The 72,089-nt window shown below is 34.2% G+C and overlaps 2 protein-coding genes across 3 annotated transcripts; both read right to left on the reverse strand.

Moving 5' to 3' along the window:
- Positions 1–34,003: 34,003 nt before the first annotated feature.
- On the reverse strand, positions 34,004–38,656 carry LOC107854367. Of its 2 annotated transcripts, XM_047413735.1 has the most exons (4): positions 37,686–38,652; positions 37,182–37,596; positions 36,908–37,096; positions 34,004–34,338 (listed from the first exon to the last, which is right to left on the reverse strand). In XM_047413735.1, the coding sequence occupies exons 2-4, from the start codon at positions 37,440–37,442 to the stop codon at positions 34,156–34,158; spliced, it is 633 nt and encodes a 210-aa protein (XP_047269691.1). In that variant the 5' UTR covers positions 37,443–37,596; positions 37,686–38,652; the 3' UTR covers positions 34,004–34,155. The 2 variants fall into 2 exon arrangements, with proteins under 2 accessions (XP_047269691.1, XP_016554861.2); XM_016699375.2 differs by having other exon boundaries at positions 37,182–38,656.
- Positions 38,657–56,471: 17,815 nt separating this feature from the next.
- LOC107854354 (putative FBD-associated F-box protein At5g56820) lies at positions 56,472–59,329 on the reverse strand. Its single transcript, XM_016699362.2, has 3 exons — positions 58,106–59,329; positions 57,829–58,017; positions 56,472–56,762 (listed from the first exon to the last, which is right to left on the reverse strand). The coding sequence occupies exons 1-3, from the start codon at positions 59,279–59,281 to the stop codon at positions 56,472–56,474; spliced, it is 1,656 nt and encodes a 551-aa protein (XP_016554848.2). The 5' UTR covers positions 59,282–59,329.
- Positions 59,330–72,089: the final 12,760 nt, after the last annotated feature.

Genomic DNA, 72,089 nt, shown 5'->3' on the forward strand with positions numbered 1-72,089 from the left:
ACAAAATATAATAACTAGGCCTTCCAGAATAGAGAAGACTCACCAACTGCAACTTCTGACACACACAAGTCTACTGCTGAACGGGACCTCGAGACTGTGCCTCGGATCCTAAAATAGGGTCAATACATATGTAATGATTTATAAAGTAGGAGAGAGCATTTCATGGAAAATATGTCATTCATAAAACATTTGAAATCCATGGGAATAATCAATAGGCTTTTAAAAATATTTTCGTAAATCTCAACTCAACATCTTTGTCTTACTTCTGAGCTAGGTGGTACACTCTACAAGTCTATGACCCCATGGGCTATATGGAGTCCTCCCTTGACTCGGCGTCCAAGCTCTCAACCCAAGTTTTCCACAAGGGTTGGAGTTTCTGATTTTGATACGCCAAAGAGCACTAGGACAGCGTATAATCCCTCTTGAGGACATAATAACCTGTATCGGCAAAACACGATTTTGGGCAATGAGCTATCTGAAATCGTACCTTCTTCGGGTAACCACCTAACATCTCTTAAGACTATTTTTAAACTTTTCTAGACATGCATCTTTCTGAAATCAAATTCTAAAAATCTGACTTATGTTCTATTTTAAGTCCGTTATGGCATTATCTATTTTGGTATAGTCATACCAATACTTGAAAGTCATATCTCTAAGCCATAAAACATCATTTTACAACTTTTTCATTCAAAACAATGTTGAGACCACCAAAATATTCAAACAGTACAAGAAAACTCATATTTTCAAAACATATGTCAAATTATGCAAAAATCCTCTCTTTTCAATATTTCAACAAATGGCGGTCAATTACTTTGTAATAAATCATGAAACTCTTTAAATCATCTCTTTTCATTTATATTAGCAAGAAACACCCTCTCTTCGGTTCATAACAAAAATCAAGTCTTAAACAATAACAACGATATTTGTATCATGTTTCTCAATATGCAATTGAATAATTCATAACATATGAAATCAAGATGCTTCATAACAAGAGAGGGAGTATAAATCTTTACGCTCTCAATTCAACTTTCAAATATCAAATACATACATATAAATACAAGTAACAATCAATTTCAAGGGGAAGACCTCAAGACCAAAACATCATCATCAATAGGATTCACAATGCATAATTGTCTATGTAAATTCAAAACCTTTTTGTAGATACATGATTTCTCCACATTCAAATATTTTTTTAAAAAAATGATTTCACCATATTCATATTATTTAGAAAAATCTCATGTGTCTTAGATTACTTAGTTTGAATAATAGGACTCGAATCTTGACTCGTTTCTTGGAAATCTTGAACTTAAAGATGGATTCTTGATCTTTGGGAGGGGAGTTAGCGTTATTGTTCTTGATGAAATTGAGTAATTATGGGAATATAGTGCCCTAATAATGTTTTAATCAATTGTTTACACAACTTGGGGTTATGAAAAAAGTTCAAACTGCCCCCTCAAAATTTAAAAGTTTAGCAGAATCTCATTTTGGGAACCATCGCATCGCGTCAGGCCCCAACGCGTTAGGCATCGACGCGTCAATATCTCGTTGAGTTGCTATTTTTTAAATCCAAACACGTCCCATCCCTCGTTCGAAAAATCCAAAACTCCCCTGAGACATCCCTTTTTCATCCCCGAATATGAATCAACTAAAAAGTTTAGAACCCATTGAACTTTAGGAGTTCAAAATATGACTAAGTCCTTTTAACACTTAGGAAAATTTCAGGTTGTTAGCTCTTTAAGCATGCTACTAAGCATGGTATTAATTCAAGAATTCTATGGGGTGTTATGTTATCCCCTCTTGGGATCATTCGTCCCTGAATGATGGCTCGAAACATAAACAAGCACTATTTCAAGCACACTAAGGAAAAGATAAAGAGCGTGGTATATGATTTTTACCTTCTATGTCATCATCTACGGTCTCAAAGTGGTTTAGGTATCTAGCTCACATGTCATCATCTGACTCCCAAGTAGCTTCCTCAGCTTTTTTATTCTTACACAAACCTTAACCAAAACTATTTCCTTACTCCTTAGCTTCTGAACTTGGTGGTCCAATATGGCAATGGATTCTTCTTCATATGAAAAGGAGTCTTTCACATTTATCTCTTCTACAGTCAACACAAGAGAGTGATCTCCAATACACTTCTTTAGCATGGACACATGGAATACTTGATGCACGGAAGCCAGACTCGTAGGCAAGTCTAACTCATAGGCAACTCCACTTATCCTTCTCATAATCTGATAAGGTCCTCTATAACGAGGACTAAGCCTTTCTCTCTTCCCGAACTGCATGACTCATTTTATTGGGGAGACCTTTAAGAATACCCAATCATCAACTTTAAATTCTAAATCTTTCATTCTAATATAGGCATAAGACTTCTGACGACTTTGAGTGGTCTTAAGTCGCTCCCTAATGATCTTCACCTTTTCCATCGCCTGATGAATAGAGTCAGGACCAAACAATCGGGTTTCACCCACTTTATACCATTCGATTGGTGACCTAGCTCTCCTCCTATAAAGTGCTTCAAAAGGGTTCATCTGGATATTGGAATGGTAGCTATTATTATAGGAAAATTCTATCAACAACAAATGATCCACCTAACTACCTTTGAAGTCAATCACACAGGCCCTTAACATATCCTTAAGGGTCTGAATGGTACGTTCAGCTTGCCCATCAGTCTGAGGGTGAAAAGCAGCACTAAGGTTTACTTGGGTACCTAAACTCCTCTGAAAAGATCTTTAAGACTATGAGAAAAACTAAGTACTTCAATCAGATATAATGGACACAGGATCCCCATGTAATCGGATATTTCTTGAATATACAACTTAGCATAATCATTCCCTGAATAGCTGGTCCGCATCGGAAGAAAGTGAGTAGACTTGGTCATCCTGTCTACGATCACCCAGATGGAATCATACTGGTTTCAGGACTTTGGAAGTCCCGTAATGAAGTTCATATTTTTCATCTTCCACTTTCACATAGGCAAAGCTATCTCTTGGGAAGTGCCACCTGGTCTCAAATGCTCTACCTTGACTTGTTGATAATTTAAATACTTGGAAACAAAGTTAGCAATATCTCTCTTCACATTAGTCCACCAATAAATAGTTTTAAGGTCATGATATATTTTTGTAGAGCTAGGGTAAACAACATACCTCGAAGTGTAAGCATCATCAAGAACCCTCTCTCGCAATCCATCCACATTCAGCATACATAGTCTACCTTAGTACCTCAAAATCCCATCACCTTCGATTTCAAACGCCATCACCTTCTGTTAACTAACATCCTTCTTAATCTGTGCCAAGATGAGATCCTCAGCCTATTTCTCCTTAACTTCAGCACATAGGGAAGATTTAGCTATCTCATGAACAACCATTCCTCCCTCTTGGGAATCCAGGAGTTGAACTCCCAAATTTGCAAACCGGTGAATATATTTCACCATCTCCCTCTTTCCTTCCTCAACATGAGAAAGACTGCCCATTGACAACATGCTAAGGACATTGGCCACTACATTTTCCTTGCTCAGATGATAATGCAAGCTATAATCCTTTAATAATTCTAACCATCGTCTCTGTCTGAGATTAAGTTCTTTCTGCGAGAAAACATACTGCAAACTTTTGTGATTAGTAAATATATCTACATCCACCCTCATAAAGTTGATGCCACCAAATCTTAAATGCAAACACCACATCTGCTAACTCTAAGTCATGGGTGGGATAATTTTTTTCGTGCACCTTTAACTGTCTAGGTGCATAAGCCACTACTTTACCATGCTGCATAAGTACACACCCAAGTCTTACCCAGGATGCATCACAATACATAACAAAACCCTCTGCACCCTCAGAAAGAGTCAAAACTTACACGGTAGTTAACTTATCTTTCAATTTCTCAAAACTACTTTCACATGAGTCAGACCATAAAAATTTTGCCTTTTCTGAGTCAATTTAGTAAGGGGAGCAACTATGGAGGAAAAACTCTCTACAAACCTTCTATAATACCCTGCCCAACCCAAGAAGCTTCAGATATTGGTTGGAGTCGTGGGTCTGGGCCATTTTCTTACTGCCTCAATCTTTTGGGGGTCAACCTTAATCCCCTCACCAGAAATAATGTGCCCCAGAAAAGCAATAGCACTAACAAAGAATTCACATTTAGAAAACTTTGCATATAATTCGTGATCTTTGAGGGTCTGAAGGATGATTCGAAGGTGTTTGGCATGCTCCTCCTCACTCTTAGAGTAAACCAGAATATTATCGATGAAAACTATCATGAATAGATCTAGAAACTGAAGGAACACCCTATTTATTAAGTCCATAAAAGCTTCGGGGGCATTGGTCAGTACGAATGACATGATTAGGAATTTGTAGCGGTCATATCGGGTTAGGAAAGTTGTTTTGGGAATGTCAGCCTCTCTAACTTTCAACCAATGATACCCCAAATGGAGGTCTATCTTAGAAAAATATTTGGCACCTTGGAGTAGATCAAATAAATAATCGATTCTGGGAAGAGGGTATTTATTCTTGAATGTGACTCTATTTAACTAACGGTAATCTATACACATACGGAGGGATCCATCTTTCTTACGCATGAAAAGTACAGGTGCACCTCAGGGAGAAACACTAGGATGAACGGGGCCTTTATCAAGAAGATCTTTCAGTTGTTCTTTCAACTCTTTCAATTCTGCAGGAGCCATTCTATATGGTGGAATAGAAATAGGTCTGGTATCCGGCAACAAATTAATGCCAAAATCTATTTCCCTATCAGGTGGTATTCCCGGGGAGATCATCGAGAAAAACTTTTGGGAATTCATTAACTACAGGGACAGACTGGAGGGAAGGACTTTCAGTATTGGAATGTTTGTCCTGAATAAGATGATACAAACAACCCTTGGATATAAGTTTACCGGCTCTGAGATAATATATAAATTTTCCCCTAGGTACTAAAGAATACCCTTCCACTTTATCACTGGCTCATTTGGAAAGGAAAAATAACTCTTCGGGTTCTACAGTTTAATGGGGCATAACACAAATAGAGATAATCTATCCCTAAAATAGCATCAAAGTCAACAATATCAAGCTCTACAAGATCTGTCATAATATAACGATGACAGATAGACACAACACAGTTTCTAAACACCCTTCTAGCCACAATAGAGTTATCGATAGGAGTAGAAATAAAGAAAGGTTCTATAATATTTTTAGGCTCAAAGCCAAGGCCAACTCACACATACGGGGTCACATAGGACAAGGTAGACCTGGGATCAAGTAACACATACACATCATGGGATAAAATTTGTAACATACTAGTAACAATGTCTGGCGAACCCTCTGCATCCTACGGTTAGATAAAGTATATAACCGGTTGCGACTACCCTCGGTAGCTAAAATAGTACCCTTTTGTGGTGGTGAAGCTATGGGATTCATCTAAGACCTAGCACTACCAATCTTTCCTCTTACGGATGGACAATTTCTCTGAAAATGGCTTGACTGACCACAAGTATAGCACACCAACCTGCCAAACTAACACTTTCCTGGGTGATCCTTCCCACAATTTCCACAGCGAGGGTGTGACCTAAAAGAATGAGTCACACTCCCCTGAGACTGAGTACCCTGAGCTCTAGGCCTATCTCCTGACTGGAACCGATGCTCACCCAAAGGCCTGGGCGTAGGTGCACTTATTGAAGACTAAGCATTACTTCAAAATTTCTTCTTAGTCCATTTATTACTCCAATTATTGCCACCTTGGTGCTGACTATTATTCTAGTCTGTAGATCTAGCCCTCTTTGGCTGTATGTCTTTCTCTCTGGCCTCTGCCGGCCTTTTCTTCTACTCCTCAACCTATTGCATATGAATGGACAACCTAGAGAAATCCATATCTCTATTCAGCATTGCTCTCTTGCATTCCAGCACCAGATCATCCAAGATACCGAATGCAAACTTCCTCATTTGGGCTTTCATATTACCTGCCAATTCTGGAGTATAAATGGATAGCTGGGTGAACTTCAAGGTATACTCCTTAACACTTATTTTTCCTTCATAAACTTTTCAGCCTTTGACTCCCTCAATTCCTGGGGAAAGAAACGGTCCAAGAAAGCTTCCACAAACTCACCCTACACAGAAGGCTCAGCATTACTACCTTTTGAATCCTCCCATTCATTAAACCACTGATTGCCCACATCCTTTAGTTGATAGGCTGCCAACTCAACCCCTTCAACCTCATTCGCATGCATAACTCTGAAAATTTTCTCCGATTCATCAATGAACCCTTGAGGGTCCTCTTCAACCTTCGTGCTAGTAAACATAGGTGGGTTTAGCCTCATGAATTGACCAACTCATATAACCTTAGATGAACTAGACACTGAACCCTTATCTTCAGAACGACGGGCTTGGAAGGCCACCGGCTGACCTATTATATGAATGAATTGTCGGAACTCAACATTCGAAACTTTCCTTTGAGGAAGCTAGGGATGGTTAACACCGCTCCGTGGATCCCGAGGTGGAATAGTCAGAACTGGAGTAACTCCTAGAGTAGGAACAAACACTGGGGTACGAGCTCTGTTATGGGTCCGCATCCCATGAGTGGGACGAACATCCTCAGCCTGAGCATTTTGTTCATTGGTTCTATGGGGAGGCATGGTAACTTTCTAAAATACACAAAATCATTTATTAGAGGACATTCAGACTCTACAGCATAGACTCATCATGAAAGAAAGAAAGACATTCCTAAATGTCTTATAGCCTTCTGCTTATAAGTGTGGCACATTACACACCCATAAATAGGACTTTACCCAACGCAATTTTGCAGACACCTTGGGACCATGAATTGTGCTTTGATACCAAGTTTTTTCATAACCCGAGCTGATACCCTGGCCATGATGAGCATCCCAAACCATGAAGGCCCGAGCACCCATCACTATCTGGAAATCATGCACAAATTCATATATCGTAGAGGATAATATGGGAATACACATCAATACGGGATCATGGTTAATATTATAATTCAAATAAACAATCTAGAATGGAATCCATAAAACTCTAACAATATCTAACATCAGTCTGCAAAATCTCTAATACATTGAAACCAACATCTTGTCTAGAACTGAGACAAGACCCCCAGTCAGACCATAAACACAAAATGAGATAACAAATTATGATAACTAGGCCTTCAGGAATAGAGAAGGATTACCAACTGTAACATCTAACACACACAAGTCTGTTGTTGAACGAGACCCCAAGACAGTGCCTCAGATCCTGAAATATAGGGGGTCAATACATATGCACTGGTATATAAAGTAGGAGAGAAAATTTCATGAAAAATATGTCATTCATAACATATTTGAAATCCATAGGCATAATCAACAGGTTTTTAAAAATGTTTTCGTAAATCTCAACTCAACATCTTTGTCTTGCTTCTGAGTTAGGTGGTACACCCTACAAGTCTATGACCCCACAGGCTATATGGTGTTCGCCCTTGACTCGGCGGCCAAGCCCCCAACCCAAGTTTGCTGCAAGGGTTGGAGTTTCTGATTCTGATATGCCACAAAGCACTAGGCTATCATATAATTTCTCTTGCGGACATAATAACCCATATCGGCAAAGCACAATTTTGGACAAAGAGTTATCTGAACTCGTGCCTTCTTCGGATAACCACCTAACATCTCTTAAACCCATTTTTAACCTTTTCTAGACATGCATCTTTCTAATCAAATTTTGGAAATCTGAATGAAATCTAACTTATGTTTTGTTATGAATCTCTTATGGCATTATCTGTTTTGGTATCATCATACCAAGACTTGCAAGTCGTATATCTAAGTGATAAAATATCATGCTATAACTCTTTCATTCAAAACAATGTTTAGACCACCAAAACATTCAAACAGTACAAGGGAACTCATATTTCCAAAACATATGTCAAACTATGCAAAAATCCTCTCTTTTCAACATTTCAACAAATGGTGGTCAATTACTTTGTAGTAAATCATGCAACTCTTTAAATTATCTCTTTTCATTTATATTAGCAAAAAACACCCTCTCTTCGGTTCATACCAAAATCAAGTCTTAAACAATAACAAAGACATTTGTATTATGCTTCTCAATATGCGATTGAACAATTCATAACATATGAAATCAAGATGCTTCGTAACAAGAGAGGGAGTATAAATCTTCATGCTCTCAATTCAAATTTCAAAAATCAAATACATACATATATATATACGAGTAACAATCAATTTCAAGGGGAAGGCCTCAAGACCAAAACATCATCATCAATAGGATTCACAATGCATAATGATCTATGTAAATTCAAAACCCTTTTGTAGATACATGATTTCTCCACATTCAAACATTTTTTAAAAAAATTGATTTCACCATATCCATGTTGTTTAGGAAAACCCCAAGTACCTTAGATTATTTAGTTTGAAGAATAGGACTCGAATCTTGACTCGTTTCTTGAAAATCTTGAACTTAAAGATGGATTCTTGATCTTTGGGAGGGGAGTTAGGGTTATTGTTCTTAATGGAATTGAGTAATTATGGGAATATAGTTCCCTAATAATGTTTTATCAATTGTTTATACGACTTGGGATTATGGAAAAAGTCCAAACTGCCCCTTCGAAATTTAAAAGTTCAGCAGAATCTTGTTTTGGGAACCATCGCATCGCGTCGGGCCCCAACGCGTTAGGCATCGACGCATCAATATCGCGTTGAGTTGCTATTTCTAAAATCCAAACACGTCCCATCCCTCGTCCGAAAAATCCAAAACTCCCCTGAGACATCCCTTTTCATCCCCGAATATGAATCAACTCAAAAATCTATATCTTAGGGTCGGAAAGATCGATTTAGAACTCATTAAACTTTAGGAGTTCAAAATATGACTAAGTCCTTTTAACACTTAGGAAAATTTCAGGTTGTTAGCTCTTTAAGCATGCTACTAAGCGCGGTATCATTTTGAGAATGCTACGAGGTGTTACACCTTTCCCCCTTTTTTCTTCCTTCAACCCACACATACACTCATTAGTCCATTAAAGCTAGTGTAAAATTCAAACATGGGACGAAAAGGTTCCCTATTCCCGTATTGCCGACTCTTCAGGTTATGCCTCCAGGATTACTCTGTGTGTTTTGCGTAGTTTGCAGCAGTTTTCAGTATGCCAGGTGAATTTGATGCGTGATTGCGTGCTTTTAGTATTTTGTTAAACACTAGTTGAAGGAATGAAGTGTGACATTCATTCAACGTTGAAATATGTGACCATCTTATCTCAAAAAGCTTAGACAGTTAGTGAGAGTGCAATTTTATTTACTTAATTGTATTCTCAATATGGATGGCAGCACGTCAAGATTAGTGTTTAGTAATCAAACTTTCTTTCTGCTAGGTTAAATTTTGATTTTGAAGAGTGACGTGCAGTTGTATTTACTGCTATAATTATCTAGATCGTTCAAGCTCCAAAGAAAAATACTTGTTTTCTCTTCACACGAAGTATGCCTTACTAATGAATGGTTAAATCCACGCCTCACAATAATTTTTCATTGTTCTAGTCCTTAAAACAACTGAGAAACGTAAATCTGTTGGCACAAAGCTATAATTGTTAGGTTCCTCTAAAGAAATGTGTTGTCTTGGTTCTGGTTTTGGAGAAAAGAGTCGAAAAAAGAAATCCAAAAGACTGGTTTACTTAGCAAGACCAGATTACCGTTATCACCACAGAATGAGAATTATTCCCTAAGGTGAGTAATCTCATTATGTACAAATTTCTGAGTAATGATCCATTTCTATTTGGGCCGCATAATTGTTGTCGCAAACATAGTTAGAATATACAAGAGTTGATCCTCACTTCTGTGGAAACTTTGCAACTAGAAGTGGATGTGTCAAAAATATCCAGTGACCTATTGGTCTCATCCAGGCTAACTTTATCGTGCTCCAAGACTCCCTTCTACCAAAAGCATCATATTCCACTAAAAGCTTATGTAATTTAGCAGATAGGTCTCTCCAGATACAAGGATATTTATTACAAAATTATTTCGAACTCAATAGACAAACAAGTTTCTTTTGCAAAAGCTCTTTTAATTTTCCTATTTGAATTGCGTTGTCTTGAAAACTGCAATTTTAGTTCAACTGGGGTAGATTTTAAATGTTTCAGCAATGCAGTCAGTTAGCAATTTACTAGTCAAAGGTCCATGTAATGACCCTTACCGTCATTTCTCTTTATTTTCATATAATTTTATTACTATTTAAATGTATCATGAATTATTTAATTTAATTTGGTATTTGGTAGAAATATAAATTAGTACCTTTCTAGAATATTTTCGATATTGATAAAATTCTTTAAGTGATGATATATTTATATTATTTTATAATAGATTTTTTTTGTGATTTATTAATATTTTATGCGGAAATAGTAAATTTAAAATATTAAAACATTATTATTATATAATATAGGTTTTGTTAGAAATAATTTTTTATTAAATATGGTATATTCAAAATATTATAATTACTTTACCACGAATTTAGATAATACCCAAATATATATACACAGTGTAAAAAATTATCACTTGTGATTTTTGACCCCCACACATGGAAATTGATATGTGGATAGCAACATTTACTTGGTGACAGCCATACATGTGTCACTTGATTAAGTCCTATCTTTTTTCTTATACATCTATATATATACATACTTGGTAGTGTCTTTCCATAAAGAGAGAAAATCTTTTTTTTAAACAAAAAGGCAAATCTAGTACTAGTATTCTTATATTTTCGGTAGTATCAGTTTATGGGCTAAAATAATTTGGCATCATTTGAGCATCAAGTTAAAGATTAATTATCCGAATCAATTATTTCAAGCTCGGGTTCTACTAGTATTATTCGGAGGCTTCGCAGACAAATATTCTAGCTTTGGCGTCCAAGTAGGCTAGGTTTACCTACTTTTAGATTGAGCTTATATACCGAAATTGTGAACTATTATGCTAGCTTTGAATAAATATTTGTAGATGTATATTATTTGATTTATATAAACTGTCTTATTTATTCGGATTAGGGCCCCATTCTAGTAAATATTGAAAAATTATCTTTTAGCATAATATAGCATCTATTACTTTAGAACGTGAAGCTAAAATGCAAAACCTTGAATTTATCCCTTTTTAATTAAGATTAATGAATGATTATTTAGACATTTATATTGTTATGATATGGATTTTAATATTATCGGTGGGTTATGGTTACTATGAGTTCCCATTCGAGTCCAGCAATTGATTATTATAATTATATGAGTTTCGGTTCGAGTCCGGCAATTGATTACTATGATACTATGAGCTCCGGTTTGAGTCCGGCATTTGATTATAGTTGGGGTTACTCTGAGTTCCGGTTTGAGTCCGGCATCTGATTATTTATGTTTACTTTCATCACTTGTGTGTCCCACCGGCTTACGGGGATACGGTTGGGTTAATTGTCTTCTTCAGTGTGCCTAGTGGGCTTATGGGGGCTCAATTAGGTTATGCTTGATTTATTTGTTATTACTGCATCATTATTTTTTTCTGTATTGCATAAGTTTATTCCTTTACAGCCGTTGCATAGCTTGGTAGTTGTTTACCTTTCCATCCCTATTTACTAATAACTCAGATTATGTCCTTGCATTGTAGTTACACCTTTTCTGTATTAAGCTCAGTCGGCCGATGATGCCTACTGAGTACCTGTTGTTTTTGGCACTCATACTACACTTCTGCATCTTTTTTCCTGATGCAGATCCAGGTACTAGCAGTCGGCGTTGACGTGGTTCTTACCTTTCAGTGCTGGTTTAGTATTAGAGGGGGGTGAGCTTATTGTCGTTCGAGGCTGATCCTACTCTATCTACTCTAGTTAGTCTTTTTCACTCGAGACTACTTGTGTACATTTTAGATTTTTATCTAGTACTCTGGGTACCTGTTAGAAGTGGCTCTAGTACTGACCTTATCAGGTCTTGGGAGGGATTCATTTTTATAGCTGGTCCTTTTTCCTCCTCTCGTTTTGATATAATACATATGTTTTCTTCTTAGTTTTCACTTATTATTAAGGTTGTTATTATCATACGCGATCTTTTATTTTGTCTCTGCCTAATAGCCCATTACTTATCATTCCGGGCTATGGTTTGGCTTGCCTACTTGTGGGATAAGGTAGGCGCCATCACAATTTGAGAAATCGGGTTGTGACAGTCCAACAGTAATGATACTCATGCTAAGAAATACAATTTACCATATTAAATCGGCAAAAGCGATTTATCAGGACTAATCCCAACCATCTCCAAGATGAATGCATTAGTGCAAAAGTAGTTTCTCAACTTCCATAGTTCCATACATGTAAAGTTATGCAAATTGACTTTCACCTTATGCCTCCAACATTTCCCAGATAAAGATGCACAACAAGGCTTATCAACTTCACCTGATGCATCTGCATATATATACTGTCAAACAGAGGAAAATCATTCAGTATGGACTATATAAACAACAGGAACAAAGGTAAAATGTTGACGTTATAAAGAATCATGAATGCAGTATTAGAAAGGTTTAGAACTCTATTGGTGTTAGCTTATTGCCGCTCGAAGTCAAAACATTATCTGAACGGAGGAATCATCTAAGCCAGTACAATAAACGGGTGCTTCCTAATGGCCAAAGAATAAAATGCACAATACTAAAGGAAGCAGTAGCACCAGATGAACCTAAGGCTCCCAACACGCGGGAATACCAGCGGAAGACTACCAATAGCTAGCAATGTTAGTAGGAAAGTTCTTTTTTACTCAAAACTATATGCAAGTCGCCCTGTCAAATAGTGAAACACCCCGCAGACCTAGACAGCAAAGGAGGAAACAGTCATGCTTCATCCAATCAGGATAGATCAAAAGAATGTTCACTTAGAGCAAGTAAGAGGAGCAAATGTCAAGTATAAAGAATCTTTGAATCTTGAATTCCTTGGTGTTACACTATTCTTGTTGAAGTTGATCGACTCCATATATCTTCTGGTTTATTCAATAAATAGCAATAACTTGTCTAATAATCAACGATAAACAAAAATCATTTACCAGTCAATAAACAACATTTCCAAATATTTTGGGGCAACAATATATATATGAACAACCTTTAATGGGCTAACACCAATATTGAACGGCGCATGCAAGGGAACTTTGTTTATTAACATAAGTTCGTACTTTTTGCCTTTTTTCCCTTCTTTCAACCCAAGCATACTTTAAATTTCTCATTAAAGCAATGGAACTTTATTAAATTAGGAGTGTCCAATTCCGCAGCAATCAAATACTCTCAGTTGTTTGAGCCCTTTACTGGTGATCTTCATAGTCTTCAAGGTCTTGCAACAAATTAAATCAAACTTTTCAAGATTTTGTAGGCTGTAAAATAGTTCCTCTAACCAATTGTCCGTGATGTCCACACAATTGAGGCACAAACTCTTGAGGGCTTTGCAATCAGTTACTCTAACAGCATTTATATTCCCATGGGAGTGGTTGTTGATGCTAAGGTCTTCGACATTAATTGCCGCAATATCAATCAATTGGAGTACAGAATGGTCATATCCCAGGTTTTCCTGGTTTGCCAGGTTTACCAAGTTAACCTTTTCCAGTTTAGGTAAAGTTTCACCAACATAAAAGCTGTAGTATACATAACCAGGCCTTTCTCTTAGATTCACCTCTTTGATATTACAAGCTACGAGTATCTTAATCCAGTTTTCAATAAAACAAAGACGAGGATGATAATAACCTAACCACAAAGAGAAGTTTTGCATGGAAATATTGCTCTTTTTCCTATTTGCTAGAATTTGATCTATAACATCATGCATATGTTGTGACCCATAGTGAATATAACCAAAATTTAAGCAGTGGAGCGAATTCCAGGATGTGAAAGACAGGACGTGATGCAAAATTGTCTCTGGCAATTTGGAAATTCGATGATGTAATAACCCATAGCATTCTCGAATCTATGTCGCGCTTAGTAGCATGCTTAAAGAGCTAACAACCTGAAATTATCCTAAGTGTTAAAAGGACACAGTCAAATTTTGACCTCCTAAAGTTCAGTGAGTTCTAAATCAATCTTTCCGACCCCGAGACATAGATTTTTGAGTTGATTCATATTCGGGGATGAAAAAAGGATGTCTCAGGATAGTTTTGAATTTTTCGGATGAGGGATGGGACGTGTTTGAATTTCAAAAATAGCAACTCAACGCGATATTGATGTGTCGCGATGCCTAACATGTTGGGGCCCGATGTGACACGATGGTTCCCAAAAATGGGATTCTGCTGAACTTTTAAATTTCGAAGGGGCAGTTTGGACTTTTCTCATAATCCCAAGTCTTGTAAACAATTGATTAAAACGTTATTAGGGCACTATATTCCCATAATTACTCAATTCCATCAAAAACAATAACCCTAACTTCCCTCTCAAAGATAAAAAAATCCATATTTAAGTTCAAGATTTCCAAGAAACGAGTCAAGATTCGAGTCCTATTCTTCAAACTAAGTAATCTAAGGTATGTGGAATTTTCCTAGACTACATGGCCATGGTGAAATCGTTCTAAAAATATTTGAATGTTGAGAAATCATGTATTTACAAAAAGGATTTTGAATTTACATAGACAATTATGCATTTTTGAACCCTATTGATGATAATGTTTTAGTCTTGAGGCTTTCCCTATAAATTTGATTTTTTTATCATTTATATATATATATATGTATATATATATATATATGTGTGTGTGTGTGTGTGTATGTATATATATGCATGTATGTGTGTATATATATATGCATGTATATATATGTATGTATATATGTATGTATATATATATGTATGTATATATATATGTATGTATATATATATATGTATGTATATATATGTATGTATATATGTATGTATATATATATGTATGTATATATATATATGTATGTATATATATATATGTATGTATATATATGTATGTATATATATATATACGTATATATATATATATGTATGTATGTATGTATATATATGTATGTATGTATGTATATATATGTATGCATGTATATATATGCATGCATATATATATATATGTATATATGTATGTATATATGTATGTATGTATGTATATATATATATCTATGTATGTACGTATGCGTTCGAAGTTTAAAAGGTGAATTGAGAACATGAATATTTGTATTCCCTCTCTAGTTATAACCCTTTTGATTTTCACATGTTACGAATTGATAATTTTTACCTTTTGAAGAATGATATAAATGTTTCTTGGCTATTGCTAAATGATTTGAGATTGATTGTAAGCTGAAAAAACGGTGTTCTACTTGTTGATAAATGATGAAGACGTCTATTGAAAGAATTGCATGATTTACTACAACGTAAGTGACCACCACATGTTTAAGAATTGAAAAGAGAGAATCTTTGCATGGTTTCACATATATTTTAAAATATGAATCCTCTTGTACCGTTTGAATGTTTTGGTGGTCTAAACATTGTTTTGAAAGAAAGAATTGTACATGATATTTTATGACTTAGAAGATATGACTTGCAGGTTTTGGTATGACGATACCAAACAGATAATCTTTGCATGGTTACCCGAAGAAGGCACGAGTTCAAATAACTCATTTTCTAAAATCGTATTTTGTCGATACAGGTTATTATGTCCCCAATAGGGATTATACGCTGGCCTAGTACTCTGTGGCATATCAGAATCAGAAACTCCAACCCTTGCGGCAAACTTGGGTTGGAGGCTTAGCTGCTGAGTCAAGAGAGGACTACATATATCCCGTGGGGTCCTAGACTTGTAGGGTGTAGCACCTAGATCAGAAGTAAGACAAAGATGTTGAGTTGAGATTTACAGAAATATTTACAAAAAAGCATATTGATTATGCCCATGGATTTTCAAATGTGTTATGAATGACATATTTTTCATGAAATACTCTCTCCTACTTTATATACCAGTATTTTATTTTGGAATACTCTGTGTACCAGTACATATGCATTGACCCCCTATATTTCAGAATCTGAGGTATAGTCCTGAGGTCCCATTCAGCAGTAGACTTGTATGTGTCAGAAGTTGCAGTTGGTGAGCCTTCTCTATTCCAAAAGGCCTAGTTATTACACTAAGTTATGTCATTTTGTGTTTATGGTCTGACTGAGGGTCTTGTCCCAATTCTAGACAAGATATTGGTTTTAATGTATTAGAGATTTTGTAGACTAATATTAGATGTTGTTAGAGGTTTATGGATTCCATTCTAGATTGTTCATTTGAATTATAATATTGACCGTATTGATGTGTATTTCTGCATTATCCTTTGTAGTATATGAATGTGTGCATGATTTTCAGATACAGATGGGCGCCCGAGCCTCCATGGTTTGAGATACTCGTCGCAGATAGATCATGACAAACTTAGTATCAGAGCACGGTTCATGGTCCCAGGGTGTCTGCGAAATTACGTCGGGTAGATTATATGAGTACGATCACGTAGATGGACTTATGAGGGTGTATGTTGGACCTGAGGCTTGGTGTGTGCAAAGGGGCACCTAAATGGACACCAAAATAGTCCACTACATACACTAAAAGGGCCAAAATAGTCCACTATATACACTAAAGGGGAGCCCGAACACTAAGGGTCCTTTTGGTCATTTTACCTATTATTTGTAAAACACTATAAATAGAATAATGTAGGGTTTTATTAGTTAGATTTTGATGAATATTGAAAGTTGTAACATTAAAACACCCTCTCTTGAGAGAATGGCCTCTTGGCCGAAACATAGTAACTAGGAAAATCAACTTGAGTGTGGAATCACTCGTGTTGGATTCAAGCTTGGAAATATTGGATTCTTGGGAGATCGAGGCCACTTTTGTGCCAACGTAGGAGTTAGTTATTTGTTGTGTGTATTGTTGAAATCTGTCCTTTTTTTTGTTCTTGGCCAAAAGTTGTTGTTCTTGTGAAGTTGTCTTGGCCGAGATTTGTAGAAGATCTAGTAGATAATGATACGAGTACGATCACGTAGATGGACTTATGAGGGCGTATGTTGGACCCGAGGCTTGGTGTGTGCAAATGAAATGCAACGGAGCACCCAAATGGACACCAAAATAGTCCACTACATACACTAAAAGGGCTAAAACAGTCACTACATACACTAGAGGGGAGACAGTCCGACACTCGGGCGAAGAGTTAGAGCCTTTTTAGTGAGACAGTGTATCACCTGAGCCATCAGCGCAACGCGGAGCCAGCTTAAATGGAAATTGTCAATTTCCAGTATTGTTTCGCGATAGTGGCTCGTCGCGCCAAACTTCTAGTTCACAAACAAAGTGGCAACGCGATAGCTCCGCATCGCGCCACCATGAAGATTCTCAATTTTCCAGTTCCAGTGACTTGGCACGATAGTGGCGCGTCGCGCCAAGGATGAAAATTGGGAAATTTTCACAAGAATTAAAATACGCGTCCAAGGGTTAAAAGGGTCAATTTCTCACCCCTATATAAACCCAACAACACGTGATTCATCCATACTTCACCCAAAATATAGTGTTTCTCTCAAGAACAAGCTAGGGTTTTCAATTGGAGATTCAAATTCAAGAGTCTCTTCGTCAATCTTTGCTAAATCATGAACTAAGGTATGCATAGTGTTCATTCATGGATTTCTTTCGTCCATGAAGTCCAAGAATCAAGCTTTAAACTTTGAATTATGATATTCATGCTATGTGTTGATTATGCTCATTTGGTTGTTGTTGTTGTCTTATGATTCCCAAGTTGGAATCTTAATGTGTTTTTATGAAATTACGTCAGTCTATGAGTTTAAATCCATAAATTGACTGGCTCATGAGGCGTTAATTGATGATTATACCTATGCCCTAAGTGGTGTATGTAAGGTGTTTGATAAAATGCCTAGAAGACTAGAAATCATGTAATATAGTTCAATTGTGACTTAAGTGATGGATTCATGTTTTACCCTTATGTTCAAAGAACTCCCATGCTATAAATGTGCCTTGTAAATGTTTGTTGGATTGCTCATGAATTAGCCTTATGAAATTATGCCATGTTTATATGTAATCCTATTCATGTACAAGCTTATGATAACCATGTACTTCATGAAATCCCCATCTTATTGTATTATGAATTGTTGATATTGATCATTATTCAAGAAGTGTCATGTCCTGTCAGTTTCATGCTATCGAGTCCTGGGCGTACTTGTAACCGATAATCTAGCTGTGTGCCTAGATCCAATGTCATGTTTTCATAATATCCTCAGTCAATCCATGTTCAGTAGAACTCAGTTAGTCATATAACTCAGGAAAACTCATTGAATTCAATATAAGTCTAGTAATCTCAAAAATTCCATTAAAACTCAGTAATCCCGGTAATCTCAGGAAACTCAGTAGTATTCCATCAGTTAACGGAACTCTATGAATTTAGTGTAGTCTAGTTCAATTAATCATGTTCAGTGTCTATTCAGATGGGTGTAGGAATTAGCACCGAGTGATCGCAAGGATAGGAACACACACTGTCAGATGAGGGTGTCATTCTTAGAAGCAATCCTTGCATTCTAGAACTATGTAACCAGCATAGGTTGAGACATCGACACTGTCAGATGAGGGTTGATGAGGTAGATAAGAACTGTTAGATGAAGGCCCCACCGTTCTCTTTTGGGGATACTATTAGATAAGGGTTACCCAAGCTTGTCCTTACCATTGGCGTGGTATTGACACCCTTCTAATTGGGGTCACAGATTAGACCCCAACACAGCCATAATAGCTTATTAGGGGCATATCGATTAGATGATTACTTCCCACAGTTTTATTTACAGAATTAGGACTGTCAAGTACAGTCATTCAGTCTCAGTAATAGAACTCAAATAGTTCTACAGAATTTAGGATTGTCAGCTACAGTCAACTCAAAATAGTACAAAACCCAACTAGTTTCATCAGAACCTAAACTGTCAGATACAATCGCTCGGTATCAGTTATTTTAGTTATACCATTATTAGTAACTCATGTTATCAGTACTCACACTTAGTAATCATGTTATCACAAACTCAGTTAATAGTATATTAATTATACAAAACCCATGTTATCAGTATTTAGTTTCAGGATGTCAAATACAGTCAATCAGACCAGTTCTTCATAATTAGAACTGTCAAAAATAGTCATTCCTTATCAATAATATAACAACAGTTCCTTAGTACTCTATAGACTTAGTTATTTAGTATCCCAGTATAAGCACTCAGATATCAGTAAATCTATGTTATCAGAATTCACGAGTCAATGTTATCACGAATTCAGTTACAGTCTCTTATTCAGACATGTATTCTCACGTTCATATTATTCAGTCGGTTAGTATTGTTCATGCATATGAACCATTGCATTTAGCCTACATCACTTATATACTGGTATATTCAACGTACTGATGCATTTGTGCTATGGTATTTTATACTATAGGTTTAGAAAGACGAGCTCCCGAGCATCCTTAGTAGATTAGACATTCAATAGCCGAAACAGCAGTGAATCCTCATCATTCGACGATAGCATGATTATTTTATTACTATTATTATTTCAGTAGTTCGGAGTTGGTTGGGGACATGTCCATCAACTCCACAGTTTTCAGAAAGTTTAGAGGCTTTCAGACTACAGCATATTTCAGATAGTTTATTTCAGTTTTGGGTATTGTTATACCCCATTACAGACAATGTTTTATATTCAGTATTAGTTTAGTTTTGAACCTTATGGCCTTATAGCTTATATTCTGCATATTTACAGTATATTATTCAGTGCTCAGTTACAGATATCTGTCATGGGTTAACTTGTGGTCCCTCGAGGTCATGAGCATCGTGTAGCTTTTCGGGTACTAGATTCGGGGCATTATAATCACTAAGGGTCTTTTGGTCATTTTATCTATTATTTGTAATACACTATAAATAGAATAATGTAGGGTTTTATTAGTTAGATTTTGATGAATATTGAAAGTTGTAACATTGAAGCACCCTCTCTTGAGAGAATGGCCTCTTGGCCGAAACATAGTAACTAGGAAAATCAACTTGAGTGTTAAATCACTCATGTTGGATTCATGCTTGGAAACGTTGGATACTTGGGAGATTGAGGTCACTTTTGTGCCAACGTAGGATTTAGGTATTCGTTGTGTGTATTGTTAAAGGTCCAAGAGTGGAATAGGCTCTTGGATTTTTAAAATTACACCTTCATTTTGTCTAACTATCTATCCTCTTATTTGTTGTAATCGTTGTTTTTTATTTTTGTAAATGTAACATGTGAGGTGTTGTTATTGTTACCACTTTGTTGTTGTTCATCTTGTCTTCATCTTATTGTTGTTGCAGCTGTTTTGGTGTGATAAACACCTTCTTCATTTCATTATTGTCGTTGTCATTATCAAATCCGAGTGAGGTCTCTAATCGATCCAAGAATCCTTTTAATTAGTGGATTGTTTGGGGTGTGTTTAATGTTCCTTTGATTTTTATTGTATTATTTGGTATCATATCATGGATTGATCTTGTTCCCACAAGATCAATCTTGGGCTTGTTAGTTGAAAAATAAAAAAAAAATATTGAAAAATTGGAAATTCCAGAAAAAGTGTGATCTGTCTGTATTGTGTTCTTGGCCGAGAATTGCATTCTTGTTGTGTCTTGGCCATGATTTTTATTTGTCTTGAGTGTTTATAGTGTTAGCTTTGTTCTTCACTAACACTTGAGTCCATATCTAAGTTTGAGCTTTGTTGTTGTTGTAGTGAACAAGACCGTGTGGTAGACATTATTGTTGAGAAACTTAACTTGGCCGTGTGTGTGGTTGTTGTTGTTAAAAGGAGTGTTGTTGTTTTAGTTCTTGGTTAATTTTGTTGTTGTTCTTGAAGTTTTTCACAACCTTCATCTCTTGTTAAAACCGAAGACACAATAGTAAAAAGACTTGGCCGTTTGTTGTTGTGGATTGGAGTTGGCCATTGGAATTGTTGTTGTTCTTAAAGATTGTTGTTATTGTTCTTGGCGTGGTGGTTGTTTTTCTTGAATTTCTTCACCTTCATTCAATAAAAAGTGAATCCTAGATCCTAAAAGGTGAAGGAAAAGGTGTATGTACTTGTTAGTCTTGAAAGACTCCCAACCACCAAAAGACTTTACATCACTTTCCAACAACTTTTTCATGATTTAAGGATTCTTGTTTTGAGGAAAAGTGCAAGTCAAGTCAAGAATTTTTGTGTTTGAATTTCAAAAAATGGCTCCAAGACTTGTATTTCCCTCCATTAACAAAATTCCACAATTCCAAAGTTGTAAATTGACCAGGACTTGAAATTGGACAAAAAAAAATTGTTAGAAACCGCAACCAATTACGTGCTGCCACATCATTATTGGTACTGTTCATGCAATAATTTTGGCTCAAATTTTTGATTTCTTAGTTTCCTTTTGTTGTTCCTTAGTTTCACTTTCGTTGGTTCCAATACTAATTGCAAGCTTGTACTCATCTACTAGATTGTTAGTTAGTCTTTGTGTTCGTTCATTCATGTTAAGCGTTTGTTGTGTGCTTTTCTCTTTTGTGAATTCATTGTATCTTGTTGGTTCAAGTCCGTAAACAAATTTTCTTTGTGTCAACTCAAATGAAAATCTATTCCGAGCAAGAGTAGACTCGACCCTCAATCACTCATGAAGTACAAGCCGTCTTTCAACATTTGTGAAACTAAGAGGTAAAAATTGAGAGTGAGAGTGTGGTGATGCATTTTTGAGCTAACAAGTTTATTTGTTTTGTTGTTCGTTGTTGTCTTTTATTTAAGGTACCATGGTTGCCACCAATATTGATGCCACATTTGATCGCATCACCAATAATATTGAAGACATAAAATGACACATTGAAAGGCTACGCCAATTGGTATCCACACTTATCCCAAAAAATCCAAAACCTAATATCCAAACACCTTGCGGAGAGAGCTTTCCGAAGGAAGTTGCTGCCCAAACTTGTGAAGGACTTTTACATCAAGGTAAAAATGAACATACTCATTAACGTTAAGGAAAAATAGCTAATTCTTACACTTTGGTACATATGAATGATGAACGTGTGACTAATAAGCCGTTGAGTGTGAGTAGTAGCTTACCTATATATGAGTATATTGATTCCTTACCACTTATGGATGATGTGCACGTTGTGCGAGTGGATACACTAGTTTATCCTATAGATGACTGAATCGACTCTTCTAGTAAGATCGATTTGTGTTCACCTAGTGTTGAAGCTATTGTGTTGAATGAAAGTATATCGTCGTGTGAAAATTGTGTTGACCAAATTGTATGTAAAACTTTCCCACCACTTAAGAATATGTGTGATGTGATTAATGAATCTTAAGTGAGTGAAGAATTTGAAGATGTTGGTCAAGGACAAAGGAGTGAACCTGTGAGCCTATGTTGCTGTAAAGATTCTAGTGTTTGCTTGGCTCATAGGGTTAATCATGTGCTTGACATATCTTTGAATGATTTTGCTTGTACTCCTTTGCATGACACCTCACCCGTGCTTGACAAATATGGTGACTTGAATTATGATCTCTTTAGGGTTAATGGTGGTTTGTGTCTACTCGAGGACCCTAGGGCAAATGTGTCATTGTCTCTTTTAGGTTTTGCTCATATTCGTGCATCCATGTTTGACATACTTGTACTTAAGTTATATGAACCACAACTTTTGGATGCCAAGTTGTATTCTTGTTTGTGGAAGGGTCCAAGGATGTTAAAGACCGTTTGTCACCTTCATGGGGTTGGACAAGTTGACGTATCTTGTGGGACTCTTGAAAGCATGCTTTACATTATTTGTAGAGGGAAGTCGAGTTCTTGGGCAAACTACTTTCCTTGGATTGGATTGTTTTATGGTAGTTTCCCTATTCTCGTTATTGGTATGACTCTCTTGATGGAATGCCTTCCCTTGGGAAATGGTTGGAAGGAGAGAGGTCCTACGTGCTTGCAATGTCCCTTTCTCTCGTTGTGTATTCCTACTTGTGAATACATCTTAGATGAGAATTATGCCTTTGGTGCCTTTCTTCACTACCTATATGCTTATAATTATATTTATGAGTTTGATGGATATACATCATATGAGAAGCGTAGTCTCAATTTTTGTCCCTTAATTATTGATGTTCATCCGAGCCATTTCCTTTGTGATGCTGTACAAAAGCTTTTCATAATTAAGACAAAGGATCCTTGGTTGGACCTCAAGTGCGTACCACCATGGAATGATAATACTAATTATTTATTTTTCTAACCCTAACCCTCATGCCATAAGGATGTATACTTGTTTGTTTTCTCTTTGATTTTGCAAGGTACAGATTCGAGGTCGAATCTTTTTCAAGAAAGGGAGGATGATACATGTACAATCACGTAGATGGACTTATGAGGGCATATGTTAGACCCAAGGCTTGGTATGTGAAAATTAAGTGCAAAGGAGCACCTAAATGGACACCAAAATAGTCCACTACATACACTAAAAGGGCCAAAACAGTCTACTACATACACTAGAGGGGAGCCCCATCACTAAGGGTCCTTTTGGTCATTTTACCTATTATTTGTAATACACTGTAAATAGAATAATGTAGGGTTTCATTAGTTAGATTTTGATGAATATTGAAAGTTGTAACATTGAAACACCCTCTCTTGAGAGAATGGCCTCTTGGCCGAAACATAGTAACTAGGAAAATCATCTTGAGTGTGGAATCACTCGTATTGGATTCAAGCTTGGAAATGTTGGATGCTTGGGAGATCGAGGTCACTTTTGTGCAAACGTAGGAGTTAGGTATTTGTTGTGTGTATTTTTAAACATCCAAGAGTGGAATAGGCTCTTGGGTTTTTAAGATTACACCTTCATTTTATCTAACTATCTATCCTCTTATTTGTTGTAATCGTTGTTTCTTATTTTTGTTAATGTAACCCGTGAGGTGTTGTTATTGTTATCACTTTGTTGTTGTTCGTCTTTTCTTCATATTATTGTTGTTTTTGCTATTTTGGTGTGATAAACACCTTTTCTATTTTGTTATTATCGTTGTCATTGTCGAATTCGAGTGATATCTCCAATCGGTCCAAGAATCATTTTGATTAGTAGACTGTTTGGGGTGTGTTTAATGTTCCTGTGGTTTTTCTAGTATCAATAGAGTGCTATTTATGGGTGTGTAGAGCGCCACACTTATAAGCAGAAGTCTACAAGGCATTTAGAAATGTCTCTTTTTCTTTAATGATGAGTTCGTGCTGTAGAGTCTGAATGACTCTAATCAATGATTTTGTGTATTTTAGAAAATGAATATAATCAATGATTTTGTGTATTTTAGAAAGTTATCATGCCTCCCCATAGAAATAATGAACAAAATGCTCAGGCTGAGAATGTCCGTCCCACTCATGGGATGCAGACCCATAACAGAGCTCGTACCCCAGAGTTTGTTCTTACTCCAAGAGTTCCTCCAGTTCCGAATAGTCCACCTTGAAATCCACGGAGAGGTGTTAAGCGTCCTCAGCCTCCTTAAAAGGAAGTTTCGAATACTGAGTTCCGACAGTCCATTTATATAATAGCTCAGTTGGTGGCCTCCCAGGCCTGTCGGCTGAAGATGGGGGTTTAATGTATGGTTTATCTAAGGTTACACGAGTTGATCAATTCATAAGGCAGAACCCACCTATGTTTACTGGCATGAAGGTTGAATAGGACCCTCAAGGGTTCATTGATGAACCGAAGAAATTTTTTAGAGTTATGCATGCAATGAAGTTGAAGGGGTAGAATTGAAAGTCTATTAGCTAAAGGATATGGAAAATCAGTGGTATAATGAATGGGAGAATTCGAATGGTAGTGATGTTGAGCCTTTTGTGTGAGAGTGAATTTGTGGAAGCTTTTCTGAACTGTTTCTTTCCCCATGAATTGAGGGAGTCAAAGGCTGAAGAATTTATGAATTTAAGAAAGGAAAAATGAGTATTAAGGAGTATACCTTGAAGTTCACCCAACTGTCCAGGTATGCTCCCGAATTGGCGGATAACATGAGAGCCCGAATAAGAAAGTTTGCATCTGGTCTCTCGGATAATCTGGTGCTGGATTATAAGGGAGTGATGCTGAGAAGAAGAAAAGAATAACAGAGGCCAGAGAGAAAGATAGGCAAGAAAAGAGGGCCAGATTATAGACTAGAATAACAGTCAGCACCAAGGTGGCAATAATTGGGGTAATAAGTGGACTAAGAAGAAATTATGGATCAATGCTCAGTCTTCGGCAAGTGCACCTGCGCCCAGTCCATTGGGTGAGCAGTGATTCCAGTCAGGAGATAGGCTTAGAGCTCAGGATACTCAGTCCCAGAGGAGTGTGACTCAGCCTTTTAGGTCACACCCTTGTTATGGAAATTATAGGAAGAATCACCCAGGAAAGTGTCAATTTGGTAGTTTGGTGTGCTATACTTGTGGTCTGTCAGGCCATTTTCAGAGAAATTGTCCATCCGTAAGAGGAAACCTTGGTGGTTCTAGGTCTCAGATGAATCCTACAGCTCTGCCTCCACCAAAGGGTACTACTTCAGCTACCGGGGGTGATCGTAATTGGTTATATACTTTATCTAACCGCTAGGATACACAGACTTTGCCAGACATTGTTACTGGTACGTTACAAATTTTCTCTTGTGATGTGTATGTGTTACTTGATCCCGGGTCTACCTTGTCCTATGTGACCCCGTATATGGCAGTTAGTTTTGTCTTTGAGCCTGAAAATATTGTGGAACCTTTCTCTATTTCCATTATTTTCGGTGACTCCATTGTGGCTAGGAGGGTGTATAGAAACTGTGTTATGACTGTCGGTCATCGTGATATTGTGGAAGATCATGTAAAGCTTGATATGGTTAACTTTGATGTTATTTTAGGGATGGATTGGCTCCATTCGTGTTATGCCATGTTAGACTGTAGAACCTAAAGAGTCACTATTTTCTTTCCAAATAAGCCAGTAATAGAGTGAGAAGGGTATTCTTTAGCACCTAGGGGGAATTTATATCTTATCTCAGAGCCCATAAACTTATATCCAAGGGTTATTTATATCATCTTATTTGGGTCAAACATTCTAATACTAAAAGTCCTTCCCTCCAGCCTGTCCCTGTAGTTAATCAATTCCTAAAAGCTTTTCCTGATGACCTCCTTAGAATACCACCTAATAGAGAAATAGATTTTGGCATTGATCTGTTGCCGGATAGCCGGCCTATTTCTATTTTGCCATACAGACTGGCTCCTGCAGAATTGAAAGAGTTGAAAGAACTTCTTGATAAGAGCTTCATTCGTCCTAGTGTTTCTCCCTGGGGTGCTCCCATACTTTTTATATGTAAGAAAGACGGCTCCTTCCATATGTGTATAGATTACCATCAGTTAAATAAGGTCACAGTCAAGAATAAATACCCTCTTCCTAGAATCGATGATTTATTTGATCAACTCCAAGGTGTCAAATATTTTTCTAAGATAGTCCTCCATTTGGGGTATCATCAGTTGAAATTAGAGAGGCTGGCATTCCCAAAACAGCTTTCTGAACTCGATATGGCCCCTACGAATTTCTAGTCATGTCCTTCGGACTGACCAATGCCCCCACAAATTTTATAGACTTAATGAATAGGGTGTTCCGTCAGTTTTCAAATCTATTCATGATAGTTTTCATCGATGATATTCTAGTTTACTCTAAGAGTGAGGAGAAGCATGCCAAACACCTCTGAATCATCCTTCAGACCTTCAAAGATAACGAATTATATGCAAAGTTTTCCAAATGTGAATTCTGTCTTAGTGCTATTGCTTTCCTGAGGCACATTATTTCTAGTAGGGGGATTAAAGTTGACATCCAAAAGATTAAGGCAGTAAAAAAATAGCCCAAACCTATGACTCCAACCGATATTTGGAGCTTTTTGGGATTGGCAGGGTATTACAGAAGGTTTGTAGAAAGATTTTCCTCCATAGTTGCCCCCCTTACCAAATTGACTCAGAAAAAGGTAAAATTCTGATGGTCTGACTTATATGAAAGTAGTTTTGAGAAACTGAAAGATAAGTTGACTACTACGCCAGTTTTAACTCGTCCTGGGGGTACAGAGGGTTTTGTTGTGTAATGTGATGCGTCCCGGGTAGGACTTGGGCGTGTACTTATGTAGCATGGTGAAGTGGTAGCTTATGCATCTAGACAGTTAAAGGTGCACGAAAGGAATTATCCTACCCATGACTTAGAGTTAGCGGATGTGGTGTTTGCACTTAAGATCTGGTGGCATTATTTTTATGGGATGCATGTAGATATATTTACTGATCACAAAAGTTTGCAGTATGTTTTCTCACAAAAAAATTTAAACTCAGATAGAGACGGTGGTTAGAATTATTGAAGGATTATGATGTGAGCTTGCATTATCATCTGGGTAAGGTAAATATGGTAACCGACGCCCTTAGCAGGTTAACAATGGGCAGCTTTTCTCATGTTGAGGAAGAAAAGAGAGAGATAGTGAAAGATATTCACTAGCTTACAAATTTGGGAGTTCGACTCCTGGATTTCGAAGACGGAGGAGTGGTTGTTCATGAGATAGCTAAATCTTCCCTATGTACTGAAGTTAAGGAGAAACAAGATGAGGGTCCCATCTTGGTGCAGATTAAGAAGGATGTTAGTCAACAGAAGGTAATGGTGTTTGAAATCGGAGGTGATGGGATTTTGATATACCAAGGTAAATTATGTGTGCCGAATGTGAATGGATTGTGAGAGAGGATTCTTGAAGAAGTTCACATTTCGAGATATGTTATTCACCCCAACTCCACAAAAATGCATCATGACCTTAAGACTATTTATTAGTGGAATATATGAAGAGAGATATTGCTAAATTTTTTTCCAAGTGTTTGAACTGTCAACAACTCAAGATAGAGTATTTGAGACCAGGTAGCACTTCCCAAGAGATAACCTTGCCTATGTAAAAGTGGGAGATGATCAATATGGACTTCATTACGGGACTTCTGAAGTCTCGAAACCAATATAATTCCATCTAAGTGATCATAGACAGAATGACCAAGTCTGCTCACTTTTTTCCAGTGCGGACCAGCTATTCAAGGGATGATTATGTTAAGCTGTATATTTAAGAAATAGTTCGGTTACATGAGGATCCTGTGTCCATTATATCCGATCGAGGTACTCAGTTTTCCTCACAGTTTTGGAGATCTTTTCAAAGGGGTTTATGTACCCAAGTAAACCTTAGTACTGCTTTTCACCCTCAGACTGATTGGTAAGCTGAATGCACCATTCAGACCCTTAAGGATATGTTAAGGGCCTGTGTGAATGACTTCAAAGGTAGTTAGGTGGATCATTTGCCATTGATAGAATTCGCCTATACCAATAGCTATCATTCCAGTATCCAGATGGCCCCTTTTGAAGTACTTTATGGGAATAGATGTAGGTCACCAATTGGATGGTATAAAGTGGGTAAAACCCGATTGTTTGGGCCTGACCTTATTTATCAGGCGATAGAGAAGGAGAAGATCATTAGGGAGCAACTTAAGATAGCTTAAAGTCATCAGAAATCTTATGCCGATGTTAGAATGAAATATTTAGAATTCAAAGTTCATGATTGGGTATTCCTAAAGGTCTCCCCTATGAAGGGAGTCATGCGGTTCGGGAAGAAAGGGAAGCTTAGTCCTTGTTAAATAGGACCTTATTAGATTATGAAAAGGATAGTTGGGGTTGCCTATAAGTTAGACTTGCCTGTGAGTCTGGCTTTCGTGCATCCAGTATCCCATGTGTCCATGTTAAGGAAGTGTATTAGAGATCACTCTCTTGTGTTTCCGATAGAAGATATTAATGTGAAAGACTCCTTGTCATGTGAAAAAGAACCCATTGTCATTTTGGACCGCCAAGTTCGGAAGCTAAGGATTAAGGAAATAGTTTTAGTTAAGGTGTTGTGGAAGAATCAAAAAGCTAAGAAAGCTACTTGGAAGCCAGAAGATGACATGTGAACTAGATACTCAAACCTCTTTGAGACTGTGGATGACGACATAGAAGGTATAAATCATATACCTCGCTCTTTATCTTTTCCTTAGTGTGTTTGAAATCGTGCTTGTCTGTGTTTCAAGCCATCATTCGGGGATGAATGATCCCAAGGGGGAATAATGTACTACCACATAGCATTCTCGAATTGATACCGCGCTTAGTAGCATGTTTAAAGAGCTAAAAACCTAAAATTTTTCTAAGTATTAAAAGGACTTAGTTATATTTTAAACTCCTAAAGTTCAATGAGTTCTAAATTGATCTTTCCGATCCCGAGACATTGATTTTTTAGTTGATTCATATCCAGGGATGAAAAAGTAATGTCTCAGGGGAGTTTCAAATTTTTTTGGATGAGATATGGGATGTGTTTGAATTTCTGAAACAGCAAATCAATGGATATTAATGAGTAGCATTGCCTAACGCGTTGGGGCCCGACGCGATGGTTCCCAAAAATGGGATTTTGCTGAACTTTTAAATTTTGAAGGAGCAGTTTGGACTTTTTTCATAATCCCAAGTCGTGTAAAAAATTGATTAAAACGTTATTAGGGCACTATATGCCTATAATTACTCAATTCTATCAAGAACAATAACCCTAACTCCCCCCCCCCCCCCCCCCCCCCCAAAGATCAAGAATCCATCTTTAAGTTCAAGATTTTCAAGAAACGAGTCAAGATTCGAGTCCTATTCTTCAAACTAAGTAATCTAAGGTACGTGGGGTTTTCCTAAATTACATGGGCATGGTGAAATCGTTTTAAAAATATTGAATGTTGAGAAATCATGTATTTACAAAAAGAGTTTTGAATTTACATAGACAATTATGCATTTGTGAACCCTATTAATGATCATGTTTTAGTCTTGAGATTTTACCCATAAAGTTGATTTTTTCATTTATATATATATATACATATATATATATATGTGTGTGTGTGTGTGTGTGTGTATGTATGTATGTATTTATGTATGTATGTATGTGTGCGCTCGAAGTTTGAAAGGTGAATTGAGATCATGAATATTTGTACTCCCTCTCTACCCTTTTGATTTTCACATGTTACGAATTGATAAATTTTACCTTTTAAAGCATGATATAAGTGTTTCTTAGCTATTGCTAAATGATTTAAGATTGATTGTGAGTTGAACAAACGGTGTTTTACTTGTTGATAAATGATGAAGATGTCTATTAAAAGAATTGTATGATTTACTACAAAGTAAGTGACCACAATATGTTTAAGAATTGAAAAGAGAGAATTTTTGCATGGTTTCACAAATGTTTTGAAATATGAATCCTCTTGTACCATTTGAATGTTTTGGTAGTCTGAATATTGTTTTGAATGAAAGAATTGTACATGATATTTTATGACTTAGAATATATGACTTGCAAGTCTTGGTATGACGATACCAAACAGATAATGTCATAACAGACTCATAACAAAACATAAGTCAGATTTCATTCAGATTTTTAGGATTTTATTTCAGAAAGATGCATGTTCAGAAAAGGTTAATAATGGGCTTAAGAGATGTTAGGTGGTTACCCGAAGAAGGAACGAGTTCAGATAACTCATTGCTCAAAATCGTGTTTTACCGATACAGGTTATTATGTCCCCAAGAGGGATTATAAGTTGGCCTAGTGCACTGTGGCGTATCAAAATCAGAAACATCAACCCTTGCGGCAAACTTGGGTTGGGGGCTTGGCCGCCGAGTCAAGAGCGGACTCCATATAGCCCGTGGGGTCGCAGACTTGTAGGGTGTACCACCTAACTCAGAGGTAAGACAAAGATGTTGAGTTGAAATTTACAGAAACGTTTTTTAAAAAAAAAAAAAAGCCTATTGATTATGCCCATGGACTTTTAAATGTGTTATGAATGACATCTTTTTCATGAAATTCTCTCTCCTACTTTATATACTAGTATTTTATTTTGGAATATTCTGCATACCAGTATATATGTATTGACCCTCTATATTTCAGGATCTGAGGCACAGTCCCGGGGTCCCGTTCAGCAGTAGACTTGTATGTGTCAGAAGTTGCAGTTGGTGAGCCTTCTCTATTCTGGAAGGCCTAGTTATTATACTTTGTTATCTCATTTTGTATTTATGGTCTGACTAAGGGTCTTGTCCCAGTTCTAGACAAGATGTTGGTTTTAATGTATTAGAGATTTCACAGACTGATGTTAGATATTGTTGGAGGTTTATGGATTTCATTTCAGATTGTTCATTTGAATTATAATATTGACCATGATCCTGTATTGATGTGTATTTCCGTATTATCTTTTATAGTATATGAATATGTGTATGATTTCCAGATAGAGATGGGCGACCGGGCCTCCATAGTTCGGGATGCTCATCACGGACTGGGCCTCAACTCGGGTCGTGAGAGATGATCACCTGTTACATCTGCACTATCATTGTTCCCTTCCATTGCCTCGGCCGCCAAATTTATTCAAAACCCGTACTATAAGCCTATGAAAGTATTTATTAGCGCCTCTCTCATTCTCTTCCTATAAACCAAACCTACTTACGAAAGGAGTCCACACAAAAATTGGTATATATTTCTTTTGTTTCATTTTGCAATTTATTTATAGTTGATTTCCCAAGTAAAAAGGGAAAAGACCTAAACATAGATGACATACCAACTCTTTTTAGTAGCTTGTGGTCTTCAACTGAGGAGAAAATTTACATTCAAATGTAGGAATTCTAAATATCAATAAAAATTTATTTATATTAAAACATAAGGAAAGATATATAAGGGGAGGAGGAGTTCGAGTTAAATTCTGCTATTCTCTATCACAGTTATATAATGGGTCTACAATTCTCAATAGACATAATTTCTGAATTTCCGGAGCCAATTTTGCAGCACACAATGTCTTTCCTTGTTGTTAAAGATGTTGGTACGAATGAGTACATTGTCTAATTCCAAGATTTGGAAAAATGCATGGAACTCTCTCTTGTTTCGGATATACAATCTGTATGTTTTTAATATAAACTTCCACCTAAGTTCAGGAACAAGCAAGAATAACAATGAAGTTCAACACCTTAAACACAAGTTCAAATGAATAATCAAAATGAGCTATCGAATGAAGTATGTTTATTAATTTTTAAAGAAATAAAGATGAAGCAGAATTTAGAACCAAGTCCACCGACTTCACGGTGTGGCCTTAAGGAATTTATTCCCCTCAAGTATCCGAGGTTATGAAATCTTTCCTCCCAAGATAAAATGGTTCACTTTTTGAAAGTACAAAATCTTCGAACACACTCAACGGTTATTGATCGCAATAAAATTTTTGGGAAGAAGAAGAATGTTTTCAGCTCTTAAAATTGTACCTTTAATTGAGGAGAAGTTCAGGTATTTATAGACATTAAGTGTTCCTTCGGAAAGGAAGCAATCATTTATGGAAAGGCATCATTTCTAAATAATCACGTAACTTGCACCATGTCTGCACTGGAGCTGCGCCTGACCTGCGCGCGCTGGTCACCCTTTTTACGAAACAGTGTGTGTCATTCCTCGAAGGGTCGCTTGCATGGCGTCCCAAACACGTCCGTACATGGAGAGGATTTTTGGATTAAATATTTCACTTGTTTTTCAAATTAAACTTTGTCTAGCTAAGCAGCAACAACAACAACACAAGACATCACTTTGTTCTTACCACACTATTCATGTGAAAGTATATTTCTTAACAAAAAAAAACAAGAAAATTGCTTTCTCCCACCAATATGGAAGTGAATGCTCACTTTCCCTTCAAATTATTCCCTCCATTTTACATTCACATATTCAACTTGAGCCCAACACTCTTTGAAGAGACATGTCACAAGTTCAAACACTATCAGGACAAAAAATATGCATATTTAAGTGGAGAATGCTAGAAATGCGAGCTCATCATTCGCCTCAAACAGTTTGATAGTCAGAAACTCCTCAGATGCGAAAAGAAGTATCTCTAAAAATTAATCGTTTGCCTTATTTCAAATCTACTTTGACAAATTGTTGAAAAGATGTAGATAAACATTAACATGTGCTAGTTATCAAACGATTAGCTTAGTGGAAGAAAAAGAACATTAGACCAATTTGTTTTACCTTTAAGGATACAAGACAACTTCATCTACATAACGGAAGACGGCAAATGCACGCTTGTTGGCAGATTTTTTAAAGAACAAATCAACTAGAAAGAGTTTCATATGTCAATGCCCACTGTTGGAAGCATTCAAAATTGCATGTTTAATTTTGATTCCAAACATGTATACTTGGATTTCACCACTCTCAATACAATCTACTTCAAAAGATTTTGCAATAGCGAGATGGCAATCTGATGAAGCTCCTTCCATGGTTGCCGGACTCAATTTGTCCAAGAAGTTGAAACCCTGTTAGCTCCAGTGTGGATCCTCCTACATCAACTGCCACAGAGTTTATTTTTGTTGGGACATTCTCTCAAAGGTAGTCAGCTCGGTGGGTCAAGCCTTATCTCTGATCAAGCAACTGTCTCCAAATACAACAACATACCCCGTGAAATCCCATAAGTGAGATCTTGGGAGGCTAGTGTATCTACAGGACTTACCACTACCTTGTGGAGCTAGAGAGGTTGTTTCCGAAAGACCCTCGTCTCAAGTGCAGCAAGCAAATTTCTCCAAATCAGAATTAAAAATTGAAATTGATATCTCTAAACCAGGGGAAGATGGAATTTGGATGGCAGACGATAATTTTTGGCTGAAAGTAGAATATGAACAAGTTCTGAAATACAGTCACTATTGTTGCCTACAAGGTCATTCTGAAAGTGCTTGTTATTTAGAAAAGATTGTTACAGAATTAAAGCTAGGATGGATAAGTCTAAGACAAAGGAGAAGGAGACAGTAATTGAAAATCAAAAGATCATTGGAACATAAAGGAGATCCATGTGGTAAGCAATATGGATTTGCCTTGCAAAATGTTCTGCTCTCATATCAGATAAAATCATACTGGTACTATTTTAGTTTGCATTTTTAACGACTGATCGGATTAAATTGCTAGAACCTGATAGGGCAACGATGTTTTGGAGATACCATTAAAGTTAGTCATTCACTAGTCAAAGGTGCAACAACAATGAATGTACTCCAAGATACTTATGCTAGCAAATGTACAATTTACTATATTAAACCTGTAAATTGTATGGTTTGTGTACATTCTACCCTCCCCAGACCCCACTATGTGGGAATACACGTATGTTGTTGTTGTAAACCTGTAAAAGTGATTTACTAGTACTAGTCAAAGGCTGATCTCAACCATCTTCAAGTTATCTGCATTGGCGAAAAAGTAGTTTCTTAACTTCTCTTCTTCCATACATGAAAAGTTATGCAATTCGACTTTCTTTAACGTATGCCTCCAACATTCCCATGGTAGAGATGCACAACACTTCTTGTCTTCATCTGATGCATCTTCATATATGAACTGTCAAACGAGGAAAATCAGTTAGATTAGAATATGAAGCATGAACAACAAGAACAAAGGTAAAAAAAAATTAACGTCATAAAGAATCAATTGTGAAAGCAGTATTAGATAGATTTGAAAATCTATTAGTATTAGCTTATGTGCTGCTCGAAATCAGTGTTAATCATTATCTGAATGAAGGAATCATCTCAACGAGTACTACAACAAATGGGTGCTTTCTGATGGTCAAAGAATAAAATGCACAATACTAAAGGAAGCGGCAGCACCAAGTGAAGCTAAGGCTCACAAAAACTGGGAATAGCCCGCAGAAGACTAGAAATAGATAGCCATATTTTTTTCTTTTTTGGGATAAACGTGGTGTCCAAGTCAACTTTTTCACACCTCGACTAATTCCATGAGATACTTGTCACCTCCTACCAGCAATAGGTTCCAGGTAACTCTGTCCACCAAGGCTAATAGATAGCCATGTTAGTAAGGAAGTTCTTTTTACTCATAACTATAAGCAAGTCGGCCAGTCAAGTATATAGAATCTTTAAGTCCTGAAGAATTCCTTTGTTTTATCAGTTAATTCATTAATTTGGCCATAGTTCCCAAATATGTTTGGCAAAATGGATTTGGGTGATGTGTTTGGTCATAGTTTTTGGGAAACATATTTAACTCTTTTTTAAAAAAAAAAATGAAACATGATTTATTCACATAAGTTATAAAAACTATTAAAAATATAAGTAATAAGAATGGTAGTAACTAACTATTCTAAGTACAAACAATCAATATATATATATAAAGGAGAATCAAGACCATGCTGATGTGGCATGCCTTAGAGGGCAGCATTTGTATTTATCTTTTTTCTCCTTTTTTTTTTTTTTTAAGCATTTTTCTTCATTTCTCAAAATAATAATAGAATTAACAAAAAATCTCATGAATTAAGTAGGAATCCTTCATTCAAGACACCCACGTACAACTTTGTAATAAAGCCCACTTAGGTAACTGTTTTATCCAGCCCACGTTGAAATAATAATGGGAAAATTATTGACACATTAAATTCTATTTGCAATAAAACCTAGCTAAAGCTAGCCTTTTCTTCCCAAATCAGCTTCACATTTCATGGTTCATCGTCAATTATTGAAAGAAGAAATATCACACTACCCTCTGCCAGAAGTTAATTAGAAGCTACTATAAATTTTTGAGGTGGTAAATTCTTTTTGTTACTTTTAGTTCTCAAAACACTCTGTTATGTGAAATTAGGGATTGGCAATATTGACAAGAATGTTTTGTTTTTTCCATTTCTAAATTGTTGCTTATATGTGCCCATTCTTCTCTCAAGTTTTAATTGTGAGGTTTGAAAATTCCTTTTGTTTGAAAATATGTGAATGGAGTTCGGAAAGGAATTAAAGAATGGATTGAGCAGCTTCACTCTTTGAATATACTTTTTATCTTTTAATTCCCTTTCCTTTCTTCAAACAAATGAAATAATAACAATATCCATGGCAAATTTTTATCTGAATTTGACAAATTGAAAAAAAATAAGGGAAGATTGAGTGTGTAAGATACTCCCATCTTCTATAAATTTTGAAGTAAATTCAGATATAATTGTTTTATCTATTCTATACTAATCAATTTTATTTTGTCATATAAGTCGATCAATTTAATGAATTTCAGTATCCTAGCAGGCTACCATATTATGTTAGAATGATTTTATTTGAGCACACATAAAAACATGAAAGTGAAGGTGGGTGATTAAATTTGCACTTTATTTGTTCCTCAAATTTGTAAGTTCTTATTTTTTGTGATTAATTGTGCACTTTATTTGTTCCTCGACTTTGTAAGTTCTTATTTTTTTGCATTTAAAATAATTTGAAAGGTGGCATATTTATTTCTTCATCATTAATACCATTGCTATATATGTACCTTTTCATCGTTTTTTTTTCTTTTTGACATCCCCTAAACCTTATCATTATATGTTGTTTGTTTCTAATTTTTAAATCGCTCGAGGTTATTACTGTATACTAAAGTAAGTTGTTGCAAAGAATTTTATAAAGGTTATTTTTTGTTAACTTGAAATAGCGTGTTGATATAAGTGCATGTTACTTATCAGTGTATTATATTGATGATTCTGAAGATATTATATTTGATCATTTTAAACAAAGATTACTATTTATATTTTATATTTTTAGAAATAACTATACTTTATCAAAATTTTAATAGAACGGTATAAGAAAATTCAAATACGATAACATAGAAGTACGATAATTTATTATTGACTGCGCGAAGCGCGGATATGTTTACTAGTCTATTTAATAAGAATGTGTTTAATGAGAGGTTTTTTCTTTTTATAAAATATAATGAGGGCTTGGGAAATCATTATTGATGCAAAAAGATCTTGGTTTCTTGGCCAAAATAAACTTTGATAAAAAATTTTCTAAAAACTACTTGCAACATCTATGGCAAATAGACACCAAACAAAGATTCAAAATTCAAAAAACATGTAAAGATGACAAAAAAAAAACTGCAGAAACCTCAATATAACTACTTTCAATCTTTTATTAACTGAGAAAGGATAAACTATTACCTTCAGGGTCTTTAAACCTGGAGCTTGGGTAAAAGATAGAGTGTGCAGGTGAGGAGAAATCCAAAGCATACTATCAACAATATCGACAACTGAATAACTGAATTGACGACGAAAGTTCACTTGCAAAATATTAGTACCATAAAGGGGCGGAAGGATGTTTTCTCTCAGGTCTTTTGGTATAATTATGTCCTACAGGAAAAAGAAACAATATATGAGAAACACAGAACAAACTGCTTCTTTAAGCAGATGTAGCTAGAGAATTTGCGGGACGTACCTCGTCACAGCAGCACGATAATTCAATAGTCTGGGAATGATTGAAGTTCCCAAGAAATTTCATGAGCTTAGAGTGCCAACCACATATTGGATACAACTGGAAAATGGCTTCCAGCAAAACTGAAGCTTTCAATTTGAATGTTGGCAATGGATGACAACTGTATTGGAACTTCAATAAATTAGGTTTGTCGAAGTCAGCAGCAATCAGATTATCACAATCTGAGGTTATCAGCCATTTGAGCCTGCCACTTGCGTTCTTCATAGTTTTCAATGTATCGCAGCGAGATAACTCAAACTTTTCAACATTTTGTAGGCTGTAAAATAGTTCCTCTAACCAATTGTCAGTGACATCCACAGCACCGAGGTACAAACTCTTGAGGTCTTTGCAAGCAGTTATTCTAACAACCTTTATGCTCCTGTTAAGGCTGTTGATCCTAAGCTCTTCGACATTAAATGCTGCAATATCAACCAATTGGAGTACAGAACAGGGAAGTTGTAAGTTTACCTTTTTCAGTTTAGGTAAAGTCTCACAAACTTGAAAGCTGGTGAGTCCGTCGAAATACCGAAAAGACAGATGCTCTAAATTGCAGCAGCTTGTGCACAGAGACTCAATAAATTTCTCATCCAAAAACACATAAGAGAGGTGCAATTCCTGCAAAGATGATAACTTTATCATACCATCATCAGCGGGCAATTCAATCTTAAATCCATACAAACTCAGCACATTTAGCGATCTGGCAGCAAAGATTTTCTCAGGCAACCTGTCGTATCCGATGTTGCCTCGATAATCAGGTCTGACTACTCTTAGATCCAACTCTTTGATATTATAATCTATGAGTATCTTAATCCATCTGTCGACATAAGAAAGAGGAGAAAAATAGCCTAACCATAGAGAACTTTTGAATGGAAATCCTGTGCTTTTTCCTATTTGCTAGAGTTTGACGTATAACAACATGCATACAATTTGACCACCAGTCGGAAATATAACCAAAATTTAAGTAGGAGAGTGAATTCGAAGCAGTAGCCAAAGCCTTGGACGATGTACTCATTTGCGCGACATGTTTAGCATAAAGGAAAGACATGATGTGATGCAAAATTGGCTCTGGCAATTTGGAAATTCGATCATCACATGTTGCATCTCCATCACAATTCACTTCCATTGCCTCGGCCACCAATTTTATTCAAAACCCTAACTCTAAGCCTATGTAAATATTTATCACACAAAATAGTTGCTCATTTAAAAAAAAAAAAAAAAAAAAAAAAGAGAGAGAGAGGGAGAGAAACCTAAGCATATTTGATTACCAATTGGGAATCTTATTGGCAACAAGAATTTTCTATCTTATTAGTGACTGTTCGTTACCACTTAATAATCTCCTCGCTGGTTTTCTCTTCCCCTATCCCGAATTATTTAAATAAAAACAACTTTTCTTGTGGTCCCCACTGAAAAATCTATGAATACCCTTAAAAAAAAAAATTGCTCTTTATTAAAAATCTTTGTCATAAATAAAATTATCTTTTCATTATATTTATACTATTTTAAAAAAGTCCTAAAATATACAATATAAAAAGTATAAATAACATAAATACCAACCCTTTTGAAAGTAATTACATTTTCTTCCATTTTTTTAATTACTTTACTCTCTTTCCCTGTTAATATACATAACATAGCCGACATATACACAACATTCTGTGTATATGTTGGAATTTTTTGTAATATTGAAAACATAAGTTGTGTATTTATGTAATTTTAGATATAAAAATGATCAAACTCATCGACAACCCCCTCAACTTGGCATCATCTTTCACTTTGACACCTCAGATGGACGTTGTTCACTTTTGGCAACTCAAAGAAAGAAAAATGTGTCACTTTGGCACCTTTTGCTGATTCAGCAAAGAGAGTATATCACACTCGCTTTTGAGAGCGTGACAGAGGTATTTTCGTATTTTTTAATTTTCTTCTCTTTCTTCTTCACTCTTTCAACCCGTTAATTTTCCATCTTTTTTTCCTTTTCTTAACACATCCATATGGTCATGTTTAGCTAATCTCATCAAAAAAATCAGCTAAAAAAAACAAAAAAAAATATAATTTTTCCTTCTGACTCGACCCATTTACCCATTTTCAGCTATGTTTAGCTATCTTCCTCAAAAACCCAACTGAAAAGAACTAAAAAGAACCATTTTTTATGAAATTGAAATTGTTGGTATGGTGGAGTAGGTGAGATTATATATGGAAAAAGGCCTAAAATGCCCTTCAACTATATAAAATGATGTAAAAATATCCTTCGTCTATCTATTGGGCCTAAAATACCCTTTTCGTCTACCTATTGGACCTAAAATGCCCTTCTCACCTATCTATTGGGCCAAAATGCCCTTTTCATCTACTTATTGAGTCTATTTTGCTCTTTTATTTAGGCAAATTATATGAAAAGGTCATCTATAAAACTTAATTACATAAATAATAGTACTTTTTCGATATTACAAAAATAATATTTTTTTTTTATATATAGCCATTTTAAAAAATCAAAAAAAGATAATTATAATTTTTAATTTAATGCAATAACTAATTATGAATTCACCTTAATTTAAAAGATATATTTTCAATCTTCAAATTAAAAGTGAAAAAGATAATCCCTACTTTCAAAGATTTTTCTCTCTTATATTTAAAATTTAAATATTTTTAAATAAACTAAGTATTCCATTATTTGCTCGTGTATGTTTTATTTTATCTTCATGTATGTTAATCGTCTAGTATTATTTCATTATTGTGTATTTTAAATTCTACTGTAATGGGTTAACTATAATTTTTTATGAATAAATATTATGGAATAAAAATCATTATGTTGGAAGTACAGATATATCATATATTTTTTGGATAATACCCACGAAAATACCTGAAGTTTAACCAAATTTCCAGTGGAGCATATTGAACTTTGCGGGGGTCCTATTACCCCCCCTATACTTTTTCAATTGGAATTAATTCCCCCCTCCCCCAAACTTTTTTAAAGTGGAATTAATCCCCCACCCTCAAAACGTATACCCAATTTTTTCCGTGGAAAGTGCAGTACACGCATCGTTTCTTCTCCATTTTATCACTTTTCAATATTTTTTCACAATTACAATCATATTAAATATTCCAAATGACTCCATTGAATTTATGAAGAAAGTTTTTCCAAATAATTGAATGGAATCTTCCATTAATTTTCCATTGAAACTCGTTCAATTAGCGAGTTCCATTAATGGAAGATTCAATGAAACTCGCCAATTGAAAACTCAATGAAAGATTCAATTTCCATTAATGGAACTCGGAAGATTCGAACAATTCATTAATGAAACTCGAAAGATTCAGAAAATTTAATTTCATGATTCAATTTCCATTACTGGAACTCGGAAGATTCGAAAAATTCATTAATGAAACTCGGAAGATTCGAAAAATTTAATTTCATGTATGAAGCTATTCAATCTTCCGTTAATGGAACTCGGAAGATTCAATTTCCATGAAGCTATTCAATCTTCCGTTAATGGAACTCGGATGATTCAATTTTCATTAATGAAACTCAGAATTAAATTAGCGAGTTTTCGAGTTTGAATCTTCCGAACCATTCATTGAGTTTCAATTAGCGAGTTTCATTAAATTATAACCATTAAGGAATTTTTCAAGTTCCATGCATGAAATTTAATTTGGAATCTTTCCATTAATTATAACCATTAATCTTTTCAAATTATAATTCCGAGTTCGAATCCATTTATAATTCCGAGTTCAAATTATAAATGGAACTTGAAAGATTCGGAAAAATCTTTTCATTAATTGTAACCATTAATCTTTCCATTAATTCGGAAAGATTCTGAGCTTCATACATGAAATTTTTTTCATGATTTTTCGAGCTCCGTTAAGAAGAAAAAAGAATGAAAAAACAAATAAAAATATAAAACTTTAAATAATTATAAAATTAAGGGGTTGTTTGCCAAAAAAAAAAGAGTTTTAAAACATTTTTAACACGGTTCACGCGCTCAATGCGCGTGAATCACATGCAGTGTGCCAAGTGGCAGATATATGCCATTAAAATACACAAAAAAAAAGTCTGGGGGGTAATAGGAGCCCCGCAAAGTTCAGTATGCTCAACCGGTAATCCGGTCATATTTCAGGTATTTTCGTGGGTATTATCCCTATATTTTTGTTGTATAAATATAATTAATATCAAATTCAGATTATTATTATATTTTATATATAATTTTTGCACCATTTGATATATCAAATGTGTTTGATATTATATCAAATGGTGCAAAAATTATATAAAAATTATCATGAATATTTATCTCATAAATTATATAAAAAATATAATAATAATCTAACTTTTACATTAATTATATTTATAAAACAAAAATATATGATATATCTGCACTTCAAACAAAATGAATTTTATTCCATAAATAGTTATCCATAAAAAATTATGTTTACCCCATTACATTAGAATTAAAAATACACAATAATGAAATAATACTAGATGATTAACATACATGAAAATAAAACAAAACATACACGAGCAAATAATGGAATACTTAGTTTATTTAAAAATATATGGATATTGAATATAAGAGAGAAAAATATTTGAAAGCAAGGATTATCTTTTCTACTTTTAATTTGAAGATTGAAAATATATCTCTTAAATTAAAGTGAATTGATAATTAGTTATTGCATTAAATTAAGAATTATAATTATCTTTTTTGATTTCTTAAAATGGTTATATATGAAAAAAAATATTTTTTAATATCGAAAAAGTACTATTATTTATGTAATTAAGTTTTATGAATGGTCTTTTCATATAATTTGCCTAGGTAAAAGGATAAAATAGGCTCAATAGGTAGATGGAAAGGGCATTTTAGACCTAATAGATAGGTGAAAAGGGCATTTTAGGTCTAATAGGTTGATGGAAAGGGTATTTTAGGCCCAATAGGTAGACGAAGGACATTTTTGCACCATTTTACATAGTTGAAAGGCATTTTAGGCCCTTTTTCGGATTATATATAATGTCATTATAGTGACGAATTTGGAAACTTTTTATCTGATATATTCTTTGAAACTCTTGTTTTTTAATTTTGTATCCTTTGAAACTCTGCTTGTCAATTCAGTGAGAACGGGCACAAATATGCAAAATTGACTACTTAAAGAAGGTTAATTGTACAACAATTGTTGATGAAATTGAGTAGACAAAATCAAATTGAAGTTTTTGAAAAAGATTCAAGTGATTTGGCCGGTTATAAAACTATTGGAGTGGTGCGACATTCTGGTGAGTCCATTCAACAATATCGATCAACTTTTGAGCAAATGCGTATTGAACAAAATTGGAGAAAATGATTTAGTAGGTAGGTGGGTTGAGGGTATTTGGAGAAGAAGATGAGTATTTGGAGAAGAAGATGATTTTATAATTTATGTAGACAAATAATTTTGTCCCTTCGAAAGATTATTTTTCACATTATTACCTTATCCTATCGTGTACCCTCAACCATGTAATTATCCCTCCATAAAATGACAAAAATAACAACCCTTAACAATTTTTACTTTGTTTTAATCCTATCCTAGCAATCTCTCCAATTAAAAGAGGACCCTCACCACCCCATACCCCTATCCTTACCTACCCTACCCCCACGTGACCCCCTCTCCTTATATTCCTTTTTGGGTTCTTACGCTTTCTTGCAATTGAAGGATAGAGAAAAAGATCCCTAAGTAAAAGGGGCCTACAGAACATAGAGGAGGGGATGGATTTTCTTTTTCCTCTTGACAGTTAACATAATAGGGGGGAACGAACATAGACCTGGACACGAAAAAAACAATCGAAAGCCACCCAGCCACCGAAATTTGCATAGACCCAAGGAAAAAGAAACTGAACACGCACTCACCGGAGTTGCGCGTACACATACACACGCAGATGGAGAGGAATGAATAGAGAAAGAGAGATAGAAGGAGAAAACCAAATCTGGGCTCGGATTACTGTTCTGGCATCATAGTCGTCGGATTTCGACTGGTTCCACCAGTTTTGCCCTTTCCAGCTCACCGGAGCTCAGTTTCAATTGGTTTTCAGCTCATCATTTGATCAATTCCGTCTTAAATCTCCAAATCTCATCGTCTCCTTTAATTTCCAGGCAGGTTTGACCGAAAAACTTGAACTGTTGATAGATTATCATTGTTTTGATTTTTATCTCAAAATTGAATACTTGAGAATTAGGGTAGTTATGAGATTGATAATAAATAAGGGAGGAATTAAGAAATTGATAAAAGTGGATTGTAGATTAATTTTGGTTCGTTGTCGATTCGTTTTATTTGGAATAAACGTGAAAATTATTGGAACGTGATAGAATGGTAAATGCGTTAAAATGGATAGGCAAATCTTAGGTTTGGGTAGGCAAATTTAGAAATAGTGAATTGTGGAATGTTTGGAATATGTGTTGAATGGTTTTGTTTATCGCATTTGGATTTAATTGTATCAATTGGCCCGAGAATACCTCGAAGTACTTGTATTATTTTATCCGAAAAATGCCCCAAAGTATTTTGTACTCGAAGGACGTCCGTGATGAAGGCCTGAGGCGTCGGGTAGCATGGGAGAGTAGTTAAGACTAGTGTAGGTTAGATAAAATTTATTTTTGCATTTTTCTATTTTGGGCTGTATAAATTGGACTGGATACTATATTTTTTATTTGTTCTGTTTTGTTTGTTTGTTTGATTGTTACGTGTTTTGTGTGGTTTGTACATTCGTAGTGTCAAATTAGCTGATATGCTCCACCAAGCGACCGTGGTCGAACCATGGGATCGAGGGGTGCCTAACACCTTTCCCTCGGTCAACAGAATTCCTTAACCGAAATCTCTGTTCGCAGATCAGTTTAAAAGAGTCGAAAACAGTTTTGAAAAAGGATTATCAAAAGTGACTTGGCACACCCAATTATGTCAAGTGGCGACTCTGAGTTTAAAAGTAAATAATCCTTTTCGAAACAAATTCTCATCTTTTGTCACTAAATAATAAAACCCTTTCGACCTTTAAAATGAATCTTTTTGGTTGTAAAAAAAAAGGGGTGTGACAGCTCTGGCGACTCTGCTGGGGATTTTTCAGAATTTAAGCTTATTTTGGAGTTGTATCGGCTTAGTTTGGCACTATAGGTGTATAGATATTTTGTTTGTGTTGTTTTGTGTTATTGTTTATCATTGTTGAGTGTTTGTGTGATCTTTGTGTACAGTTTTTATCTTATGTGTTACCGCTTTATATCTGGCATCATGTGCATAACCCGAGTCATTCTTTCTGCAATAAGTCCATAGTACATGTGTGTACACGACCTCTAGTTGAGTCATCCTTATTTTAGGAGGGGGGAGCCGTTGGGTTGTATGGAGTAGGTGGAAAGCTGTTGCATTCACTATCGACTATACACTCCCCCGAACAGCCTTGTTAGTGAACCCCAACATAGGTCAGCCTTTAGGTCATGCTTATGCGCATCATATTGAGACCTAGCGGGGACCACTTGGTTCTTTATAGGAGACTCACCTCTAAAGCATCCATACGTGCTAAATGTTGCATCTTTGAGGGCAACGTGGTTATTTGATGGACTGATTTGGGGAAACCATGTGTTAGAAGTAAGGTGTGCAAGCAAGGAAAAAATCAAAAAAAAAAAAGGAAAGGTGAATCGGAAAAAAAAAGTTTCATAGTTTTTTAGAGTTTTTAATGGCTTTTGTTCTTCACAATCTAATAATTCAAAAAAGATTTTTACCTTTTGCACTCATTTCTCAAAAACAAAAACATCAAAAAGATTTTTCCTTTGTCTCGTTTAGTATGCATTCACAATTCGAAAACTTCAAAAAGATTTTTTCATTCATAGGAGTTTTTATAAAAGAAAATTACAAAAAAAAAAATTGTAGGAGTTTTGTACATTTCATGAAAATATCGAAAAGATTTTTTTTTTCATAGTTGTTGGTGTCATTTTTATGTGAAGTGTCAAATTGAAAACTCAAAAATATTTTATTGACGTTTTGCATCTTATGATTGTGCTCGTGTCTCTCAAGTCTGGGTGTTGGTTATTTAATCCTAAATTGTTCAATCTGGGCGAACTACGCACCCCTGATTCTCCTCTCTCGGGAGTGAGATAGTAGACAGCCTATTATAGGTTCGGGGATCTTATTTAAAAAATCCAAAAAGATTTTCTTCACTCTTCATCTGGAGTAGGTGTCATATACATCTTTAAAAGCTACAAAAAGATTTTCCTTTAATAATTTCAAGTTTCTTTGTCGTATGATATTAAAAATCAAAAACCCAAAAAGATTTTTCTTTGGTAATCATAGGTTTCATTTTATATAGGGATTTCCAAAGATGAAAAACTCAAAAAGATTTTCGTCTATTCTTTTGAAAATTTATCATTTTTCTTTTTTTCTTAAAATATCAAGAAAAAAAAAAAGAAAAGAGTTTATTTGGCCATTTTGGCAAGACTTCACGAACTACGCACACCTGATTCTCTTCTCTCGGGAGTGAGATACATAGGCGCCCTTCTTGGGTTCGGTGATTTTTTTTTTTAAAAAAAAAAAGAGGTTTTGAAAAATGTTGAACTCTAACATATTTGTTGCCTTTTGTTCAATTAGTTTAAGGTGGTTGGTTTGTGGCTTCCTAGCTGGTCCTCCATATCACACCAAATCCAAGGAAGGTTTAGTTGTGTCCAACATGGATATAGAGAGTGGCACCATGGATGAAATAAAGAGTCAGGAAATTGAGAGTTTAAAGAAAGAGAATTTGAGACTGAGACAACAAATGATTTAAATTTACTGACCTTGGGCCAGTGGGCTGCCTCCACCTCTGTTCCCCACTTTTGACCCTAAAAATACCTTGAGTCTTCCACCAAAATCGGAAAGTCAGTTTTCTACTGTTGTTGATGCACCACAGCATGCCTCAGAATCCATTCCATGTCAAATGCACCTCAATATATCCACCACTCTTTCTTTAGCTCCTCAGTATAAGTCTACCATATTCACAGCACTACATACTGTCTGTGCTTTAGTTGCTCAACCTTCTACTAATACTTCCACTTTGGCTACTATCAATCCAACGATTGTGCTTTCCCAGTCCACTAGTGAATTCACGTTCAATACTCTTGATGATTATTGTTATACTCTTGAGCCTACCGTTAAATTAAGTGGACCGCCAAAATTTCTTACTAAGAAGCCTAGAATGCTAGAAGAGCTAGAGAAAATGGTTGGGAAATTTAAGAGTGTAGAAAATGATATGAAAAATTCCCCTGGACTTATGGGCTATGAAGATGTTTCATATAAAAACTGGGGCATGTCTTCAAGTGTTAACCTTCCTCCCAGCTTTAAGACATCAAAATTTAGGGAGCCTAATGGACAGGATTCTATGAAACATTCGGGACGACATTACAATCAACCAAGGGAAATTGAAGAAAAGAAGAAGGAAAATGCACCTATTGTTATGCCAGGGCCAAAGCAGAGTTTGAGAGTTCCAACCTACCAATACTGTCAGCCTCAATCCTGATCTTACTTATTAGATCCACATAACCACTTCCAATAAGGTTTCTTTCCCCAAAATCCAAGAAATCCTATTCCACTTCCTCAATATCCTTTGAACAATGCACAATTGTATGCTCATCCATCTTCTTACCCACAATGGCATGCACTTGTCCCTCAACATCGTCCTCAACCCCCACAAATTTACTAAGAAACCTCTAAATCCAAGTTTCATCCAAGTCCAGAGCTCGCAAAGAAGAGGAAGGAAAAAGATAATTTCACTCCTATTGGGGAATCCTATGCCAGTTTATTCTAGAGATTAGTACAGCGGGGCATGATCACTCCTCTCCTTGGGTATACTCCTAACCCACATTCAAGAAGTTTTGATCCTAATGTACGATGTGCATATCATTCTGATGTTCAGGGTCACAATATTGAAGATTATCGTGCTTTGAAAAGAGAAATTGAAAAGATGATTCAAGATAAATCAATTATGGTGCAGAATATTGACAGTGAGGAAAGCTCTAGTCATACTGATATGCAAACCAGTGGTTAAGATGTCAGGCTGAGCAATTGAGAAGTCACTTCTCCCTACTAGGAAGAGGTCTGGTAGTTTGTTTTCTTTTATTTTTTGTTATCAGAATTATTTCAGGATTGTAGTTCGGGATCTATCTTATTTTGTCCCTTTATCATTATGTTCAAACCCTTTTATCTTTCATTTTTATTAAATAAAGTGTCCTATTTTTCTTTGTGTTTTAAATATGTGTTGTTTCTTTGTTTTTTTTACATAGTACATTTTATGTTGACTCTAGAGACATAACATGCTAATGAAATTTACAGCCAGATCTTAAAATTCAATTTAAGCATGAACATTGAATCAGAGGATTAAAGTTAGAAAAATAGAGCATCTAATAAAATAGATAGAGTGTTGGGGCATTTAGTGGTCAAGTTGAAGCCTTCTTTAAAAATTAAGGCTATTATTTTGAGAATCGTGAGAATAACTTGGTCATCAATTGAAAGACATATATCAATTAGGTCAAGTAGTGAATGTGTGATCCTATGTCAAAAGGAACAGAAAGAAAATTAGCTCCACGAAGTCATGAGTCCTTCAGCATGAGGAATGTACAACAAAGTGGAGTTGTATGCTGGGAAAGTGTAGAAAAAGAGGTGGCACACATGCTCGGGCAAGTTAGAGTTGTAAAATATTTCATAAGTGATCTTGATCATGCACTTTTGCATTGGATGCTATGTACTAGCATTTTCAAGAATTGATATGACGAAGGCATTTCATTCTGCTATCCAAACATTGTGTCATCCTTTGTTTACCCCATTTGGGCCTTAGTGTTATTTTCTTTCATACCCCTATTTTGGAATCAAGATAGAGTCAACAAAATTCAAAAAAAAATGTGTCGAAAAAGAAAGAAAAGATGAGTGTCAAGAAAAATAAAGTCAGAAAAGTTCCAAAGAGAAAAAGAGTCAACAAAAGGAAAAAAAAATAGAATCAAGTGAAAGAACAAGCTGCCAGAACTACGTATGACCTGATTCTCCTCTCTTGAGGGTGAGATACGTAGGCTGCCTTACTAAGGGCACGGTCCAACCAAATAAACAATTTAGAATTGCCAGTCAAAAGAAACTGGGGCATGAGTTAATCATCATTGTTTGAGTCGATTCCAAAAGTTGTAAGTCGTATCCCACTTCAAGTGTCGTTTGAGCCTCATGCTATCCGCTCTTTATAATCATATCCAAAAGCCAAGTTACAACCAAAGAAAGACCTTCAGATCAATCTTTGAGAATGTTAAGGCTAAGCATGCAATGGATATGATAATGCATTTTGGGAACTACTTGTCTTCCTCAGCTTAAGGAATCAGGAGATAAATAAAAATGAGAGAGTCTTATTGGTGAAAACCCTCACGGGCACCATAAAGAGATGGTAAGTTGAGAGAAATAAAAATGAGAGATTCTTATTGGTGAAATCCCTCACGGGCACCATAAAGCAATAGTGAGCTAGAAAAATGAGAGAGGCTTGTTGGCAAAAATCCTTCAAGGTGTCACTAGACGAATGGGGTCTTAAATGCAATTGACATAAGAAAATAACTCAGTTTCAAGGTCATTAACTCAACAACAATTGATAGAAAGTTTGGATGGAAAGATCAGGCAGCCTGATCCAAAATGCATGGCATAATCATTAGTGTTAACTGTCATTTTTAGATGAATTTATCGTTTCTTTGTTTCAAAAGGGGATATTCATTGTCTTTTCTTTCTTCTTTTTATTTTTATTTTATCTTTCTTGAGTCAGTTATCCAAACAAAGATTGTCTTTCTATTTTTTATTTCTTGTCTTTGAGTCAAGTCCATGTCAAAACAAAAGAGAAAAGATTTCAAAACTAGCTACCAACTTTATTAATTGCACAGAGCAAGAAAAAAGCTAGCATGAAAGAAACATGATTCTGAGCCAAAAAGGGTATATAGAAAGTTTTGCCAACAGAGAAGTCGGGGAACTCATGGAAATACCAAGGTTCAAAGGGTTTATCTGAGGAGCATGGCAAAGCAAAGATACTGTGTTTGTTTCAGAGTCACTCTTAATCATCTGAGTTTGAGTCAATGAAGCAGCAAGTCAATGATATATGTAATGGTTGGAAGCAAGATTAATGTGATGAGGGCAAGGGTGATCTCCGTGAAAGATAAAGCCACAAATCAGCCACCATGTTTCAATCTCACAAGTTTTCTTTGATGAAACAGGAAACATATTACGTTCAAATCAAGGATTTCAAAGCCTAAACATCAAGGCCCGTAATTTATTTCTTTTACAAATGCAGGAAGCGATGTTGCTGCATAGGCTTGGTAATCCAGTCATGGTAAAATTCATCGGCCTATATCCCTCGGAGACACACTTTCTTGTCCAGGGATTTCAGTCTTCATCTGTCAGGTAGTACACTTCTTAAATTGAGCCTTGACTCTTAGAAGACGTACCTTCTGGTCGAGTCATTCCCTGAGCCCTAGAAGACGTACCTTTTAGTCGAGTCATCTCCCTTGATTCCTATAAGACGTACTTTTTTAGTCAAGTCATTCCCCTTGACCCCTAGAAGATGTACCTTTTAGTTGAGTCATTCCCTTTGATTTCTATAAGACGTACCTTTTAGTCGAGTCATTCCCCTTAACCCCTAAAAGACGTACCTTTTAGTCGAGTCATCCCTTTCAATTCCTAGAAGACGTACCTTTTAGTCGAGTTAGCTCCCTTGATTCCTATAAGATGTACCTTTTAGTTGAGTCATCTCCCTTGATTCCTATAAGACGTACCTTTTAGTCGAGTAATTCCCCTTGACCCCTAGAAGACGTACCTCTTATTAGATTTATTCCCCTTGACCCCTAGAAGACGTACCTTTTAGTCGAGTCATCCCCTTCGACCCCTAGAAGACGTACCTTTTAGTCGAGTCATTCCCTTTGATTTCTATAAGACATACCTTTTAGTTGAGTCATTCCCTTCGATTCCTAGAAGACGTACCTTTTAGTCGAGTCATTCCCTTTGATTCCTATAAAATGTACCTTTTAGTCGAGTCATTCCCCTTGACCCCTAGAAGACGTACCTTTTAGTCAAGTCATCCCCTTTGATTCCTAGAAGACGTACCTTTTAGTCGAGTCATTCCCTTTGATTCCTATAAGACGTACCTTTTAGTCGAGTCATTCTCTTTGATTTCTATAATAATGTGACTTTCACAAAAGTCCTTTGATGATAAACTGGGGCAAAATTTAATTCTTGTGTTTGGAACTTCACTTTTATGGCAAAGGAAATCTCTTTATAATAATCTTTTTTTGGGATAATTTTCTTTTTAGTTTTGATATGATTTCAGGAGCCCGCCTGAAGAACAGGGAGAATAAATGAAATGTTAGGCAACATGGTAAAGAAGTTGAAATTCAAGCAACAAGGTGAAAAAGTTGAAAACAAAGCAACAAGGAGAAAAGTTGAAAGTTAACAGATTGAAAAATAGCAAGTCAGGATCCCGCTTGAAGAACAGGGTGAAGAAATTGAAAGATAAACAACAAGATGAAGCAATTGAAAGTCAAACAATAAGTTGAAGAAATTTCTATTCAGGAGCCCGCCTGAAGAATAGGGTGATGAAATAGCAAGTCAAGAGTCAAAGAAGCTGTATAGATAGGATTTTTGTAATTTTCATTTATGTTTAACTTGTAATTTTCATTTTTGATGTAATGACAGAGCCGCGGATCGGAACCTCGATGGAACCTCACTCGACTCTCCAGCTTAGTACATTCCACTTCTCTTCCAACCCTTTGAGAAACATGTGACTTGATTTCCTCACAACTTGGGTAGGTAGGATGTCCTAAGTCAAGACCCGGTTGCCTTCTTCCTTCTGTTTCTTCCTTTGAATAATGGTCGGGAGAAAATTCTGTCTCGTTGACTACTTCTTTGTCTAAAAAAACTACGTGTTTTCATTCAGAGGGGGCATGATGTATACACGTAATTTTGTCCCTCCGAAAGATTATTTTTCACATTATTACCCTATCCTATCATGTACCCTCAATCATGCAATTATCCCTCCATAAAATGACAAAAATAACAACCCTTAACAATATTTACCTTGTTTTAATCCTATCCTAACAACCTCTCCAATTAAAAGCGGACACCTCACCACCCCATACCCCTACCCTTACCTACCTTACCCCTCACGTGACCCCCTTTCCCTACATTCCTTTTATGGTTTTTACGTTTTCTTGCAATTGACGGATAGAGAAAAAGATTCCAAGCAAAAGGGGCCCACAGAACATAGAGGAGGGGATGGTTTTCCTTTATCCTCTTGACAGTCAACATAATAGGGGGGGAATGAACACAGACCTGGACACGAAAAAAATAACCGAAACCCACCCAGCCATCGAAATTTGCACAGACCCACCGGAGAAGAAACAGAACACGCACTCACCGGAGTTGCGCACACATATACACATGCAGATGGAGAGGAACGAATAGAGAGAGAGAAATATAGAAGGAGAAAACTGAATCTGGGCTCGGATTACTGTTCCGGCATCAGTCGCCTGATTTTGATTGGTTCTGCCAGTTTTGCCCTTTGCAGCTAACCAAAGCTCAGTTTTGATTGGTTTTCATCTCATCATTCGATCGATTCCGTCTTAAATCTCTAAATCTCGTCGTCTCCTTTGATTTCGAGGCAGGTTTGACCAAAAAATATGAACTGTTGATAGATTTTTTTCGTTGAAATCACCCCTATTTCGAATCAATCTTAAGATTAGTTCGCATACGGGACTGGTTGGTATCGTTGCAATTTTTCGTCTCGGGTCCTTCAGTATTCGTTATTGGTTTGGGGATTTAGGTTTCGGGTCCTCTTGACTTGTTCATTGAGTTCAGTTTTGGGTTTCAATTTCTCAATACCGAGATGGATAAATTCGTCGTTGAGGCTTAAGTCGAAGTTATCGGAGGCGGGTTTTCTTTATTTCGTCGAATAACATTCATCAAAAGTGGTATTAAGGTTCATCCCTCAACTCTACAATTCTTATTATTATCTCGAATGTGTTTAAATGTTGTGATTGTGTGGTGTGTTTGTGAGTTTGTTTGAGCCATGTTGATTATCATTGTCTTGATTTTTATCTCGAAATTGAATACTTGAGAATTGTGGTAGTTGTGAGATTGATAATAAATAAGGGAGGAATTAAGAAATTGATAAAAGTGGATTGTAGATTAATTTTGATTCGTTGTCGATTCGCTTTATTTGGAATAAACATAAATATTATTGGAACGTGATAGAATGGTGATGCGTTGAAATGGATAGGCAAATCTTAGGTTTGGGTAGGAAAATTTAGAAATGGTGAATTGTGGAATGTTTGGAATATATGTTAAATGGCTTTGTTTATCGCATTTGGATTTAATTGTATCATTTGGCCGGGGAATACCTCGAAGTACTTGTATTATTTTATCCGGGAAAGGCCCCAAAGTATTTTGTACTCGAAGAACGTCCGTGATGAAGTCCCGAGGCATCGGATAGCATGGGAGCGTAGTTAGGATTAGTGTAGGTTAGATAAAATTTATTTTCGCATTTTTCTATTTTGGGCTGTATAAATTGGACTGGACACTATATTTTTTATTCGTTCTGTTTTGTTTGTTTGTTTGATTATTACGTGTTTTGTGTGGCTTATACATTTGTAGTGTCAAAATTAGCCGATATGCTCCACCAAGCGACCGCGGTCGAACCACGGGATCGAGGGGTGCCTAACACCTTCCCCTCGGTCAACAGAATTTCTTAACCGGAATCTCTGTTCGCGGATCAGTTTAAAAGAGTTAAAAACAGTTCTGAAAAAGGATTCTCAAAGGTGACTTGGCACACCCAATTATGTCAAGTGGCGACTCTGAGTTTAAAAGTAAATAATTCTTTTCGAAACAAATTCTCATCTTTTGTCACTTAATAATAAAACCCTTTCGACCCTTAAAATGAATCTTTTTGGTTGTAAAAAAGGGGTGTGACAATTTAAATTAATTATTTAAAATTGAAAAAAGACTCAAATATGTCATCGAACTTTGAGAAAAGGCTCATCTATGCCATCCGTTTAATGTTTGGCTCACTCATGCCATTGCTGTTACAAAAAAGGCTCATTCATGCCATTTTCGTAACAGACTGGTTTGCTGATTTTTTGCAAAACTATTTTGTACATGTAGTTAACAATGATTCGTCCACGTCATAAATTATATCACCCAAAGAAAAAATCTTAAAAATTGAACTTTCTTCTAAAAGGTGAAAGTGAAATTTTGTTTTCTACACTCACAATTTTTTCATATGTCTAACTCTTTAAGTTCTGATTTTAATTTGATTTTGCTGAAATATTCTTCGTTTCTTCTCTTTAATTTCACCGATTATAAAATTCTTCTAATTTTTTCTTTAAGTACAAATTGAAATTGTTTCAAGTACACGTTATGAAAAATTATGTTTCGGTAACTAATTGATTCATTGTTTGAAATAGTTGATGTCTGTTTGTTTGAATTGGTCTTCATATCTGCAGAATTATGTTCGGCGATTCCGAAGAAATTGAAAACCGATGAACTCTTCACAGTGCCTATAAAAGAGTTAGAAGCTTACACAAACTTTGATTTAATACTCAGGAGAATTCTATAATCGGTAAAATTAAAGAGAAGAAACGAAGTATATTTCACCAAAATCAAATTAAAATCAGAACTTGAAGATTTTAATGACTTGAATAATCAAATATATCAAAGTTTTTTTAGTGTAGAAAACAAAATTTCAATTTCACCTTTTAGAAGAAAGTTCACTTTTTAAGAATTTTTCTAGTGCTGATTTAATTGATGATGTGGACGAATTATTGTTGGCCACATGTGCAAAATGATTTCGTAAAAAAACACCAAACCAAACTGTTACGAAAAATGGCATGAATGAGCCTTTTTTGTAATGACAATGGCATGATGAGTCAAACTTTAAACGGATGACATAAATGAGTTTTTTCTCAAAGTTTGATGTCATATTTGAGCATTTTCCCTTTAAAATTTATTTTGGAGAAAAATGACAAGTGTCAACATAATATTTGTCACTTTACATGTCAGTAGCGCGTGTAATATACACACAATATATATTTTTGCTGATTCAGCAAAAAGTACCAAAGTGACACATTTTTCTTTCTTTGAGGTGCCAAAAGTGAACAACGTCCACTTGAGGTATCAAAGTAAAAGATGGTGCCAAGTTGAGGGAGCTGTCGATAGATTTTGCCTATAAAAATATATGGAAAATTAATTTTGATAGATTTTTTTCTATACTTACAAAAAAGTTCTAAAATAAGAGGGAAAAAAGTCATAATAAAACACGTGGCACTTTGTTTTGTCATCTCGTACTCTCAATAATACTTAAGAAATCAAAAGCAAAAATTAATATTCTTGAAAAAAAAAAAAAAAGAGACCTGAATCCAATAAAAACTAGAAAGTGGGGGAAAAAGAAAAAAGAAAAATCTTAAACATGCGTGAAAAAATTCCGAATTATTAAACCTTAGCCTATTCATTTTTAAGCAAATTTTATTTTGCTTTATTAATCACACTTTAAAATTAGAATTCTTTTAATTAATTAATTAATTAATTAATGATAGTTATTTCTCTTTATTTAGATTTAAATTATTTCTCCAAAACTAGTGCATGTAGGGAAAAAGGTTTAGGTATAAAATTTTCTTACCAATATATATAAATTTTCTTGTCATTTGAGGTAAGTTTTTTATATTTTAGTATGTTTTTTAAGTTTATAATAAATAAATTATCATGTATTAAACAATTGCTAATTGAAAGTTTTTTTGTGTGTGAAATCTTGATATATCTTAAGATCGAAGGGATATAAATTAGTTTGTGATTTGAGTTAACTTTTCTAAAATTTTAGTATGTTCTTGATGTTTACAATCTTGACAGTACATGTGATTAAAGAAATAACTTTGTTCGTGATTTGGACTAAGTTTTCTAAAATATTAGTTTGTTATTGAAATTTATAATAAATAAATTATCATGTATTTTTAAGAAATAATCATTAATTGAAAAGGTTTTTGTGTGTGTGTGTGTGAAATTTTGATGTATTCTATGATATGATTGAAGGTGCAAAAGAAAAAGTGGGAGGGAGTAATAAAAATAGAACAGGGAATGAATGCATTCACAACTTGTTTAGCCACCTGCAGAGTGATAAATCTAACAGAGAACAACTTCAGCCCAGTATACAAAAGAAACAATCTGCTAGTTCAAATACTAACCTCAATCCTAACGTTGTTATAAACCACGAGAGAATGCACATCACATACCAATTATCATAATGAAATTCACATCAGAGATCAACTACCTTAGTTCCTGAATCACCATAAAATGTCTATCGTTAGGATAATTTAATTCAAACTCAGTGAACTCCCTCAACCTCTAACGTGATCTTTACAAGCTTTGTGGGGTGATAAGATTGCTGCAAACATAAAGTGTTTTTTGAAAATTCGGGACAATTTTAGTAGTGTCTTATGCGTTTTCTCTATTTAAAAAAGAAAAAGACATACCAACTCTTTTAGTAGTTTGTGGTCTCCAACTTAGGGAAAGAAAAAATGCGGAGGTAGGAAATCGAACACTCACCAACAAGAGCTATTGTAAGATTCCCTTGTGGTCACCAGCTGAGCATATAGTTAAAAGAGTCAAAAAGAGTAGCCTATGCATACTCCTCTCTCCGTCCTATATTAGTTGTCTCAATTCGTTAATTTACAAAATCAAGTCAGGATTAGTTACATTTTTCTCATTTTATCTTTACAATTAGTTCGTTTTGAAAGTATAAAACCGTTTCAAAATTAGCTCCAAAAATATTTTCAAAGGTAAATTAGTAAAATTCCTTTGTTATTTACTATGATTTCTTAAAAAGCATACAAAAACAAAGTAGATAACTTCCTCTATATTAGGGAATCAACTTCCTCTGTTCTTGAACCGTAAAATGTCTATCAAAAGCATAACTTTATTCAGTCAGTAAATTCCTTCAACCTCTAACAAAAATTTAAGGATCACAAATCACACCATGCTCCAATCAAAATTAACTTCCCTATAGTTGAAGATAAACCACCATATCATAAAGATGAAAAGACAATGATCCAGTTCTTATTTTGTAAACACATATATCCATCAGGATATTGAGATGCATACTTGTCGATGTTTTTCTAACATGTTTCGGCAAATGCAATAAGAGTTCGCCAATCATTGATCAAAGGTGCAGCAACAGTGAAAGTACTTCAAGATACTTGTGCTAGCAAATTTACAATCATCTGTATAGTTAATTTATTAGGACTAGTCAAGGCTGATCTCAATCATCTCCGAAAGGTCTGCATTTGCTACAAAGTAGTTTCTCATCTTCTCTTGCTCCATAAGTGTAAAGTTTTGCAGTTCGACTTTCTTCAACGTATGCCTCCAACATTTCCATGGTAGAGATGCACAACAAGGCTTCTCATCTTCATCCAAGATGTATGCATTTGTTAAAGAGTAGTTTCTCAACTTTTCTTTCTCCATACATGTAAAGTTATGCAATTTGACTTTCTTTAACTTATTCCTCCAACAAGACTTGTCATCTTCATAGATAAACTGTCAAATGAGGACAAATCAGAAATAATTGATTAAGAACAAAAGGAAAAAAGCTGAAGAAACTAGCGTCATAAAGAGATGGTTACTCAACTTAGGTTAGTTCACCTAGGAAGTCACTCAAATTATTTTATAACTCAAATCACTCGATTTTGTCTTATAAATAAAGTCACTCAGTTATTAGTATTTCACCTAGAAAGTCGCTGGGCTAATTTAGATGATTTTTTTCATAAATCTGTTGAAATGAAACTTTTAAGAGATAATAAGAGACTCCTTTTAAACATTTTATTCAATCATCCCACTTAATCCAACCCGCTAAATTTATATCAAGTTGCCTATAGGTAAATCTGAAGTTTAACTAGCTCATCAGCTCCTTGAAATTAAGAAAAATGACTTCTGTAATGAAAGTATTCAAAGCAAGTGACATTGTCTCCTCCCGCCCTCACAACCACTCACCTCCCCCCACCCACCCACCCACACACACACACACAAAAAAAAACCCCTGCTCTCTCCCTTCACCCACCACAACACCATCACCTTACTTCCACCCATCCTCATAGTTTGTGTTAGATATACATAAATGCTTTTAAGATAATACTTAATACTTTTTACTTTCATATCGAACAAAAGAAGATAAGTAAGAAATCATTTGTTTTCCTAAAAAATACTTTCCATGCAACACACTTTCCTCCATACCGAACACACCCATACTGTTACTTTGAGGCCTGAAGAATTCCTTTGTCTTATCAGTTAATTTTACACTGTTCTTGATGAATTATCCCACTGCAATTTTTCTCTTAATAATAACAAATAAGCAAGAGAACCCAAAACCATTGCCAGACAATTAAACTAATGTTTCCAAATATATTCTAGTTTGCAGGAATTATAGTTTTGAATTGTCTGGTCACTGAACTAATTATAGTCTCCAAACAAAGATTCAAAAGACAAGTAAAGATGAATTAAAAAACAGCAGAAACCATAAATAATACTAAAGGTTCAGGTAAACCTCAATAATAACTATTTTAAATCTTTTATTAACTTAGAGCCTTTAAAGGATAAACTATATTACCTTTACGGTCTTTAAGCTGTGAGCTTGGGTAAAAGATAGGGTGTCCAGGTGGGGAGAAATCCAAAGCATACTATCAATAATGTCAACAACTGAATAATTTGATTGCCTCTGAAAGGTTACGTGCAAAATATTAGTACCATAAAGGGGCGGAAGCAAGTTTTCTCTCAGGTCTTTCGGTATAACTATTTCCTGCATCCATAAAAAGAATCAATATATTAGAAATACCGAACAAAGTGCTTCTTTAAGAAGGTTTAGCTAGAGAATTTGTGAGAAGTACCTTGTCGTAGAAACAAGAAAACTTAATGGCCTTGGAATGATTGAAGTTAGCAAGAAATTCCATGAGCTTAGAGTGCCAACCACAGGTACCAAATTTTGGGTATAATTGTAAAGTGGCTTCCAGTAACACTGAAGCTTTCAATTTGAAAGTTGACAATGGATAAAAACTACATTGTAACTTCAATAAATTAGGAGTGTCTAAGTCAGCAGCAATCAGATCACCACAACGTAAGGCTGTCAGCCATTTGAGACTGCCACTCGTGATCTTCATATTCTTCAAGTCCTTGCAACGAGTTAAGTTGAAACTCTCAAGATTTTGCAGTCTGTTAAATAGGTCCTCTAACCAATTTTCGGTCACGTTAACACCCTTGAGGTGCAAAGTCTTGAGGGCTTTGCAAGCAGTTATTTTAACAACCTTTGGACTCCGATCAAGGCTGTAGATCTTAAGGTCTTCGAGATTAATTGCTGCAATATCAACCAGTTGGAATTTAGAAGAGCAATATTCCAAGTTAACCTTTTTTAGTTTAGGTAAAGAATTTTCGCCAACTTGAAAACTGGCAAGTCCACAAATAGACCACAAAGATAGATGCTCCAAATTGTGGCAGCTTGTACACAGAGCCTGCATAGATTGCTCATCCAAAAATACATATAAGAGGTTCAACTCTCGCAAAGATGATAACTTTATCACACCATCACCAGTGGGAAATTCAATGTTAAATCCCTCCAAAGTCAGCACATTTAGTGCTTTGGCAGCAAATATTACCTTTGGCAACCTGTTGTATAGGTAGATGCCTTTATAAATAGGTATATTCACTTCTAGATTCAACTCTTTGACATTACAAGCTATGAGCATATTAATCCAGCTGCTGACATAACAAAGCTCATGATGATGTGGTAACCATAGAGAGAACTTTTGAATGGAAATCTTGTGCTTTTTCCGATTCGCTAGAGCTTGATCCACAGCACGCAGAAGACGTAGTATGTCTTTTGACTTGGAGAATGATTTATCACCAAAATTTAAGTAGGGGAGTGAATTCCAAGCACTATCCCAAACCTTGGACAATGTACTCATTCGTGCAGCATCTTTAGCATGTAGGAAAGACAGTATGTGATGCAAAATTGGCTCTGGCAATTTCGAAATTCGATCATCACATGTTACATCACTATTCTCTTCCATTGCCCCCAAAATTTGTTCTCTGGCGTTTGAAAACCCTAACCTTAAGCCTGTGAAAATATTCATAAGAGTGTCTGTCATTAAGGAGTCTACAAATATTGTTATATATTGCTTTTATTAAGTTTTACAATTTACACAAAAGAAAGAAAGAAACGTAAATACGTATGACAGACCACATTAAAATTTCTAACTATAAAATAAAATTTATTTATAGTACTTATAACATCAGGATAGAGTTTATGGGAGGAGTAGTTTTAGTTAAACTAGTTTAACCGCACGTGCCTCGCACGTATAACTTTTGATTATTTAAAATTGGAAGATTTTATCTATCACGAAGATTTTTAATGAAGTGCAAAAAGTTCAAATAACTTCTCAAATATCCTTCACACTTTAATAAAATAATGCAAAGATAACACATATTTTATTATAAGCACATATATAGTTTACCACCAGAAGTTTCAAGTGGTTAATGGATCGTCACCTTTGCGTATGTCATGCAGTACCTCTTTTCCTTGCTGTTAGAGACCAAGAAAAACGCATCGATTTGAACCATGATTATTGTACGGTTATTTTTTTATTTTTTCTATATTTAATTTTTTTTTTATTCTTAAAGTTAAATCTTTAGAAAATCTTTGATTACTTAAAACTTTTAAAATTTTGGTACGTCTTATATTTTTCTTATTCTAACGCTTTCATATTTATTTCTAGATTTTCAAATCTTCTAAAAAATAAGTTAAAGTTGATTTAGAATTCTTAAACTAATGAAAAAAGTATTAATTGCCATTAGTTTTGATGATTTCTAATCAGGAAATGTTTTACTATAAATATTTATTTTTAATTTTTAAATATTAGAAAAATAGTGAAAAGACGATTTTGTCTAAAGCAACGACTTTTAATGAAGGACAAAAAGTTCAAACAATATTTCTGAGACACTTCACACTTTTAATATAGTATAGATAGATATAAATTTATTATTCATTGAAGTCCAATTATGTTATTACTTAAATCAATAAAGACTAACTTGAATATTGTATTAAATAATTTTAAAAATTAAAATAAATATAATTTTAATTAAGTATCACAAATAATTTAAATGTCAATCATAAAACATGTTGTTATGTTGAGCATAAATCAAACTTAAATCCAATAACTACTTAGAATATATTGATACGATGAAAATTATAGAAAACAGAGTTAAGAAATTCGCAGAAACAAAAATGATCAATTTGTAAGCGTGGATTCTTTTATCATGACAATGATAGTCTTTTCTTTGTCTATTTTTTCTTTAAAATTATTTTTCTTCTTCTGTCCATAGTTCATAGGGGATGAAGAAGAAGTAAGAACTTTAGGTCCAAAGCAAATAAGAACATGCATATCATCATTTGAGTGTCACATACAATTTCTATGAATTATAATTAGAAACATAACCTTTGATTTTTACGACATATAACAATTGATTATCATCATCTAATCCACTTCATTTCTTAGCAACATCAAATGATTCTTCTCTTTTTTTTAAATTAAAAGTTCCAGCTAAAAGAAAAAACACATATTTGTATATTGTCGAGATTTTTAATAAAATGTAAAAAGTTCAAATCACTTTTCAAAGATCCTTTACACTTTGATATAATAATATAATCATAAACATATATTTTAGTGTAAGCTCATATACTTTACCACCAGAAGTTTCAAGTGGTTGATAGATCATCACTTTTACGTTTGGCATGTAGTACCTCATTCCTTTACTGCCATAGGCTAAGATAGACGCATCAATCTGAACCATATTTGTGGTATGATTATTTTTCTTTTTTTTTATATATTTAAAATCTTTTCTTATTTTTAAAGTCAAATCTTTACAAAATAATGGATTGCATTCTTATTACATACTTAAAACTTGTAAAAATTTGGTTCTTCTTAAATTTTTCTTATTCTAACGCTTTTACATTTATTTCTAGATTTTTCAAATTTTTTTAAAATCAAATTTAGTTGATTTACAATTCTTAAACTAATGAAAAAAGTTTTAGTTGTCGTTAATTCTGATGACTTCTAATAAAAATTTTTTTACCATAAATATATTTAATTAATTTTCAAATCTTGAATATTAGGAAAAAACAGTGAAATCATTTTTATCGATAGAAAACGTAATATTTCTGTTTTACTTATCACAAGTTCTCGATGTAAAAAGTATAAAATAATTTTCTTTGTTTTAACAATATTATGAATTTTACATTCATAACTAAATTTAAATCGATCCAATAAAAGTTTCAATATTTTTCTCACATCAGTATACCAAACATAATTTTTCACACAAAAAGGTATTGGTTCTCTAGGAGTTAGTATATGAATTTCACATTTTTTGAGTATCATTTGTGATTTAAGATATTTAAATTAAAACTAATACAAATAAAATTAGGCTTTCAAGCTGTAAGGTACCAATAGAACTACCTTTTTATGATTTTATTATTCTAGTGTAGGATGACGTCTTAGTACAATAATAATATATTTAGCATGTATGCAGACCTTATCTCTACCTCAAGTAGAGATGTTCTTGATAGACCCTCAGTCTCAAGGAAAAACATTTCAATATTCCCTAGTCCCCAGTAAACTGTAATTACATCATATCTTTTTTTAATCATCTCTCTTCAACACTTCTTCGGTGTACCTCTACTTCTCCTAAAACATTCATAACTAATCTCTCACACCTCCACGTTTGGACATCTATGCATCTCTTTTTCAAATATTCAAACCCAAAAGTCATGAAGCTTTTTGTTGGATGTTGCTAGGTAACAACATTCACTTTCTCAAAGTATTTATGGTTCCTTGAATCTCCTGAATGAGGTTAAATCTCTTGACCTTACGCCTAACACTTTGATGCAGCATCTAACATTTTGTTGATTGATTAAAACACTATAGAGAGGAGATAATTTCCTCACCTGCTGCTACCATGGTCCTTCAGAGAGGAATATAATCATCACTAATGACTTGATGACATTATCCGAAATGAACATGCATATCTAAAGAGTATTTACTGTCACGTGCTAACGAGTTAAATTGATTGTCGAATTGCTTTCCTATCTCATAAACACGATCAAATCCACCAACAACCAACTCCTTAAGATAAAAATTGAAGGAAACACACATAAATAGTTGGTGAGTAATAAATAGTGTAGTTGCACCTCCTCCGACAGTCAAATTCATAGCAAATAGTCTCCACCTAAGACAAGTAGAAATCTGAGTGACAAAAAAAATATTTAGTTCACAAGAATAAAGTTAGAATTGAAACTTATATTCATGGAATTTAAACATACAATTTCCCTTGAGTCTTGTAATAAAAAACAACTACCAGTAAAATCAACATCAAGTGGCCTGAAGATGTGCCTTAAAATATCAATAAATTCGATGATTGGAGAACAATAATCATAACATTAAAATCAGACTTGTAAGAGTTAGAACATATCATGATGCAAATATTTTAGGAACTAAAATAAACTTGTGTGAAAACAATTAATAACGGAAGGTTGGAATATTATTTACGATATTGTTTGTGCTGAGAATTTATATTACTTTGGTGTAGGGAACAACATAGTATATTGACATCAATATGTGAACCTTACCTCCTCTGGGAAGGGTTGTCATCCAAATAACCCAATCTATAAACACCATAAACAAAAAACATCGTTATAAGATTATGTTTAAGTTCTTTTTCTGCAAAGGATAAAAAGAACACATGAGATTTTTGAAACTCAAGCAAATAGTGATGATATAGAATATAATGTATGGTTGAATTTAACAACAACAATGATATACCCAGTGTAGTCCCATGAAGTGGAGTTTGAGGAGGATAAAGTATATACTAAGACCTTATCACTATCTCAACTCTCAACGGTGAGGTAGATAGGTTGTTTTCGATAGATTCCTCACTCAATACAAAAATAGTCTAAAAAAGACATAATGAAAATACAAGAGACATATGTTAGAATTTAGGGACTTTGGACTGTAGGTGACAAAAGAGTTTTAAAATGAGGTGTGGGTAACACAATTCTTAATAATTAAGTGGAAGTGACAATTACTTTATTAAGGATTAAGAAAGTAAGAGGAGTTTGAAAATAACCCACAAGTTTTTAAATTTATACTTTGATCCAATGTAAAACCTAATATAACTAGAAACGGAGGAAAAAAAAGACACATTTCTCTCTCTTCTCATTTATTGGAGTTTTCTCTCTCTTCGCAATTTTTGTTGTTCATTGTTGTTGTTGTTTTATTCATCATCTTCTTCATTATCATCATCTTGTTCTTCGTTATCATCGCTTCTTGTTCATCATCATCTTCTTATTGTTGTTGAATATTGTTGTTGTTACCGCTACTGTTGCAACTTGATCAAATTTTTTTAGGTCAAATTTTATGCGTATATCACTTGGGCATTACTTATTAGGTGATTTTAGTAAGTAAAATTATAATTTTTAGTTGAATTTCTCATTTGGGCATATCTTCTATTGATATTTTTTCAATAATGGATAAAATATGTAACGTGAATCCAACAGATGAGTAATCTACTACACAGATGAGTAATTTGTTGCAACATATATGACTAATCTATTGCAACAGATGAGTAATCTGTTGCAAAATATGTGACTAATATGTTGCAGAAAATTACTCATCTGTTGAATTCATATTATAGTGTTGTACCATGAATCCAATATATGGGTCATCTGTTGCAACAGATTAGTCATATGTTCTAACCGATTGCTCACTTGTTACAACAAATGACTCATATGTTGGATTCATGTTGTAGATTCTATCCATTGTAGCAGTAGAAGATATACCAAATAAAAAACTCAACAAAAATCATAATTATACTTACAAAATCACCTATGCAGTAATGTCCAAGTGATATACGAATAAAATTTGACCTAAAAATTCCAAAAATTTAAACAGGGGCACAACGAATAAGTAAAACACATGAAAATTTGTATGAAACAGGTAAAGAATACAAAAATAGTATATCATACATCGAATGCAAAATGATCAAGAGGACAAACGTTTGAGTTCTCCTAAAAACGTTTAAGTTCCCTAGTATTTTAATTGCTTTCTAATGGATGTGTAAGACCCCGTAAAGTTTCTGTGTCGTTAAAGCCTTTAGAGAATGATAAAAGAAGCTTAACACTTAGAGTTTTAGCTAAGCGTTCCAACACTTAGTTTAATTTAAGCCTTCAATCTTTGTTGAATTATTTCACGACCTTTCCGACCTTTATTTCTTGATTTTTTTATTGCGTTACGATGGGGCAAGTTAAGAGTACGTGTCAGGTGAGTTTTGGAATTTTTAGACGAGATTAAGGTCATGTTTAGATTGGAAAAATAGTATCTAAAGGCGATAAGGGGGCACCGCCCAGGTAACACCACCGCTCTAAGCAAGCCGCGCCCAAGGTACTCCAGTGCTCTAGGCAGGGCGCTGCCCTGTAGATCATTCTAGGCTAATTTTCAGCTTCTTTATCCTACTCATTAAGGGTAATGTGGTATTTTTCCAACCCCTTATCATCTCTAACACGGGATTTAATCCCTAGAATACCAAAATAGGATCACTTTCATCAAAATTCACCGATAACATCACTAGGGTTTCAACCTAAACATCCAAATATCTCAAGATTTAGCCGTGAGTTTTTGATAATTCTTTAAGATTCGGAATCCTCATTCCGAAGGCTACAAGATGCGCCCATCAATTTCAAGAATAGCAATTCGAAGTTAAGAGTTTATCCAAAGCTTTAATTTTAAGGTATGTGTGGTTTGAACAAGAACACTCTTTCGTTCTTGTGCCCAAAAGTTTTCATTTTCTTAAACATTTTCGTATTTCCAAGATGAGTTCATATCTAATTTGCTATATTTCAAGTTTATGAGGTTATGGGATTATTCAAGCCTTGAATTGCATGATTACCTTGTTTAAATATGATTTGAATTGAGAATTTATGTTATAATTTTCATACTCCTATATTGATATCGTATTTTCAAGAATTTCCAAGATTTATTATCATGAATTTAGCCTTATTGTGAAATTGTGAGCCTTTGAGAATGAGTTATTGATACTGTTTAAAGTGTTTCAAGAAGTGTACCTAAATTCCCTGGTCGTTGAAGTTCTAAAGTTTATTCATGACAAGTTTACCAAGATTTCAAGAAAAGAATTGAGTTTTGATCCGAAGCTAAGAAAGAAATCCACATCATTTTTATTTGAGATAAAAGGGGAAGCATATTGGCTCCCATTACATACTATTGAATTGTTTAAGGTGAATTTTTCTTAAAGTTCTGAGCTAAGTAAGGGAGTAGTATTTAGCACCGAGTTAGGCTTGATTCTGAGGTCTCATGCCCCAGAACTACGTGCCCCTATAGGTTTCTAATTTACCCCAAGTGGATTAAGCTAGTGATCACTAAAAAGTTAAGGTTCTACTCCGATGGCAAGGATAGAATAGCTCTCCCCAACGTGGGAAAGACGTTGGACTCCATGTAGCTCACATTGTTTATGTTGGTTAGAAGAAACTCCCAAGTGTCCCAAAGTCTCTTAAGTTTTCTAGAGTCTTAAGTCATAAAGTTCCTAAAGTACCAAGTTCTTGAGTTTTATAGAAGTTTTACCCTCCTAAGGTTAAAAGCATGAGTATTGAAAGTATAAGTATTTCGAAAGCTATGATTCTAAGATTTCTATGATTTTCAAGCGTCATGATGTTTAAGTCTTAAGGAAGTTACTTGTTCTCACAATATTAAAGAATATGTCCTGAAAGTTGATACTTTGAGATTTTATCTAGTTCACAAGTTCGAGAACAAAGAAAGAATACAGATTTAGAATAAAATGAAATGACTCACGTGATTTATATTATCTGTTTCCTATCCATAATTTATGACGATTTAATTCAAGCTATGTGAGTCATCTATCATAACATGCATTTTTTCTATAAGGATTTATGATATTGTTTACTTATTGAATTTCACCCCATATGCTCAGTACATCCTCAAAGTACTGATCCACATGTATGTCTATGTGCTACATTATCTTATAATGTAGGTTCAGGTGCTCAGTCTCAGCAGCGACAGTGATCTTTGAGCATCTCATCTACATCTTTATCTTTGGTGAGTCCTCATGGTTCGACGACCTATATCTGCAGTCAGTCCGCTTTTATAGTGTTTTGAGCATTACTTTTAGATCCGTTCGGGTCAGTTAGGGGTCTGTCTCAATGGCTCTCTAGTTTGAGTAGTAGAGAGCTTTGTCAGACTAGACTATTAGTGATGTTTTAGTCTTGTCAGTATTTTACTATTCGGATAGTATTCCTTCGTTATTTCAATTGAGATATACTATGATAGTACGTTTGTTTTGCTATAATTGACCTAATGTAAAAGTTGGGAGTAGTATCAGGCTCAAAGGGTTAGCTTAGGGCTACTCGTAGCCTTAAGCAGCGTGTGACATCTCGGGATGAGATTTCAGGGAATTACAAGATGACCCATCTGTTATAAAATATTTTCTATCTGTTTGGTAATTTCCAACAGATGAATCATCTCTTGCAACTTGTTAGTTATCTGTTGATTCAAATTAAGCAATTATTTGCAATAACTAAATTCATTTACCTAAAATTAAAGACAAGTCTTTAAGGCAATGGGACAAACATTTGAGCTCTCCTAACATATTTGAGTTTCCTATTATTTTAATTATTTTTCAACAGATGATCTATTTGTTGCAACAAGTTAGTCATCTGTTGCAACAAACGCTTATAACAGGTTAGTCATTTGTTGATTCAAATTAAGAAATTATTAATAACAATTAAATTGATTTAATTAATATTGAAGACAAGACATTAGACAAGGGGGAAAACGTTTGAGTTCTCCTAAAAAACATTTGAGCTTTAGTATTTTAAATTATTTTTCAACACATATTTTGTCTCTTAAATAATTTCCAACAGATAAGTCATATGCTGCAACAACTTAGTCATCTATTGCAATAGATGTCTATATCTGTTTGATAATTTTCAAAGAAGAATTAGTTGTTGCAACAAGTGAGTCATACAGATCTATATCTATTTGGTCATTTTCAACTGATGTTTTTATTTGTTTGGTCATTTCCAACAGATTAATCATCTATTGTAACGTGTTATTCATCTATTGATTCAAATTAAGCCATTATTAGTAATAACTAAATTGATTACTAAAATAAAATATGAATTAATAAGTTCAATTACAGTTTTAATTAATCTCATGGTAATTACACGATCAACTAAGTATGTTCGTCCTGAGTAGAGTGATCAATTAACCAATTTTATTTGAAATGATTCAAAATAAGTCATCATTAGAAATAACTACATTGATTTAACTAAAATTAAAGATGAATTAGTAAGTTCAATTACGATTTCAATTAATCTCATAGTAATTACATGATCAATTAAGTGCTTCGTACTAAGTAGAATGATTAATTGACCAATTTTATTTGAAATAACTCAAATTAAATCATTATAGAAATAACTATATTGATTGAACTAAAATTAAAGATGAATTAGTAAGTTCAATTACGATTTCAATTAATCTCATAGTAATTACATGATCAATTAAGTGTTTCATCGTTAGCAGAATAATTAATTGACCAATTTTATTTGAAATGATTCAAATTAAGTCATTATTAGTAATAACTATATTGATTTAACTAAAATTAAACATTACTTGATGAGTTCACTTACAATTTCAATTAATCTCACAGTAATTACATGATTAACTAAGTGTATTTGTCCCGAGTAGAGTGATCAATCAACCAATTTTATTTGAAATGAATCAAATTAAGTCATTATTAGTAATAACTAAATTAATTTAACTAAAATTAAAGATAAACTTACAATTTCAATCAATCTATAGTAATTAAATGATCAACTAAGTGTATTTGTCATGAGCAGAGTGATCAATTGACCAATTTTATTTGAAATAAATCAAATTAGACCATTATCCGTAATAACTAAATTGATATAACTAAAATTAAAGATGAATTGATAAGTTCACTTACAATTTCAATTAATCTCATAGTAATTACATGATCAATTATGTGTATTCATCTCAAGGAGAGTGATCAATCGATCAATTTTACTTGAAATGATTCAAATTAAGTCATTATTAGTAATAACTAAATTGATTTTAACTAAATTAAATATGAATTGATAAGTCCACTTACAATTTCAATTAATGTATTCGTCCTTAATAGAATGATCAATTGATAAATTTTATTTAACACAATTCAAATTAAGCAATTATTAGTAATAACTAAATTGATTTAACTAAAGTTAAAGACAAGACCTTAGACAAGGAGACAAACATTTGAATTCTCTTAAAAACATCTGAGCTTTAGTATTTTAAATTATTTTTCAACATATATCCTATGTGTTTGATAATTTTCAACTGATGAGTCATATATTGCAACAACTTAGTCATCTGTTGCAACAAATGTCTATATTTGTTTGATAATTTTCAATTGATAAGTCATTTATTGCAACAGGTTAGTCATCTGTTGTAACATGTGTCTATATTTATTTGGTTATTTTCAGCAGATGTCTTTACCAGTTTGGTCATTTCCAACAGATGTCTTTATCTGTTTGGTCATTTTCAACAGACTGCTCATCTTTTGCAACATGTTAGTCATCTATTGATTCACATTAAACAATTATATTAGTAATAATTAAATTGATTTAACTAAAATTAAACATGAATTAATAAGTTCAGTTACAGTTTCAATTAATTTCATGGTAATTACGTGATCAACTAAGTGTGTTCGTCCGGAGTAGAGTGATCAATTGACTAATTTTATTTGAAATGATTCAAACCAAACCATAATTACAAATAACTATATTGATTTAACTAAAATTAAAGATGAATTAGTAAGTTCACTTACAATTTCAATTAGTTTTATAGTAATTACATGAACAACTTAGTGTTTAGTCTTTAGTAGAATGATCAATTGACCAATTTTAGTTGAAATAATCAAAATTAAGTAATTATTAGTAATAATTAAATTGATTTAACTAAAATTAAAGATAAATTGATAATTTTAATTACGATTTCAATTAATCTCATAGTAGTTACATGATCATCTAAGTATATTCGTCTTGAGTAAAGTGTTAATTGACCAATTTTATTTGAAATGATTCAAACTAAGACATTATTAGTAATAACTACATTGATTTAACTAAAATTAAAAAAGAATTGATAAGTTCAATTACAATTTTAATTATTCTAATAGTAATTACACGATCATCTTAGTGTGTTCGTTCTGAGTAGAGTGATCAATTGACTAATTTTATTTGAAATGATTCAAATTAAGTCATTATTAGTAATAGCTATATTGATTTAATAATTATAATTTCAATTAATCTCATAGTAATTGCATGATCATTTAAGTGTATAACCTATTGCAACAGATTTAACCTGTTACAACATATGAGTTGTATGTTGAAAATTATCAAACAGATATACACATATGTTGCAACAGATTGGTCATCTGGTGTAACAAATGTCTTTATCTGTTGGTCATTTCCAACGGAAGACTAATCTGCTGCAACATACGACTTTATCTATTTGTTATTTCCAACAGATTACTAATCTGTTGAAATAAATGACTAATCTATTGCAACAGATGACTTTACCTGTTTGGTCATTTTCAACAGATTACTCAACTTTTGCAACATGTTAGTCATCTATTGATTCATATTAAGTCATTCTATTAGAAATAACTAAATTGATTTAACTAGAATTAAATATGAATTAATAAGTTCAATTACAGTTTCAATTAATCTCGTGATAATGACTTGATCAACTAAGTGTGTTCGTCCTGGGTAAAGTGATCAATTGACTAATTTTATTTGAAATGATTCAAACCAAGCCATAATTAGAAATAACTATATTGATTTAACTAAAATTAAAGATGAATTAGTAAGTTCACTTACAAATTTAATTAATTTTATAGTAATTACATGATCAACTAAGTGTGTAGTCTTAAGTAGAATGATCAATTGACCAATTTTATTTGAAATAATTAAAATTTTGAAATTTTTAGTAATAACTAAATTAATTTAACTAAAATTAAAGATGAATTGATAATTTTAATTACGATTTCATTAATCTCATAGTAATTACATGATCATCTAAGTATATTCGTCTTGAGTAAAGTGTTAATTGACCAATTTTATTTGAAATGATTCAAATTAAGACATTATTAGTAATAACTACATTGATTTAACTAAAATTAAAGATGAATTGATAAGTTCAATTATGATTTCAATTATTCTCATATTAATTACACGATCATCTTAGTGTGTTCTTCTGAGTAGAGTGATCAATTGACTGATTTTATTTGAAATGATTCAAATTAAGTCATTATTAGTAATAGCTAAATTGATTTAATAATTATAATTTCAATTAATCTCATAGTAATTGCATGATCATTTAAGTGTATAACCTATTACAACAGATGAGTCATCTGTTGTAAACAATATCTTTATCTGTTGGTCATTTCCAACAGATGACCAATCTGTTGCAACATATGACTTTATCTGTTTGTCACTTCCAACAGATTACTAATCTGTTGCAATAGATGACTAATCTGTTGCAATAGATGTCTTTAACTGTTTGGTTATATTCAACATATTACTAATTTGGTGCGACAGACGATCAACCTGTTGCAATAGATGTCTTTATCTACTTGGTCATTTCCAATAGATTACTCATCTGTTGCAACAGATGGGCCATCTATTATCAATCTATCTTTAATTTTATTGTAAGAGTAAATAATCTTCTGTTGTTATTTAATTTTAGTCTATGACCTTGCTCTCAACCAAACAAATTCTTTCTTGTAATTGATTCTTTCCACTCCCGAACGCTCAAAAATCTACACCTCACAACATCTTTAAAAATAAGCTGAATGAAAAAAATAAGAATAAACTCAGTCAATCAAATATAGATTTTCTCATTCATTACATAAAAAATATTTACAACATTAGGTAGATCCGATAAAAAAAATACATATGATAAACAAAATATATAACCTAATTATTATTATTATTCTTGTCAATCGAAAATCCATTGGGCAGCAGACCTCTTAGCCTTCAAATCCCACGAAGCACCCTTGCTCTCGCGGTGCCCAACTCTCACTCGAGTTCATGAACCAGCCTTTCAAGTTCCTACATAGTGTCAAGTAGAATCGCCATATACCAAATTAGATCAATCATATCTAGAACATGCATGAACAAATAACGTAAAAGACTAAACCACATATACTACCAACTAGTAGTTTAAAAGAAAAAAATGTGAAACTTAACTAGAAAATAGATGCATGTTAATAATTTTCATATTAGAACAAGAAAATAAAACAAATCTTAATGGACGAACAAGAAATTTATTTTTGAAAGAGAAGTGATTGAAGATATAATGGCGGTTTTATGCAAGACAAGATGCAAGAGATAGAGCTAAGGAGACCTATTTATAAAAAATTGAATGAGTGAGTAGTGCAGTGTGTTAGGCAAAAAATCACGACCGTTCACCTTTTTTTTAATAATTATATCTCTTAATTAAATCAAACTTGGTGACTTTTTGATTATTTAAATTAAAAAAAAGATTTAAATACAAAAAAGGTATAAAGTCATGACTTTTCAGCTTTTTGGTATTTTAGTTATTTAAATTAAATAGCTACAAAATTGTGTTAATCATATTTTTTATATTATTTATTTACGAATCATTTTTTTTAGTTAAATGATCGAAAAGCCATGACCCTTGAGTTCTTCCAACAGATGATCTATTTGTTGCAACATAT

This window comes from Capsicum annuum, chromosome 6 (genome assembly GCF_002878395.1).
Source record: "Capsicum annuum cultivar UCD-10X-F1 chromosome 6, UCD10Xv1.1, whole genome shotgun sequence".
In the NCBI taxonomy this organism is placed as follows: domain Eukaryota; kingdom Viridiplantae; phylum Streptophyta; class Magnoliopsida; order Solanales; family Solanaceae; genus Capsicum; species Capsicum annuum.

Excerpts from the sequence above, each read along its gene's own strand:
- LOC107854367 (XM_016699375.2), bottom strand. The coding sequence starts at position 37,856 with ATGATAAAGTTATCATCTTTGCAGGAATTGCACCTCTCTTATGTGTTT. Across the intron at positions 37,097-37,181 it reads TATCGTGCTGCTGTGACGAG|GACATAATTATACCAAAAGA; the intron begins GTACGTCCCGCA and ends TTTTTCCTGTAG. Across the intron at positions 34,339-36,907 it reads CAGGTTTAAAGACCCTGAAG|TTCATATATGAAGATGCATC; the intron begins GTAATAGTTTAT and ends CTCGTTTGACAG.
- LOC107854354 (XM_016699362.2), bottom strand. The coding sequence starts at position 59,281 with ATGGAAGAGAATAGTGATGTAACATGTGATGATCGAATTTCGAAATTG. Across the intron at positions 58,018-58,105 it reads TTTCTTGTTTCTACGACAAG|GAAATAGTTATACCGAAAGA; the intron begins GTACTTCTCACA and ends TTATGGATGCAG. Across the intron at positions 56,763-57,828 it reads ACAGCTTAAAGACCGTAAAG|TTTATCTATGAAGATGACAA; the intron begins GTAATATAGTTT and ends CTCATTTGACAG.